This window comes from Pimephales promelas, chromosome 19 (genome assembly GCF_988280905.1).
Source record: "Pimephales promelas chromosome 19, fPimPro1.hap1.1, whole genome shotgun sequence".
NCBI lineage: Eukaryota > Metazoa > Chordata > Actinopteri > Cypriniformes > Leuciscidae > Pimephales > Pimephales promelas.
The window spans coordinates 11,231,342-11,303,430 of NC_142787.1; the positions used below are offsets into that span (position 1 = coordinate 11,231,342).

Genomic DNA, 72,089 nt, shown 5'->3' on the forward strand with positions numbered 1-72,089 from the left:
TCATCCATCTTTTTAAAATGCATCAAATCAGTACACTCATCACCATTTAAATCATATTATTTGGGGGGGAAAGCATTTAAAATTAGGCGAAAAGCCACTGGGCCTGAGCATGCTATTGTTGCACATAAAATATCAATATTCATAACTGTGCAAAGAATTCAAAAACCTTTAGAAACTCATGATAGTTCAGCATCACACACCAAGAGATGGGTTAAATAAAATAAAAAAAAATACCCATTTCTCTCCAAAACGGTACCAATGTTAGTGTTTTGACAAATGAGAATCACTAATATTACCATATTACCTCAACTAATGCACTGAAAAAGGCTAAGATAGTGAGCTAACACTAATTACACACTTTTATTCCATGCTATTAAATATGTTACAATTTAAACGTAAATGCATTGTTCTAGAAGGGTGGCATCATCCCTTACATTTAACACGGCTACATTTACACACATTGTAATGCTGATAATGTAAGGAAAATTGTGCATTAAATAGGCTAGGGACGTTATATCCAGGAAACTTTTACAAAAGAAACAAACACACTTTGTCTCTGAAGTCTCAGCGAAGCTAAACAGCAGCACACACAAAAAAAAGTTCAACATGAAAAATGTTTTTGCTCAAGTGCACTTGCCAAATGAAGACGGGTCATATAATGGATCAATCAAAAAACGCTGTTTATTAACGAGCTGTGCTAATTTCTTATTAAGTAATGCAGTTCAAGTTAACGGCATGTGCACTGATTCTGAATCTGGCGGCATGGCGAGCGCGAGACGCGGCAGTGCATAGAGGTTGACGCGCGTCTCTCTATAATGTGATTGTGAAGTAAATGGGAGCGGGAATTCACCGCATTATGAACTCGTCTCGCAATTCCCCCAACCTCAGACCAAATGTTAGGCCATGTAGACAGGCCAGCCTTTATAAATATCATATTAAGCAGAAATGTGAAATTTACCTTAGCATATTAGAGGAAGACGCTGTCGCTGATATCTGGATTGAATTGGTGCGTGATAAATGCACTTCCACAGCAGTCACGAGTAACAACAGGAATAGGCGGTTAAAGTTTTCTATGCTTAATTTGAATTGATGACAGTCACGAGACCGATTACTCGATCCAATCACGTTGATGGATAAAAATAAAATTAAAACAAGTGTAGCGAGTGGGGTGTGTTCCATGAGAATTGCGCTTGATTGAATCAGGTGGGGATTGTTTGGCGCTACACCTTTAAATCCAGCAAGCTGGCGGTTTTCTGATTTTGTGCTGTCACAGACTGTTGCTTCCTTGGGCTCTTGGCTGAGTGTACGAGTTGACCCTCATATGGTGTTTGTGCGATTACCCAGTGCCGTGGGTGCTGCTAGTGTCCTGTCTTTGCGAGCCCTCATCGGCTGCGATTTGTGTTGGCGTGCTTCAACGAGGACTTCCGGGTTTAGAGTGATAACTACAAGTTTGCCGAGTGCGTTTGTTGTGCTGAGAACTTTGGTTTGGGAATGTTCAAGTAAAAACCAGACGGAGTAAAGTGACTGCTACAGTATTATAAATAACCAAGCTTTTGGCTTGATGCTGTGGTCTGTTCATACAGGTTAGTGTTTTAGGCTACTTTAGCCTCTTGCCCCGCTCTGATTGTTCAGCTTAACTTTTTACATCTTAAGTAATTCCCAGCCCATTGGTGCACAGGTTACAAATTAGGCATAGTTGTGATGCCGACCTGTATAATAATTATGTAACATTGTAATTGTTCTTTGCAGGAGGAGCGACATATGCTGTCCTGGCCACTGTTTTTCCTGTGCTCTTGTTTTTAGGATTCAGCTCCGTGTGTGTGTGTGTGTGTGTGTGTGTGTGTGTGTGTGTGTGTGTACGTGAACCGTCTATTGGGTTGCCTATGAGCCTCCCCCTGGTGTGTTGATGTATGTTGTGTGTTATGTAATGTGTGTATTTTAGGCCATTGGGTTGGTGCAATATCCTGGGTAGGGGGATAACAATTTTGTTGTGTGGCCACTGGTTTGTCTAGTGTGAAATATTTTCTTTTTGGTTATATTTGTGCATGTGATTTTGTGACGTGCCTTAACAATTTTGAGTTTGTTGTATTTTGTTTTTGAGTTATTTGAACACTTTGATTTTGGATTTTGTTGTCCCTGACTCTGTTGCCCAGAGGCCTAATGTCCTTTGAATACTGTTTCATGTTGTGAGTCCATTGAGCCAAAGAAAAGGGGAAATAAATAAATTTTCTATTTTTATAATACTCCAGTCTCTCTCTCTTTGTATTTCCCTTTATTGGGATAGCCTGCTGGTAAACATTTGAAATTCTTACGGTCGCTTAGCCATGATTATTTAGTTACAATAGACCCCCCTGAGGTTACACAAGTAACGAGTAACGACCACAAACAATAGCGGAGAAAAAGTACCGATACATCACTTAAAATGTACTCAAGTAAAAGTAAAATTACACAATTTTAAACTTACTCAAAAAAGTACAATTTCTGAAAAAAACTACTTAATTACAGTAACGTGAGTATTTGTAATTCATTAATTTACACACGCGGTGTGTTTCCTATGCACGTAAAAACAAATTTTCGCGTATGAGTTGCACGATAAACACACTGCGTGTGAGACGCATTTAGTGTGACCGGGTTGATATACTGTATCTATGGCAACCAAACGTCACTGGTGAGACAAACGTGCAACGAACGGACGGTCAGATTACGTTTTGGCAGGGGAAAAACTGATCAGAAAATGTAACGAAAATGTAACAGAAGTTGTAGAAATGTAGTGGAGTAGAAAGTATAATAATTGCTGCAAAATGTAACGAAGTAAAAGTAAAAAGTATGCACTATTTATTCTACTTAAGTAAAGTAAAGATACGTGAAAAATGTAGGCTACTTAAGTAAAGTAACGAAGTATTTGTACTTCGTTACATTCCACCACTGCTTCTCAGTATCTGGGTTTTGATTAATTGAAGCTATAACATGCAGAAAGGTATCGGTGAAGTCTTAATAAAGACATCGAAAGGATAGTTCCTCTTAAAACCAGCAAGTCACCTTCAACCAGTGAGCCACCCTCCACCAGCGAGTCACCTTGCACCAGCAAGCCACCTTGAACTAGAGAGTCACCTTCAACCAGTGAGCCACCTTGCACGAGCGAGCCACCTTGAACCAGCGAGCCACTTTCAACCAGTGAGCCACCTTGCGCCAGCGAGCCACCCTCCACTGGTAGCGCCACGTCCAAGTCCTGAAGACTATAGCGAATACCATCAGCTATGGAATTGGCCACTGCAAGCGCCTCCGCCCAGTTAAGAACACCATTGCTTTCGTCACTGAGTCAGCAGAAGTTGCCTCAAGGTGGCTGTGGATAAGGAGAGGAACATTCTGCAACATTTTGTAATTGTAATTAAATTATTGTTTATTAAACTGTTGTAGTAACTTAATATCACATTTTAATCATGCTGACGTTTGGAGGAGAAAAACTGAAATGGCACTGTTGTTCAAATTGTTAAAATGTTAAATTTGCCAGAAAAGTCAGACAAGAAAAAAAGTGACAATTGTGGGATGTAAATTGGTGTTCATCATGATACAGTAAATGTTTAAATATACTTAAATCAGATTGCACATAGTCTATGTGTTTGCTATTGAGATGTTTATTATTTATATATCTTTGGAACTTTACAAATAAGAATAAATAATAAAGAAATGCATAGTAATGAACAAATGTGGCATTTTAAAATATCATTACAGATGCTTTTGAAGGTAAAAGGGTCTGCATGTGGATAAAAAAAAAACACACACACACACACACACACACACACAAAAACATTCAGATGTACTTTTTGGTTGTTTTTTGTTGGTAACATATAATATGAAGAATAAAAGCCAAGGTAAAAATAACAACATAACATGACAGAGCCCTAAACCTAAATTCATACTTAACAATGAATAAAATAGCCTATATTTGATTATGGTTGAGTTACAGAGAACAATGTTGTAAATAATCCAAACACCCAAATTTGATAGGAGCTTAATTTTAAAAAGTACAATTTATGACAGAACCACATACCTAGATTAATTCATAAGTTATTTTTAGATTTAATATAGTTGATTATACTTTTCATAACAGAGAACAATATTGGACATTTTTACAAAACACCCAAATTATATCTAAGTTTGATTATTATCACAGATTATCATAATTTATGAGATGAAGAATAAAAGCTATTTAAATAATTCATAACAGAAACACAAAAATTATGTGTTCCTCAGTTATCCGCTGTATTTACTGTAAAATGAAGCCACGAGATAGTGTTAATAGTAGACATATTCATTAATAGTAGGTAATATTTTCATTTTGTTTCTAGAACAATTGTCTTGTACACTGATAGATTATAAGATAATAAACAGGTATGATTTTTTAATAGTTTCTTCTCAACTCAAAAAGTCTGTCAAAAAGATGTCTAGCTTGTTTAAAACCTGTTGTGGGCTCAAAGCCGCTTGCTATAGGAACTGTTTTTCTTCGCATTTAATGAGCTAGTGAAATATTTCCACTCAACTGTTATTTACTGTGGCAAGTAGCTGAGTAATAATACAAATAATAGGTGCTGCAAAATAATATAAACTGCTGGTACATGCAAACAATTTTTAAAAAAGTTCTCGGCCTATTTCAACAAACCGTCAATGATTCTTATTTCTAACTTCTACAGTATATGCCTAATATCATTTCTTTTTTATTTTTCTGTGACCTTGAATAGGCCTGTTTAATTAAAAAAAAAAATGAAATAAAAATAAACATCAATAAATGCAGAATAGGCCTATAGGTAAAACATTTTTTCCCATGCAGTTGTTAAAGGTTATTGGAGTATGTTTTACCAATAAATATTTTTGTATTTATACTTCAAAACTTTGATTAATTCAGTGTGTTACTTGCCATTTCTAATGAATTCTGAAATGTAGGCCTACTAGAAATATGTAAGCCATTCATACATTTTTAACTTTCATGTTACATATTATTACTTTGATTTGTTTTATTCATAAAATAGTATAAACTGTTAGTAAAATAGCCCTTAAATAGCTGTTTTTAACAAACCATCACTGATTCAAAGTTGATAATAAAAAAAACTAAACTTCTATGCTTAAAGGCACAGAGTCACTTATTCAAAACAAAAGCATAGTTGTTTAAAATGATGGTTTCTAAAGAAAAAGTAAAACTGGAAATCGAGGGTAATGTGCAATGACACCGCCTGTTACCCCAAAAATATTAAGTATTGTGCCTTTAATATCTTTGCACAGACTTTTTCTGTCATTTCTAAAACTTGCAGTTTGTGGAAAAATTAAAAATATTAATAAATGCATTAAAAAAATATGCTTTCGAAGTTTACCATTTAGATTATTAGAGTATGTATGATTTCACGAAAATGCTATTTCAGTTTTTCCACTTCACAATTTCACGTTCAAATCAATGCACTACTTGCTGTTTCTTGGTACTTGTTTGTGAAATTCACAAAGGTTTAATTGTTTCTATACCAAATGTTTTCAGTGTAGTGCCATATATTATATTTAGGGCTGTCAAACGATTAATCGCGATTAATCGCATCGAAAATAAAAGTTTGTGTTTACATAATATATGTGAATGCACTGCACTGTTTATAATTATTTTATATATATAAATACACACACATGCTTGTATATATTTAAGAAATATTTTCATGTATATAGATTTATATATAATTTATATTATATATAAATATTTTATATGTAAGTACTATTTTTTTCTTAAATATACATGCATGTGTGTATATTTATATATACACAAAATAATTATACACAGTGCACCCACATATATTATGTAAACACAAACTTTTATTTTGGATGTGATTAATCGCGATTAATCGTTTGACAGCCCTAATTATATTATATTTTATTTATACATATAACATTTTAATGTTAATTATTTGGATTGTTTTAGGGTCTCTGCTATGTCCCCCTCCCTAGAACTCCATCTGAATCTCGGGGTCCCCCTGAAATTGTGGCCCCCCTCTGGAGCTTTGGGCCCCCCTTTGATTATAACCCCCCCCTTGACCTATATGATCCCCCAAAACTTTGGCCATCTCCCTGGATCTCGGGGTCCCCCTGGAATTGTGGCCCCCCTCTGGAGCTCTGGGCCCCCCTGTGATTATAACTCCCCCTTGACCTATATGATCCCCCAAAACAGTACTGGTCTTCCTGGATCTTGGGCCCCCCCTGGAATTGTGCCCCCCCTCTGGAGCTCTGGGCCCCCCTGTGATTATAGATCCCCCTGGACTTATATGATCCACCAAAACTTTGGACGTCCTCCTGGAAGTCGGGGCCCCCCTGTAACTGTGGCCCCCCTCTGGATCTCTGGCCCCTCCTGTAATTATGGCCCCCCCTGAAATTCTGGCCCCTCCTGCTGCTGTGGTCCCCTCTAGAGCTGCCCCCCTCCCTGACACTGTGGTCGCCGCTGGAACCCTCAATCTTCTGTAACACAGTGTGCTTCAGGTCACTCAGGTATTTTCGGCCATCGATCAGCAATTTTGAAATATTCCCTGGATCCGGTGGGCTCTTGGCTCTGTAAAAACCAACAAGAAAACAACAACATTGAGGACTCAGAAATGCTGATGGTCCAGAACCCCAGAAATTAGAAGAGAAACACAACAGACCTTTGCAATGTGGCCTTGAAGTTCTGTAAATACAGGGGGGGAAAAATCATTCAGCAAAATTTTAGTCTCTTGAAATGACATCCATATTACAGAGGAATTCATATTGAAAATCTGAATAATTAATTCACACCTTCAGGAACAAATCATCTTTAGCGTTCATCTGTTCCTCTATGTCTCTGATTTTCCATGTGAGAGAGACAATCTGTTTCCTCGTCTTCTCAGTCTTCTCCATTATCATCTGACACTTCTGCTTCTCTTCTTCTCTCAGCGCTGTTTTTCTGGCCTCTTCTTCATTGCGTAGAAGCTCGTGAAGTTCCTCGGACTCCTTAGTGATCTTCTCCTCTGTATCTTGAGTTTCATTCTGAAAATGAACAAAGATATAAGGGCCAAACTAGATCTATATCAACAGAATCGCCTGACTCTCTGTTTATTTCCAACCTTAATAAGATCAGCAGTTTGGTCCAAAGTCAGTTTAAAGTTCTCAAATGCTCCCAGTTTCTCCTTTAAGTGTTGCAACGAATCTCTGAGTTTCTCCTGGAAGAGAACAACAAAAATAGTGTCTCACTTTTCTGTATTAATGATTGATTTCATTTATCCTTTTGCATTTGACATATTAAAAATAGCATTGTCCATTGAGGGAATATGTTTGGAGGGAGGGGGTTGAGACGGAATCTACATCTCAATTCTCCAGCTGCAGTCATCTTAGCGCTCTTTGATAACGTGATGATTACGTCCCTTCAGATCACCTGTAACTTACATCATCGTATAAAGCCCGCCCTGGCAATTTGATTGGCCCGATGATTTCTGAACCGATCATAATGGGCTATATGCACGCATAAGTTCCGCATTTGACGTAAGGATGCTCGTCCATTTCCGGTTGTGTAGATTAAAGCGGAGGAAAACCGGAGAAAACGGGATTATGGCAGAGTCTTCAATATTTACTGTCCTCCCGTCTTTGAAACGAAACGTACATACGTTTAGATGTAATTTTATATATAGTTATGTTTATTTAATATAATTTTAAAAAGAAGCATAAACACAACGAGGGGTGTCTGTTTTATCTGTTTTTGTGACTAACGTTTCATTAGTATAACCATGGAGTATAAAATTCAATATAAACTCTCGGTATTGCATTGGACTCTATGATCGGCGGAAGTTATCGAGCATCCTTAATCCTTCACCGGAAATAACGCCGTGCATAGAGCCCATTACTCCTCAATGGATCGAGTCCAGACTTCCCGTCCAAAAAATGTTGTGGGCGGAGTTCGGGCTGGCATCCAGGCTAGGGAGGGGTCAAAATGAACTGAAACCTGTAACACCTGTTTAATGTTTAATTGACTAATACAAATTAAATGCCACGTTCACTAGTTGCAGCAATGAGAGTTGAGGCAGGATTTTATTTCCAACTTAAAGTCCCCCTGTAGCCAATATCATTTAATCCCTTAAAACACATCTTTAATCACCAAAATGACACATTTAAATGTTTTTTTTTTTTCCATGAAAAAAAAAAAAACTAAACATCAACCAGAATGAACCAAGAACGTCTCAAACTGAGGGCAATAAATATTCAGAGTAACTACTAAAGGAGTGGATGCATCAAATGAAAACGAAACCATGAGAACAGAAAGAAAACGCTATGAGTTACAAACTATTATTCCAGTAAACCGAAACTGAACGTTACATTCAACCTCTCCCTGTTAATAATGCAATGTGATCATACCAGAAAAAATACTATAAAAAACAGTTCCCAAAAACTGTTTCACAATTCAGTAAAATAATGTTTTAATCATACACATATCGGTAGATCTGATTTAGGCTTCAAAAAAGCAGAGACATTTTTAAAGACAAAGAAATAAGTAAATGTGTTTATGTGCTTCCAAATCAAGAGCTCTTATGTTTCATGACTCACATAAACAAGTCATATTTGTCACATTATTGATGTTTTTTTTTTTAAATTTAATAAAATGTTTTGAACATCATTTATCTGACCTTATTGATGTTCACTGCTTCCTCTATAGGACAGAATCTGTGGTCGGTGTGTGTTTTGGAGTCTCGACACACCACACACACGGGCTGTTGATCATCCAGACAGAAGAGTTTGAGCTTCTCTCTGTGAACACTGCAGACTGTTTCCCCCTCAGATGAAGATCTCTGTTTTCTCTCCTGTTGAAAACTCTCACACAGGTTCCTCAAAGCCAAATTTACTGGAGGATCATCCATTTGGGATATTTCTCTACAAATGGGACATTCATTAAATCCTCTACTTTCCCAGAAAGTCTGAATGCACTTTGAACAGATGCTGTGACTACAGGGCAGAACAACAGGATTCACGAAAAAGTCCAAGCACACGGGACAAGTGAAGTCCTCCTCAGAAAAACCGTCATATGACATTTTGCAGGTCAGAAATCAATCTTCAAAGTTTGACTTTAAGGTTTTAAGCTTCACATTCACAGCAGGGAAAATGAGCATACAAAACTGAGCTTCAGGTAATATAAAGTAGGTGTAGGTGTAGGTGTGTCTCTTCTATATTAAAGTGGGAGGAGCTCAATTTTACACAAACAAATGTGATTCATTCGGTTCTATACAAACAGATTTCAAAGTGCAAGTTTTTTTGAAAACGACACTGTTATCATCTCGGTGAAAATGACAAAACCACATATTTGCAAAAACTGTGATGCGCATGTGTTTCGTGTTCAGTCTATGGGCCCTATCAAACACCCAGCAATGCAGTGCCAAGTACGATGCAAGTTTTTATTGTCACATCCTGCGCCACATTATTTAAATAGCAAATGCATTTGTGCCTATTTATGCACCCGTAAGTGTGCTGGTGTGTTCAGGTAAGACTGCCGACCTGACTGCTGTCCAGAAGGCCATCATTGACACCCTCAAGCAAGAGGGTGAGACACAGAAAGAAATTTCTGAACAAATAGGCTGTTCCCAGAGTGCTGTATCAAGGCACCTCAGTGGGAAGGAAAAAGTGTGGCAAAAAACGCTGGACAACGAGAAGAGGTGACCGGACCCTGAGGAAGATTGTGGACTGAGTGGACTAAGTCTGGAGTAGAAACATCCAGAGCCATCGTGCACAGGTGTGTGCAGGAAACAGGTGCCGCATTCCCCAGGGTCAAGCCACTTTTGAACCAGAAACAGCGGCAGAAGCGCCTGACCTGGGCTACAGAGAAGCAGCACTGGACTGTTGCTCAGTGGTTGCATGTCATTCGGAAATCAAGGTGCCAGAGTCTGGAGGAAGAATGGGGAGAAGAAAATGCCAAAATGCCTTCATGTTCGGCTCACCTACATTCCTTGACAGTTTTTCAGCATTCCTCCACCACCCCGAAACCTTTAAGGCCAATCCCAATTCTACCTAGCCTGGTAAAACCAGACTCTGCTACTTCACTTTGCTTCGTAGACAGAGTCTGGAATGGCACAATAGAGAAGTGTTTTCTCTCTCGCAAGGGGGCGCTTCTCTGAAGTTTAAAATCATTGGTTACCCGTAAGCCAATCAGATAAGTTTATTTATGACGTATGTTATGCGCCGACACGGCCGCATCGAGACATTATGCATCGAACTCAAATCTATGATCGAACTTCCACTGTAAACAGGGTGCGGCGCTTTTGTAATGGCAATGTATGCCAACCGGGAAAGAACAATTCACAAACTAGGTTATTTATATGAATTACTGAGTTGCGGCCGCCCCGCAACGTCCGCATGCCCCGCTCTCACGAGCCATGACTGATTTAGCTTTCGCCGCCTCGCAGCGCCGCAAGGCCGAGCCCCTGCTCTCGCGAATCATGAATAGGAAGTTCATTTTACTGATTTTCTGAGTCATTCGAGTCATTTTGTTTATTTAAGTGGCTTAATGTTATAATTTTAACAGCCAAATTCCCCGATCACATCCACCTACGCAATGTTGATCATATTCTGAATTAAGAAATCATAATGCAGTAAAAAATGATTTACAGGGAACATAAATAATCACTTTACCTTCCGAGTCTTACGTTCATTTGTCACGTGACATACACAATGAACAGATTGTTCATGAATCACATATCTGGGACTAATGCAGCAGGATGTCGAAACGAAATATGGTGGATTGTTGTTATTATTATGATAATAAGAGCGCGCCAGGAGCGTTCAAAGCCGAGGAAACCGACGTTATTGTCATGGCCGTAAAAGACAGAGAACTGACGTTGAATGGGGGTAAGTTATTAAGTCCTTATAGTTATGCATATAGTTATGGTCTGATCCGTCATTACTACAATTAGCCTGAAAAAAATGGGTAGCCTAAATGCCTAAGCTTGAAGTGTTAATGTTTGTCCTTGTTATAATGATTTGCAAAAATAAAAACGTCTGCACGCGCCGGTCCTAACTGTAAACACTGATGATGCGAGCGATACCGGAGTGAACATGGCTGTAAACGACTTTTGCTTCAGTTTGAAAAACCCCGGAATGTTCTCCATAACAGAGCGAATTGCATCCCGTGTCTTGTTTCCCATTTCTGCGGTTGTTTCGGTATTCGGTTTTCGATTTCTCTAACCTACAATGTACTCCTCGGCGCTTAGCGGCTACGTCATGGCTCTCAGCCCGCCCTCTGTTCGTTAATTGGCCGGCTGTTTTCAGGCCGGTGGAAAACTGAAAGATAGGCCGCTATCTCAGACTGACTACAGGAGCGAAATGAAATTAGCGGAAGTAGGAAGTCTGACGTAGTCAGGCTAAATTCTACCCCTTACCCCTTCACTTTCCCCTAGCCATACCCCTTCGCCTTCCCCTTGACCCTTGAAACAGAGTGGCAATGCGTAGGCGTGAAAATATTCCCCTAAGAAATGGGACACCACTACGCCTCCGTTAAACGTCATTATAAGTCGTCGCTAGCGCCTACGTCACAGGAGATGCGCCGATGTTTATCACAACTTCCTCGACAGCTGCAGTTATCTCAGTCGCGTGGGTTACAGCTATTTTCTTGCATTTATCTTGTGAAGTTCGCAGGAAACAACGGAGACGATGAAAATATGTTGCCGGACTATCGTTAGCAAACTACAGTAATTTTAGCGATTTTTTTTACAAACGTTCCTGCGAAGAAACTGACCGTAAATATGAACACAATATTGAATGTAACATAAATCAAATCATTATTTGTCGTTACAATACTTATTAAAGCCACAAATACTTACATTTATGGGTCTCCTTTTTCGCTTGGGCAGCCATTTTGCGTCTTCAAACGAAGGGGTATGAGAAGTGTCACTGCTAACCCAGGCTAGCAGTGACACTTCTCATACCCCTTCGTTTGAAGTGTGCTCCCGAAAAATCTTCGTTTGAAGGGCTATCTGGCCCTTCCCCCTAGCCCTCCCCCTCCAACCAAAAGAGAATTGGGACAGCCCTACCCCTTCACGTGGACGCGCAAAATGGAGGGGAAGGGGAAAGTGAAGGGGTAGAATTGGGATTGGCCCTTACTCTCGGCTTGTTCCTTCCACAGCCAGGAATACGGGGGGAGTACTCTGGGTTTGGGCCAAATCCAGAGCCTGTAGCCCTCTCCTTGGACAGTCACAGCACGCCAAATATGCATACCATCTATTCTATCTGACTAATTTGTAAGTGTGAACTTATGAAAAATATTGTCAATCATATTTATTATTTATGTACTATCGGAACCAAGTTAAATGCAGTCGCTTATCTTTCATTCTCAGCCCACGGATCAAAGATAAACTTAAGATGAATGAGTTAATAAAAACATATGCAAATAAATGAGAGAATAACCATTAACTGCATTGATAGGCATTTAAGCATTCATTTAAACCAGTTTTGTTTCACTCTAAAAGCGAAAACAACATTTCTTGATTTCCTTGAAAATGATACTGATCTAACAAAGGCAAATTCCAATAAAACATCTTGCCTGTCCTCTATGTTCTTCACCATTGCATGTATTTGCATGCATTTAGTATGTGTTGTGTACAGCATCTGTGTGGGTAGAAAGAAACATTTGAACCATGTTGTGCAATTAAATTTATGAAAGCAATAAATAAATAAAAACCCATTGGAAATGGATGGTATGCAAGATACTTCATAGTGATAAAGGGAAGGTTGCATGAAGTCATGGAATAGCCTTTATGTTTTTTTTAAACTGGACCCAATAATTGAACATTTCAAGAAATCTACATCTATAATTTAATATCTCTATCCCTTTGTTAGAGAAGTATCTTAAGTGAACCGAGATGGACGACAACTGTAAACAGTAATAAGTTGAGTCTATTCCAAGGGCGCTGGTTTTCACACATTTTTTTGTTGTAGTTTGAAACCATGAGAACTGAAAGGAAACAATGAGCTACAAACTATTATTAAAGTAAAACGAAACTGAACGTAACATTCAACCACTCCCTGTAATTTATAAAGCAATGTGAATACCAGAAAAAATATCAAATTCACAATTCAGTAAAATAATATTTTGATCATATACATACCGGTAGATCTGAGGCAACATTTTTATGTGCTTCCAAATCAAGAGCTCTTTGGTTTCAGGACTCACATAAACATCAAAACATACAGTTTCAAAGTCATATTTGTCACATCATTGATGTTTTTTTTTTTATTTAATAAAATGTTTTGAACATCATTTATCTAACCTTATTGATGTTCACTGCTTCCTCTATAGGACAGAATCTGTGGTCGGTGTGTGTTTTGGAGTCTCGACACACCACACACACGGGCTGTTGATCATCCAGACAGAAGAGTTTGAGCTTCTCTCTGTGAACACTGCAGACTGTTTCCCCCTCAGATGAAGATCTCTGTTTTCTCTCCTGTTGAAAACTCTCACACAGGTTCCTCAAAGCCAAATTTGCTGGAGGATCATCCATTTGGGATATTTCTCTACAAATGGGACATTCGGGCAGAAGAACAGGATTTACGAAAAAGTCCAAGCACACGGGACAAGTGAAATGTCGGTGGAAATAGCATTTATGTTTTTGTAACTGGACCCAGTAATTGGACAAATCTGCAAATCTAAGTCTAGGTATTATAATTCAATATCTCTATGGCTTGCTAAGTAGTGAAGTGAGATGGAGGACAACTGTAGCTGCTCACTAAACACTAATAAGTTGAGTCTCATTTTGTTCATTTACATATTTTATTGTATATGTGTAACAAATTAGCTCTATGAAATATTAATAATCAATAATAACTGGTTATATCTGATTATGAATATTTGAGTCAGTTAATGAAATTAACTTAATGTAGTAAAAGTAACAATCAACCCACCTTTTCGTCATGAACACTCAGCATTAAATGTGCCCTAGAATGTGAAATTGAATTTATTTTGGCATAGTTAAATAACAAGTTCAGTACATGGACATGACATACAGTGAGTCTCAAACACTGTTTTCTCCTTCTTCCTTAAATCTCCTTTTTGAAAAACACCCCTGAAAAACAGGCGAATCTCCATATAATACCATAATACGACTTACGCAACAGTCGGAATCATTAATATGTACGACTTCATTTGCATATGCCAGCCCATGTTCAATGACAGACGAGACAGAGTTGCGCAGCCAACACTATCTCACGACCAATTCGTACGAATTCGACGCATGATTAAAAAGTGTCTAATTCGTACGACATCACTCGTACTAATTCGTACGATTTGTCTAAACCCACGTGATGGTTAGGTTTAGGGGCGGGGTAAGGGGTAGGTCATTCGTACGAATTCATACGAATTGGCCAATTCGTAAAATATGTACGATTTAGCAAAATCGTATTAATTCGTACGAGTGAGGTCGTATGAATTGTTACGAATTAGCCACTTTTTAATCATTCGTCGAATTAGTACGACTTGGTCGTGAGATCGGGTTGGCGCAGCCGAAGCATGGCAGTTGATCAGTGTTCGGATACACATGAACACAAAAGTATATTTTAGTTCCTTCGTCCGAGGATTTTTAAAAATCCTTTCTGTAAGCCATAATCATCAAAATTACAACTTTTGTATGATATTAAAAAAAATAGTTTCACCTGTATAGTGGTACACCTCTTGGGGTTCATCAGTAGGTGGAGAGTAAGTCAGTCTTTTTTAGTAAGTCAGAATTACAAAATGTAAACTCATTGTGAGATAAAAAGTTCAATTCCCTCTTTAGTCAATCATTTTATCCCTTAAAACTCATAAATTACATAGTTAAAACGTTTTTATAATATCTTGAATGTAAGTCGACACCTTTGCCTCATTTAAAATGTGCGGTTCTATGAATATGTAAATGAGCCCCGCCTCCACTCACTCAGCTCAGAGATCCACTGGTTGACGATCACACTACATAGACATAAACAACTTTAAAAGCTCGATTTTCACCACAGGGTTTAATTAATTACCACTTACCTTTTTTATTATTATTCGCTGACAGAAACAAGCTTCCATTATAGTTTGAATACTATAGATTATATGATTAATAACATACTCAAAATAAGCATTACAATAGCTTTTGCACATTAACATGCATTACAGCTTCAATAGTATCATTATATTATTAATAACAGTTAACTACTAAAAGTTAGGCAAGTCAAATATTGAAATGAATTTAAGCATGCAAAAAATGCATGGTATAAAGCATCCCACATACTGTATATATATGCAATGTATTGTAATTTATAAAAAATAAATCTTCAAATCATGGCTGTTTTTAAAGATGGATTTTTATTCATGGTTGCAAAACAAACAGTATCATGAACAAAAGTCTTGTGGTTTTAAAATATTACATACAATTGCTTTTGGGAAAAGCAGCATTTAAAGATTCAACAGAAACTGGAAATGAGGAGTTCAAATAAAACCATCAAACTTAGTAATGTTATCAATAAAACGGCTGAGAAGAACATCAACAGAGAAGCTCAAACAACACAAGCTGAAGCCCATAATGCCATGCAGTACTTCAGAGACTCATGTGTTGTGTGTGTTAGTCGTAGATACTCAGAGTTTAGTGTGTAAAACTGCACGGCTGTTCACGTCGGTCCAGAATCCAGATCTGCACAAGCCCAGACCCTATTATGCTCCATCAAAATTAAACATTGTTAGTACTTAACTCCTTTCTGCCCTATTATTATACATTTTAATTTGTTAAAGAGAATTGTTCACAGGTTATTCATTCAAGAACAGATGAATCTCAGGAAAACTGCAAAGAAACATACAAGTCATAATTCAACTCAAAACCAACAGAACGAATATGAAAATGCCAACTTTCAAACAAAACACTTTTTTTTTTGCACGTTTTTCCTTCAAAAATGTCATTACTGAAATACAAATATACTATTTTTTTCCTGTAAGTATACATAAAGTATGTTGCACTACTGGTTATGTTTACAGGATCAAATCTTAAGGGTTTGAAAGATAGATCATTTTGTATATGCAATTTTTTTTAAATTTGGGTTGAAATACGAATCAGACGTTTCTTTGTGAGATTCAGTATTAAGACGTCCATCTCGAAGCGCGTTTCAGTGGTTATTCAGGTTGGTTGAGTGAAAAATTTCAGTGTTACTAAAGACACACACTGCAGGATTGTGTGTAAGTGAAAACACACCAGACATCTGTAAACCAATCCAGAACACACACATGTGCATCATCATAATCATCAGTGGCTGTTTGAAACTTTAATAATGATTAGTTAGTGATGTTCTTCACAGGACAAGTGATAGTCAAAGTTACTTGACGTGTTTTGAATGAAACTTACGGAGCCCTGAACATGACATGCGGACAAACTAATATATACATACATACATACATTATATGTATGTATATAGGAGCTATATATATATATATATATATATAGGAGCTAATTATTATATTGTGAGCAAGATTTACTTAAAATAAGTGGTTGTATTAGTATGTCATTCTTGGCGTCGATATATATATTTTTGTCCCCACGTCATGTGCGGCTTCGTATAAACTAAAACTACAGCTAAAAATAACTACAAAATATATATATTTATAAAAGCAAAAAGCAAACGTGTGTCATTCATATTAATGCAGGATGAACGTCACAGTTTTAAAACAAACCTTCACAGGAGGACGAAAGTGTTCAGTTACAGACGCCGACATGTAAAGCGACAGAAACGCATCTTTGTGGGGCGGATCTCACAAAACTTTTACATTACATCCAAATATTACAAAAAAATAACAATTTTCATTGCAATTACACACGTTTTGACTCCAATTCTCCTTGATTTTAGGCCAATTTTTTTCACTGTCATTATGAATTAAATGAGAATTAGATTATTTGTTATGAAAATTTCACAATCCCAACACAAATATTTTTATTGATTTATTTGATTTTGGTTGAGAAATGCGAGACAGAAACACGTTCGACCAGGTTTTGTGAGATTCGCTCAATGCCTCGCACTGCATGTCCATTGCAAAAATTTATTCAATGAGTCGATTTCCATCCAAAAACAAATGTAAGCAAATGTTTTACACTCTTGTAAACCTGGTCAGGTGAAATAGCTTGATTAAATAAGGCCTTTTCACTCCAGGTAATTCGTTTTTTCAGGCGTTTATAGACATGATTTGAAAAACTATAAACATGCAGAGGAGTAAAGGTCTAATTTAATGTAACACCAGGAGGAACGTCAACTTGAATTCATTTTTCTCTATTACATTTGATACATTCCAATACATTATATAGTGGTTATTCATATTCATTTTTCTTCTATATAAAAACAGAGATGACTGATGATCATGCTTATTAACAAGCCGCACTTTTGCCATGAAGTGCACTTGAGCGCTCAGCCAGAACAGCTAAAAGAATAAAAATGTAATAAAAGGACCGACGCACTAAATGTGAACAGACACAGTACAAAAACAAATCGATTTAAAGAAAGGTATTGCCAAGCTTCCTCACTGGGTTTCAGACTTCTTTTTGTTTTTCTTCAGGAAAGACGGGGTGCGAAACTTTTTCTTCTTCTTTGAAGGGGATTTGTTTGGTGATTCATCGCTGCCATGGTCACCCGCCGCATCATCGCCTGCGACAGGCTCCTCCCCCTCCTGTTGAGGGGCGGAGTCAGTCTGTTCGGGGACGGGGTCTTCTGCGGGGAGGGTGGCGGCTTCGAAGGGATCATCGGGGGTCAGATCGGGGAGTGTCTGTCTTAAAGTGGCGGCGTCACTGTCGTCTTTAGACGTCTGTTCCTGATGTGCCTCTGTGGAGGACGAGGGAAAAGGTCACGGTGAGTTTGTCGATCAGCTCACGGCATGGAAACCGTCCAGGGGGAAATTCAGCGCTCAACACTCTGGCTCTTCATTTATGAAGCGTGGAAATAGCATTTCTCAGAAACTGACCATAAAAGTTGAATCGCTGCAAAACCACACTCATCTCCAGACACACACACTGATCTCCAGACACACACACACTGTTCTTTAGCTTTTATCAGCAAACTGCTACATCATCAAACACTTCCTGATGCAATTACCTACAAAAACTAGATGTACTGGGCAAACAGAACAACCAATTTCAGAGTGAACCCTAGTTTGCAAAATGGGGATCTCCGTTTTAAAATATGAAAATATTTAGTAAAATAGTAAAAGCAATAGTAAAAATGTATGCTATAAAACAAGTGTACATGATATATTTACATATATGCGGAAAATATGATTAAAATTGTAATACTCTCATTTATTGAGAATATATATATAAAGGAGCTGTTAAATCGACAAATCACGATTAATCGGATCCAATGTATGCATGTATACATTTGTGTGTATATAGACCATTTCACAAGATGTAAACAACACTGGTCCAGAAGCACTTCCTGTTTCAGTTTTTTAACACTACATAAAAGCTGGAATAAAATACAACCAACAGAACATATAAAACTGAATCAAAAAGTTAAACAAACATCTTTAAGATTTTTTCTTTACATGAGAAATAAAGAAAACAGTTACAAACTGAAACAGGAAGTCCTTCTGGACCAGTGTTGTTTACATCTTGTGAAATGGTCTAATATATATTAAACTTATGTTACATATGATTAATTGATTTTACAGCACTTTTATATATATATATATATATATATATATATTCTCAATAAATGTATTCCAATTTTAATCATTTTCAATATATCTATACAGTATGCATGCATTAATTTTTGTTTCATGCACCATTTGTATACAATAAATATGTTCATTTAAATTATGTAGATAAACTAAATTTAATATGTAATATTGATATCGGTTTTGTTTTAATTCACTACTTTGATTTTACCGATTCAACCGTTTTAATTAAATTATTGTTAAATCAAATCATTTTTCAAATTATTCATACATTAAGCATTAACATCCCTATCTGCAAACTATTGAAGACCATAAAAAGCAGATCTAATCTCAACACAGTAAAACCTGCATATCTCGTCCTACAATTTGCATATCTGTCACTCAATAAATCCTAATATCTATTATTCATTTATTTTAGTCTCCATCAAAAACATCAGACTAGCAGCGATCCAGTTCATGACTCACTCTGATCCTCAAATACACTGACATAACACATACATTTATAAACGCCACATTCATATTTCCAGAGATATTTCAGCTCTCAAACAAACACCAGTAATAAAGACACGCATGTAACGCTCATTATCATCTGATTTCTATAGCCATCTGCACGCATTAAACCACAGAGCAGCGTTTCACTGACAGTCATAAACTGAGAAGTAGAAGAGATATTGAAGACATTATTCACACCAGAAGCGTAATATTCATACATTACCTGTTCTGCTAAAGCAATACTGGATTGGCATATTAAAGAACTTTGCTATTGTTATAAAGGTTAAAAGAGGAAAATTTGTAGGAAAGGAGTGTAGAAGTTTCTAGGGAAAGATTTGTTGCTATAGCATGATCTCGCCGCACTCCAGACAGTTCGAACATCATTTCCTGAAATCACATCATCCGTCAGGGGTTTTTACCTTTAAAATTACATCTACAATAATAATAACAATAATAAGATAAAGGAAAGCGAGGAAAAGTCAAACTAATAAATCACGTCATAGTCTAAGAGCCGAGGTTCACTTGTTTTTATTTAAAGTGCCCCTATTATGCTTTATCGAATATTGTATAATAAAGCTGTTAGTGATTGAAAAAGATTTGCAAAGTTTTAAAGAGCAGGTGCAGATAAAGTTATCGTCTCCTAAAAGAACAAAATCGATTCTGAAGTGTTGAAATGAGTAGTCAATAATTCCGAAGTCACTTCCTGTTACAAATTTGCATAATGCAAGCCTATGGTTTTGATTGGCTGAACAACGTCTCTTAGCTCCGCCCTCAAACACTAGTGTATCTGAGACTGGGAGAGTTTAGTTCGTGTTGTTCGTGTCGAGAAGACGCTGTTTTCTGCTGACAAAGCAAATCCACTTTTGATATGGTAAAACCCACGACATCGTTACCGTTCGTGTATCACGTGCTGAGAGTCAGATATGCTAATGAGCATTGGGTTTCTGACCAATCAGAGCAGAGCAGCTCTCAGAAAGGCGGGGTTTTAGAGAGACTTAGTGTACGGACGAATCGGTTTCTCAGACTCATTACGAAATGAGGGGATATGCAATATATATATTATGAGAAAACGTTTTCAAAATATATTTTTTACCTTAGATGGATGTATTGTAGGAGACCTTTAAACCAAAATTAGGAATAGCATAGGGGCACTTCAAAATCTTTCATTAAAATGAATAAATGCAGGAAATGTATACTGCCCTACAAAGCAAAAAGGCAGTAACTGCAGTTTTGATAAAGCATTAATTATTACAATTTTCATGACATTCAAGGCATCCTTTGTTATATGACAAAACATCTTATCTTAAATGCGTGTCGTTTTAGATAAAAATGGTAGTCGTTTGTACAGTAACTGCAAAAAGCCCTAGCAAAAGTCATTTTTCTCAGTTCTGCACTCTGCGTAGTTACTGCCTTTTTGCTTTGTAGGGCAGTATATGTCAAAGTCTAACAGGTTTCAACCCACTCAAATCCTGATGGATAAAATGGGTCACATTAAAGATAAATGCGTTACAAATGCAGATTCGTTTTATTTCAAATGCCATTTGCAACCCATTTGACTTCCGTAATCTGGCGTACGACTGACTGGAGCGGCGCAAATCATCCCTCACAACAAACCAGAGGCAGAGGACAGGGAGATGAGTTAGACAGCGGAGGAGTGAGATCCAGTGAAGCCGTGCAGCAAACTCAAGCGGGGGAGGTGAGGTACTTACTATGGTAACAGGTACTCTTTTGCATTTCCATCTCCTGATTGTGACGCAGCCACGAAGAAGAAAAAGCACAAGTAGAGAGAGAATGTCTATGCAGATCAAAATCACAGCCACCGGGTTAAATTAAAAAGAAATTAACAGAAACCGTAAAGAGACACACAGGCCACCAGAAGTAAAGAATGGTTGCCGAGCCATTCTTAAAGACCCCGGAGAAATGAGCATGAAGGGTGAGTGAGAACATTTAAGACGGGTGATTTACAAGACATTTCTCATGTCGGATTACACCTGAGTTTAAAGAGACAGGATCTGGGTTAATATCTCAGTGGGGCGTTCTGCTGCATTACAGCTCGTGACTGTGAGATTATACGAATCTGAGGTTCATTTTGACATCCAGGCCCTAAAATACTTTACTAGATAGAAATGATTTACTAATGACTGTATCATAATGAGAATGAGTTGCAATTCAGGGATAATATCATTTACTAAAATAAAAACTATTAAAAATGTCTGTTAATTGAAATAAAGCTGAAATTATAAAATTAAAATATTAGTTGAAAAATTTGAAATGTTGCTGGCAATAAACAGAAAATTTTAAAACTATTACTGAAATAAAAAATAAATGAAACAGATTTGATTTTATTTAAATAAATTAAATTATTATAAATATTATTTTGGTTTTTTTAAAGACAAAAGCACATCATAAAATTAACAATTTTTAAATTGAACTAAATTTAACATAAAAAAGCTATAGAAATATAACTGGTTACAAATAAAACTTTGTCAATAAAACATGCTTGCATAAAATGTAAAAAAGTTATTTTACATTTAAAGTTATTTTTAACATCGGCTTATTGTTCATAAATTAATTATCATCTATTGGTGTCAAAGTCAAAAAGGTGAAAATTTTGCCGCATCCTATAAATAAACGCTATAAAGCAATGTTTATTTACGTAATCTTAATACAAGAGCTCATATTTTGATGACATGGGTGTAATCCATTGTAATAAAGACCAAGAGGGTAAAATAAAAACTAAATATAACTAAAATAATACAAGATAAGGCTTAGCTACCTGAAAAGTCCAAAAGTGTGAAATAAAATAATTGGAAAAATAAAGACTTTGTTCATGATTTTATCATTAATCCTCCATTAAAACGGATTTAAATCAGATGTCAACTGTTCAAAAAACCAAACTAAAAGTGTCAGGCCGGTTTATTTTTTACTTTAAGTTGTGGGGGGTAAATGAACCAAACATTAATGATGCCCTTTGGTCTGTTATTACAAACAGCAATAAATGCCTAAAAATGTTAATTAACAAACGTACAGACAGACATTGGCCAGCTGGCACAGCTCATGCTGAGAGAGAGCCTGTGTGAGCGGACAGACGTACCTTCCTCCACACGCACAGGTGATTTCGGGGGGGTGCAGGTGCTGCTGGGAACTGGACCATCTTCAACCTCTGCTGTCTGACCTACAAACAGCACACACATTATTACAGTCGTCTTCATCAGGAAGCCAAAACCACAGATCTGACACTGCAAAAATATCAAGTGACATGCTACAAAAAAAAACAAATCCAACATTTTTTCCACATTGATTGATGGATAATATACAAGTAAATATGGTAAAACGAACAAACTTGGTAGACAAGATTATAAAAACTGCCAAAATATTTCAGCAGATAATCCATGCAAGTCTGATAATGTCTGACTCAATCATCGTAAACTAAAACTTAAACCATAAGACATTTTCTCTTTTTACATATTTCGTGTTTTCATCTTGCTGTTTAATTTAAGCTGATATACTAAAATAATTCAAACTAAAATATAAATAATAATTATAGATTAAAAGGTTTTAGGTTGTTTTTTTTATATCTATAGTCTCTATAATTTTTATTAGGTTTTTATTATCCAAGTATATTATAGTACTAAATCATGAAAATGGATAACAAAAAATAAACACTAATTTAAAATATTAATAAAAACAGTTCACTAAAAAAACAAATACAAAAAAGTACTAAAAGTTTAATTAGAATTAAAATGTATAGTAAAAAACAACTACATTCAAAATGATAATGTATTATATATATATATATATATATATACACACACACACACAGACATATATATATATATATATATATATATATATATATACACACACACACATATATATTAATACACACACACACACACACACACACACACACACATATATATATATATATATATATATATAAACCTAATTCAAAATATTAATAAACTGTATATTAATGATACAAACTATTTAGTATTTGATTCTTTCCAAATGCATATATGCTATTATAACAGCAAAATCCATCTGCTTTAAAAAGCAAAAAGGAAAAACACTGGAAAAAACAAAAATAAACAAACAAATGCTGAAGAACCAAGAAACAGGACATAAGGAGGATTTTCACCATCAGCACATCCACATTTAGTCAAATCTCAGTTCAGATTCAGAGACACCACAGCCAGGTTTATTAGTACAAGAAAATCCAAATAAAACCCCAACAAGCAGACGAGCAAATCCCAGTGGAGAGGACAGCGAGAAGCCCGCAGGTGATTTCAGTCCAGGATTAAGAGTGGAAGAGGTGACGAGGGTCTTGATTCACAGATCCAGGACGGTGTTTATGGGACACAGGCTGGGGCGAGAACAAGGCATGTCGGATCACCAAGGTTTGAAACCAGGGGACAGCAAGAGACAGATAGAAAGAAAGAGCCCAGCAAAGTCAGAATACACCCCAGAAAGAGAGGTCCTCCTCAGGCAGATGCAGGGGTACCTGCAGGCGTCCCGTCTCGCTCCGGCTCACAGCCCAGAGCCTTCAGAACCGCAAAGTGAAACTCCTTTTGAGGGGATCCTGGAGGATCCGCCGGGGTGTCGTTACCCGACGGGCCCCCAGATTCAGTGCCGCGGCTGGGGATTATGGAGGGTGGCGGGGCTGCGGTGGCCCTTGGATCCTCCTGTGGGATGTCCGGGCCCGACTCCTCCACCTGTGCTAAATGCAATACAACAGTTTCTCTCCTGACCTGCGGGGGCACTGTTGGGCTGCAGGATTCACATGCAGGGTAAAATGCGATTGCTATAATTCCTTAACTTTGCGCTGCTGAGTTGGTCAACAAAAGAGGTAGATGTTTTTTCAGACAACATTACTTATTTAAAAACATTTTTTTTAAAGCATGAGCACATCAATTCATTCTTTTAGACCACATTTACAAGTAAGAATTTACAAAGGGTTTATCAAAACAGATATATATATATATATGAAGAGTTCAGATGCAAAAGCCTCTAAATGCCATTTGAAATTTTCTTCTAGAATGATCATTTTTATCAAGCTTGTATATTTAAGTTCAGTGATTTCACTTAAATGGCAATGATAATTACCTATTAATTGTCATTTAAGTGAAATTACTGAACTTAAATATACAACTTTGATAAAAATCATCATTAAAGAAGAAAATTTCAAATGGCATTTAGAGGCTTTTGCATCTGAACTCTTCATATACACACACACACTACTGTTCAATAGTTTGAGGACAGTAAGATTTATATCTTTGTGAGAAATTGATAGTTCTATTATTAGCAAAGATGCATTAAATTGATGCATAAAAGTGACAGTTTATAATGTTACAATAGATTATATTTCAAATAAATGCTGTTCTTTTGATTCTTTGATGAATAAAATGCATCACTGTTTCAACAAAAATATTAAGCAGCACAGCAACATATACGTTTCTTGAGCATCAAATCATCATACAAGAATGATTTCTGAAGAATCATGGGACACTGAAGTCTGGGGTCATGATGCTGAAAATCACACTTTACAATATATTCACATATTTAAATAGTGCAAATACTCCAAAAATGCTGAAAACACTAATATTGTGATCAAATTAATGCAGCTTTGGAGAGCAGAAGAGACTCTGAACCTTACAGACCCCAAGCTTTTGAACTTAAGTGTATAAAAAACAAAAAGCTAGAGTAAGACATGAAACAGCCCATTTTGTCCAGACCAAAACCATTTTAGTTATTTTTTACTTCTTGACGTCCCAACTCATAAGCGGACACTCATCAGGAGGACTCACAGCAGCATTACAGGACATCCAGTTTCTGCGATATGTAGCGTTCTTACCTTCTGGGACTTTCTGCTTGAACTCCACTTCCTTGCGATACTCCTCCAGATCCTGGTCTGTGAACTTGTTGAAGGGGTTTGGCCCAGTTTTGCTGATGACGACCCGCGGTTGGTACTCCTTCTCAATGATGGCTTTAGATGCGGTCACTAGTTCCCCCTGCGGGCCAAAAGAGGACAAAACAACAACACCGTTTAAGCACTCCTATCTTTCCAACAATGGAAAAACTATTTAGGTCAACCAAATATAATTTCTTATAAATGATTAAATCGAGTGAATACTAGTGGGACACTCAGCATCCAAAAGTCTTCATAAATGTCTCCAATTAGAGTTTAAAGTCCCCATGAAATCAAAATCGACCATACTTACTTTGTTTGCCTAAATTGATCGTTTTGTGGTGAACAATTCATACATGCAAGTCAATGCACACAAAAATTTTTTTGGGCTTTGTAAACTTTAATCAAATTTTGAAAATGCCCCTCCCCTCTGCATTGGAGGACCTTGCCCGATGACGTAGGCTTTACGGTTTGGGTGTCTCCCTAACGCAGTGGTTCTCAAACTTTTTCAGGAGGAGGCCCCCTTGTGTAGGGTGAATCCTTTTGTGGCCCCCCAAAAGAAAACTCATAACGAAAACATCCTCAAACGTACAATTTTACTTACAAATTTTAGATTGTACCAAAAACAAATGAATTTGTACAATGCTGGAACAACAGTTCTGTTTGTAGCTTTATGTCTTTGAATATGCGAAATTAATTAAATTGTACATTTCATTAAATATAACAATTTTTTATAAAAAATGGTTTTGACAGTTAACAGTAATATTGTCTGAAAAGTGCAACAAAAGTATTGAATACTGAACATTTGTGATGTTCATAGTAAAAGATGAACACTGAAAAATTAATTTGCTGATTGTAAAAAAGTGCATTAAACTTCTTACATTTTAGGTAGTAAATGACAGTGGCTCAAGTTTGAACAGCAATCTGTTTTTTCAGCAAGAAACAAAAAAAAATTCTACTCTACTTAAAGAAATACTTTTTCAATATAGAAGACATACAATTTTATACAAGTTTTACAATATAAAAGAAATCATGCAATGCAGATTTCACATAGGACAATCCAAACTTACATACAGGTAAAATAATGTTTTTAAAAAAATTTCATATTCTAGAATTTCTTTGCGGCCCCCCTAGCGCCATCTAGTGGCCACGGCCCCCAGTTTGAGAACCGCTGCCCTAACGTCCATAACCACACCCCTCCAACTGACAGCTGCTGTGTGTTTGCGAGCGCCGAGCGAGCATTGATTGACAGTGTGTGTAAACTTGCGTCATCCTCCATTTCAGAATGAAACACCCATTTTTCTAGATCCAATCAGGTGCTAGTTGTAAAAAAAAGCCACGCCCACTATTTTGCCTCATTTAGTATTCCGTTTCTCTCGGAAATACGTCACAACACTGGAGAAAAGTCGTTTGCAACTTCCGGTTCACGGGGACTTTAAGTTGAACTAGATGCTGTCTTTTTGTAATGAAAAACTATAAATGATAAAAAGATAAAGCTCAAGTATCCCACTTACATTGGTATTCACCTTTTATTATAAAAGTCTTATTATTGTTGAAACTCAAATCCCAGTTAAGACGTTAATCAAAGGATGCAACATAAGTATTGCAACAAACAAAAACCAGGCTGTGAGGGATAAAAGTACACATTTATTTCTCCTGCAGCTAGTAAAACATTTCAAATACATCTCTTCACAAATATCAAGTTAAACACAAAAACTACATGACTAAACAAATGGGAAAATGTGACCTGAAGGTATAATATGGGATGTACTTTTGGATCCTCACTGCCTTGTTTGTGTCAAATTAATCTGCCACAATTAGCATCAATACACATCTGACATTGGTTTTGAGTTCATCAGTGCAGACTCAAAAGGCCCTGAGTGTTACTCTTTTCCCTCAATGTAAAGCGAAAGAGTATTGAAACTGTGTGTGGTTCGATGTTATCAAACATTATAGTATTATCGCAGGATGTACCTTTCGAATAGACCTAGAAGGACTAAAGCTCTCTGAAGCGTCAATGCCATCAATAGAGTCCGTACAGTCAGAGAGTGGAGCGTCCTGAAACAGTAGAGCTGGTGAGCAGTGCACAAGCCCAGTACAAATACCGACACCACACACACACACACACACACAAATGAGGCAATCCAGAACCAACGCACACAAGCAGATCACACATTCTTGTACATCTATTTTTGTGAGGACATTCCTTGACACATTGCAATCTCTAGCTCACACACTCGCTCAAGCGCACACACGCACTCAAGAACATACACACACGCTCAAGTAGGGCTGCACAATGTATTGTTTTAGCATTGATATGGCGATGTGCGCATCCCCAATAGTTGTAGTTTAGGGTTTGAACTTCGTTGTTGATCAGGCCAGCTGCTCCCCAGTCCATAACGCTTGTGATTCGCGGATTAATTGCAAAGTTTAGCCGTCATAGAGTGACAGTTTACCATTTTCATGTGTTTTTAAGTCCTGTCGGTACAAACATCAAGTGCAAAAAGACTGGGAGTTTTGTGTGCGCACACAGACAGCAAGTGAAGTTCGTGAACACCTGACCCCTTCCCTTTTCATTTATTTATTTGTGCTTGAACAGACAATTTAAGCTAAAATTCCCATCTCAACGAGTTTCCTTGTAAAGCAGTCGGTTATGAGTTGTAAACAGAGAAAGAAAAAGTATGCATGGTATATGATGCGTGCATTCGTCTTAAAGAGACAGCAGCCCAATATACCCACAACTGTTTGTGTCGCCAAAGTTAATCAATAAACAAAAGAGAAATACTTTTATAGCTTTAACAAAGATAAACTGCATAGTCTTAACTGTATAAATTAAATAAGATTTATATAATTAATAGTATTATTTTACATTTGATTATTCAATGTCTGTACCTGAATAGTTAATTTCCCATAGCTTCTTTCATTGGTTTTTGTTCTATTGTTTTTATCTATGGTTGCAATTTGTTTATTATTATTTACACACACGCTTAAGCACACACACGCACGCTCAAGCACACACACACACACGACATGCAGAAAGCATTTCCTAAAGAAGCGTATGGGCAGGCTGGACGTGATTTCATGGCTCAGAGTCATGCACTGCAACACCAGAAACCAAACATGTGATGTGTGCTAGTCAAACCACACACAGATTCATACTGCTGCGACTGCTGACCATGTGACTGGTCAGGAGAAATAAATACAAATATATAAATGTACAATATATGCGTTCAGCAGAAACCATATTCAGAGGCCTGGAGATTTCTGGTTTGGATTAGTGTTGCTGCACTTGTTTAGATGAATGATCAGATGGCTAGTGGCAAAAACACACTTCGGCATCTGAAATTTCTCTTTTAAAGTGTTATACGTATATATTTAGAGCTCATCCATAGGTTTATGGGGGTAAAAATGAAACCTCCATAAACGTTTAAATCATCCAAGACAGATTTAACATGAACTCTGGTGTTGTTAAGTATTGGTTTATGCTTCCGTTAAAACAGTGAGCTGAAGTCAGATATCGTATTGTGTATCGTTAGTTAATATGAGATGCTAAAGCATATCAGCATGTCAGACAGTGGTGTTTTTTATCATTAAATGTATTAAAAGAAGACTATTTAAAAATGAAAATTTCTAAAAAGCTTCCAAAGGAAAGAAAAAAAAGGAATTACCAATAAATTAATTTGATTTATTATCTTGTAGTAAAATAAAATATATAATAATGGGAATATAATTATTAATATAAAATAATTAAAAAAAAATAGTACAGTATACAGACCGGACTAATAAATGAAGTGGTCTAGATTAGCAGCTCAGCACGGCAAACGTCGTGTGAGACGTGCAGAATTATTATTATTGCATGTGTTACAACAGTATCATCCTGTAGAGTTTCTATTAGTCAATGAATCAAACAAAATGAAAGAAAAAGGGCAAACATGGCACTGCAAACCAATCAAACCAAAAGAAAATGGACACAGCTCTGGCTTGTTGGTCGCGTGGTTTACTTACGTGCCATATAGTCACTCTCTGGGGTCAAAAGACACAATTAAACGGTTACACACACGGAAATAACGTTGGGAACAGAATATGTTGGATCCGGTGGGAGGAACTGATGTGCGAGAGACTCACCTGGACGAACGAACGGTCCACCATGGAGCCTGTGAGCACCTGAGATTGAGGACCTGCCGTCTTTTTGTCCTGCAGATTCTGGTCACGGATCTGTCGAAAGAAAAGTCACTGTTAACACGAAATCACCACAAAATCGTCCCAGGACTAGGATCGGGTATCGTTAAAAGTTTAACGATTCCGATTCTTATTTTAATTCTGCTTTTCGATTCCAATAAGGAAAGAAAAACCTTAGATATCATTCACATTTGGTCTGACAAACATTTAATTGTAGTTGAATATCATGACAGAAAAACAAAAAGGTCAAAGAACACTTTGTCAGTGGTTTAAAAATACCAAGCCTGAAACAACTAGCCAAACTAATATAAATTTCAAGCATTATTAAAGACAAGTAAACACTAACAAATAAAAATGAGCGATTACAACATGGATACAACTGAACAAAGATACGATTAAAATAAACAGTGTTTTAAGTACTCAAATGTGAAATAACACTGTGCTTTAAAAAAAAATAACATTAAAAATATAGTTACTAAAGTAATTCAGTCAAGAACGAGTGAATTTTCTCTTTGTCTTGTGTTGTTTGATTTGTGTTTTTATAGAGATGGCAGCAGGAGTATTAGGCTACTGTCACTTTAAGAGCAGCCCAATATAGTTACACACGCCTGCACCACAGAAACCAGCGTGAGAGTCGTCTCACGCTTAAATGGTTTAAAGTCATCTTGAAATACTCACAAAGGAATTGAAATTTCAATTTTATAACAAGTATCCGATTCCAGAAATGGAATCGTTTTTCGATTCCAAACCCTACACAGGACATTTACAAGATCTAGAAGTGTTTGCATCCTCCTCACTGAAATGTCTTAAATCTACATGGGTAAAAGGTTCAGACCTTGTTGCGCATCTCTTGGACCTCTTTGGGGTTGGTGTTCATGGGGACAAACTGATTGGCCACAGCACCCTGTTTGAGACCCTCCTCCTTAGTCCACTGAAATGATCAAAGCACAGCCATTCAAATAAACCAAAACAAAAGAAAAAAAAAAAAATCACCCAAATTAAATATTTAACAAAAAAATTTAATCATGCCTCTCAAACAATACGAAATAAACACAAAGCAGATCTGAAACATTATTGGTCAAATTATAATTGTCCACTGAGCAACGAACCAATGATGATGTACAGTTTGCTTTGGGAAAACTGGGAACTCTGTGGTCGTCACAAGAATTCTAAAAATTCCAAATGTCACATTCCTCTAATCCTCTGCTCATAAAACAATTAATCAGTAAGAATTAACTTTTCAAATGATATCGATTTAACATAATATTAAAGCACACAATCACCACATTAAATATGATTCTAAATCAATACGTATAAACTTAAATTTGACATCCGTGCCGGGGCAGCCGTTGCCCTCATCATCATTGATACTGCCGTTGGGCGTATAGTAAGGACAGAAAATGCTAAAAAAGAAAGAAAAGAGCACACACACACAAAGAGAAAAACAGAAGATTTAAGAAGGTGATGGACCACGAGGGAGGCAGGTGTGGGGTGGGGTGAGGAGGCAGAAGCTGGTGTGTGTTTAGCAGTGGACAGAGGCGTGAGTGGACAGCCAGAAAATACCTTTAGATACTGGAACAACACACACACACACAGGCACAGACAGACACACAGACAGACACATAAGCCGCTTTCCGACCAAGTAGTTAGTTAATAGGAACTGTCCACTTCTAAACAGTTCTAAGAACTACTTTCCCCCAAACTCGGTTTTGCTGCTTGCGTTCGCACTGGCCAACTGGCCATAGGAACTGGTAGGAGGGGGTAACGCAAGCACGGCGACGGTCTTTAAAGCGTCATCACTAGACGTAGCGCGGCCACATACAACAACGACAAACCAGCATTTAAGCACAATCAGAATTATTTAATTAATGTCATTCTTTTAATGGCAAAATTGTATGTTCATAAATGCAAATTCTCCTGTAAAAAGCCTAATTTTATTTTATTTAGGAAAGAAATTTAGGTTTATATTGATTCACTCCGATTTTCTATGAAGCAAAAAGCGTTTAAAACATTGAAATATGCAAATGTTATAATATCTTTATATAAGTTTACAATACCCCCCCCCCCCCCCAGTATGAAAGACTTTGTAATATATAATTTGTATGTTAATTTTGCTGTATACATAAATGTCTGTACTAAGATTGTTCTTATAAAAATAAAATAAAAATAAAAAGACCGATTGCAATGTTCCTGTTCTGCCTTGCCGGGACCTTAATAACGGAGAACGAACGGCGGCGTTTAAAGATTATGCTTGAGTTCTGTACAGAAAAACACAAGACGAAGGCTCCAGCGTAATATGATATTAAGTAATATGATGGAAGAAGATAAAAGAGCAGAGCGCAGGAGGCAAACAAAACAACGGGTAAATTTAGCTAGCATTAGCAATCAGCTGGTTGAATGCGTTATGTTTGTCTTAATCCTCGTTGTAATGTTTTGCAAAAAACACACGGCGTATGGCAGACAGCGCGCTACAAGTTCGGTGTTGACAGTGGGCATGACTGATAAGTTGAACCAATCAACGTAGACCTAGGGAAAGGGAACTAAAAAAGTCCTCGCTCTAGACTAGGTACTGAAAGAGTTATAGGAACTACGGTCTGAGGAACTAAAAAATCCCCAATTTAGTCCGGTCGGAACACAAGAAAAAAAGGGTTATAGGAACGTTAGCTTCTAGGAACTGCAAAAGTCCCTCCGGTCGGAAAGCGGCTATATTCGCACAAACACCCAGACACACACACACACACACACACTCAGTGAGGTTCTGAAGGACAGAATTACGCCCAACTTTTCTTAAAACATACAAAATGAACTTCAGTTTATGAAGTTTCAGAGGTGTACTCCAAAAGCTCTGATACATGGATTCAAATAAAGATGAAGAGCGAGTACTAATTATTTCTGAAGCAAAGATAGTTAGCCTTTGGCCTGGGTAAGAATAGCATGAGTAGCCAATGAGTTACTTGCTCAAGTCATGAGGAAGGGTTTCCGTATGGGCGCTGGAGAAACGGGGCACATGGGATGAACACGTAAACATGAAATACTCACTGATCACGTTTAGAGCCCCACAACACAACACGCTCTCCCCCAACTAGAGACAATCGTTCGGAGAGTTAACAACCACTCATGAACCAATGATTTTTCCTTTCTTTTTTTGGATGATTTTGAAATTTGAAAAGTTAATACACTCATGCGCAGGAAAAGTTTAGGAAAAGATAAATCCAATTCAGAAAGAAGAGAAGGAAACTGATAAAAAAATGAAAAGAGGAATTAAAAAGCCAACACAAACGTTTTTAAGCGGTTTAAGGAAAGAACATGGAGTCATCAAACAGCAAGCCAAACTCCAGAACTATAAGCAGCCGAGCTTTTTCTCCCACAGAGTTTGTGGCAAACACCTGATTTTCTCTGATATTGCTTGATTGCCTTAAAAAAATATTGGTATTTTCTAGGAAGCATTTTCATTTGAAGTCTAGCTGAAATATGAGGGGTTTGTTTTGAGTTCACCTACACACTAAAAGATTTGTTAGTAATCTATGCCAGATTGAATAAATATGGTAAAAGCAGCAAAAATATGAAAAGAAAAAATATTTAATATTTTTATAGATATTATCTTAAATTTAAAAAATCTATATCTAGCTTCCATTAAAATCTTTTAATATCAGTAAAGCATTTTTTAAAAAGGTATAACTTAAAGATATTAGATTATTGAAATTATAACATTATATTCATGGCAATGAAGCACACATTAGTAGCCTGCTAAAATACAACACAGGGCTTATGTGTCATTACAATATTGTCAAAATGGAAAAACGAAATCTTAACGGTCCTAAAAAAAGTTGCTCTATGCAAAGTAGAATTTCTGTTATATTATTTTTAGATGAAACATGACAATTTTTTTGTGAGATTCATCCATTAGTTCACTCCAAAGCTTTCCAATGTGATGGGCTTTTATCTAAAGAGCATTAATGAATGATCATACTATAAATCTAATCATACTATATTCATCACTGCATCAAAGTGCACAGCAAGTACATTATCCACTCAAATGGCTCTCTTCAAGGCTTCCTGCGATAGTAACTTGGTTTGCTCCGAGGAAACCGTTCATGTGGAGTAACGGCTCCATTAAAACACAAACAATACAAGAGGTGCGAAATAAAGCAATAAATGAAACAAACAACAACAGAAACGGGAGGAAAATCCAAAGCAACAGTAAGGATTGGCCACACCCACTTTGAGCACATGCCACACCCTCCTGGTCCCCCAGGAGAAGACCCACAATGCATCTGATCAATCATGCAACACAGCATGCACTGAGCAGCCGGAGAGAACCCTGACACCCTTTCGACCAATCGTGAGAGAGGGGGAGGAGCCTGACACTGTGATTGACATTAGGACTAGCTTAGAGAGAAATCAGAGAAAGCAAGAGCTAGAAAGCTAGAACAGGTTAATAGGTTAGTTAATAAGTTAAAGAAATGCAATCTGGACCAAGTAATTAAACCCAGTGAGAATCTTAAGACAAGAACTACAAGAAAAATAAAAAAATAAATTCTCATCAGTTTTGAGATTTTGGCCTATTTAGCTTTCCATAAAGTGTTTCAAACTAGTGGAAAGCATTCATCCTAAAAAAATGTTTATTATCTTCCTCTATTTAGATCTTTAGATTTCAATTACACTACATATCGTTACGGGCTATAAGTCGATTACTATCTGTTTTCTGAAGGATTTACGCTTTGTTAATATACGTATAATTGGTGCAAATTATTTTTTCTGGCCGTTGACAGTATTTTCTGATTTAAGGAGGGATAAAAACAGAAATAAATGTAAAACTTTGACTATAATACGTCAATGAAACAAGAATTTTCCCCATGGCTTTATCCATATTTCTATTCTAGAAATGTATGCAAATCAGTGTATATTTATTTGAATATGCCTCATTTGCATATGGTAAAGATTAAAAAAACTTGTAACACAATTTTTTTTATACGGTGTGCTATGATAATGTTTTTTTCCCTATTCACCTGTAGTGCCTTGCCTTAAGAAGTCAGCCGAGAAAAAAAAAATATATATATATATATTTACAGGACAAAACAAGTCTAAAGGACAATTTTCTTTGGTTGTCAAACATTTTACTTGAGGAAAAAGGCATCCACACCCAAAACCACTTGGGTATGATTAAGGTTTTTGTTTTTTTTTTGCCCTGGTGTCGGGGTGCTAACCAGCCGCCCTCTCTAGCTCAGTAGCAGTACGTTTCTAAACTATGAACAATAAGGTTGGCACAGACCAAGCAGTTGGTAATACAGCTTGGCACGCAGACACCGGACGAGAGAGACTGCAGCAAGGGTTTCACGTGATCGTGTGTTATGTTCGTCCACACCTTAGTCTTCGCCTTGGGGCTACCGCTGCCGTCCTGCCCTTCCTCCGCCGACTCGTCGGGCCGCGCGGCGGCTAGCCAGCGAGTCTTGTCCCGCTGCTGCCGCTGAAAGCTGTGCTTTAACGGGGAGCGCGCACCCGAGTCACTGTCCTCGGCGTATGAGTAGCCCGTGGCTGAAGCGGGAATCTCAACGTCACTGTACTTTTTAGCTTTATCACGCAGTGCCGGGCAACGGTACGGGTAACCAGTCCTGTAGCCCTGTGTAGAGAGAGACCAAAGAAAAATAAATAAATGAACAAAAAAATGATAAGTAATAACAGAGTTTGTTCTCTCGCTTACCAGATTATCCAGCATCCTCATCAAGGCCTCAAACTCCTGCTCCCCGATCTGCCACTTCGGGTGCGAGCTCGACCCGTCTCCAGCCGGCTCCAGGTGGCGTGGGCGAGATTTATACTTGGCTGGGTCCAACATGACCAGGTTATCCGGACCGCCCGCACTGGCGAGGGTGCGGACCTGGAATTGCAGACCGGAAAAATTTACATTTAACCCTATAAAGCCCAGTGCATCCACTAAGGCCTATAAATGATCAAAGCTTTGCTGTAAAACCTGTTGCACACAATCTACTACATTCCTTCTGTCGTCTGATTGATAGTTTAAACTTTTGTTTAGCAGGCAAAAGGCCTTTAAGTATAATTTTTAGCTCATGTGTCTTTTTGTTGTGAAATCTTTAGTGATTTTTATTAAATAAATGAAATAATACCTTTGATATCGTTAATATTATTTCAATATGAACACTTAATGGACTTAATGAACACTTAATGAACACTTAAAGAAACTTCGGCTTACTTGATTATCAATACATCATTAAAAAAACAAATCATGATAGTTAAATATGATCATCAGGCTTTTGAGTAAGGTTTATTCGTTCATCTCTCACTCATTTTATTTCATAGCATTCCGTGTCTTAAAATTAGAGCTTTGATCATAAATCATGATCACATTATTTCCAGATATACAGTGATGACTGATATTTATATGCATGTTATAAAGATCTCATTGATTTACATCACAAGCATAAGAATTTCATCTTTTTGTCAATATAAATATCAGCAACAAATTATATATTTTTGCTCTTGTTTGAGCTGTTTTCTCTCCATATGTTCACTATATTAGACTATTTGAGCAATAAAAGCCTAATGTATCAAATGATACACAACAAAAAATTATATTCACAGTAGGGATGCACCGAAATAAAAATTCTTGGCCGAAACCGAAAAAGAGGAAACCAAGGCCGAAAACCGAAAACCGAAACACCGAAAGAAATTATGCCAATTATTAGTATCATTGCATTTATGGCTATGACTGTGTACAAACTTTACTAAAATCAAGGCATTGCAATTGCATAAATTAATATAACATTTTCAAAGAATAAATCAATTACAAATTGTGCAAATATTTATTTAGCACAATGCACAGTATAAAATAAAATTCAAACTAAAATGTTTAACTTGACCCCACTCATGTGTACACTAAATAATAATCTACTGGCCTGCAGAAAGGTTTTAAAATGAAATGTTTTCTCAAAAACAAAGCCGAGCGCAAACTTCTCATCACACTAGCACCCATTTTGCATGTCTAAATTAGTTACATTTTAAAAAAATGTGCATACAATAGCATAAAAAGCCTTTTTAAATGAACAATGGTCCATGTTTAATAGAAATGTTCATGAAACATGTTTAGTGAATGTAGAAAATATTTAAAAGAGCATTAATTTAGTTCTATAGGCTACATAGGCCTACATGTTCCCATATACATATTTTTTTTTAAATGTCACAAGTAATAATCTCAGGGTTTACTGGGTTTTACATGATTATTTTTGTATTGGTGGAGGAATACTAAAAAATAAACATTGTCATGTATTTATCTGTCTTCTTCTCACCGATTCCTGATGGTTAGAGGACAGTTACTTGAGTCGTCCCCTGTCGTTTCAAGGAATAGTACAACGGAGAGCGCGTCAAGTATAAACGCCTCGACCGTTTGGAGCGGTGCACGCACTGTTTGTGGAGACTCGCGCTGCCTTGTTTACTTTCGCCTGCCTCCGCAGCGCGAGTCTTATTTATAATTTTTAATTGTTTCATCCACCTATATCTGCTCTAAACAATGCGTGCCGCCATGACGACCACTCCGGTTGCGAGCGGGTCAAGAGCGCTGCGTGCGCTGTCTGTGGAGACTCGCGCTGCGGAGGCAGGCGAAAGTATAAACAAGGCAGCACGAGTCTCCACAAACAGCGCGCGCACCGCTCTTGACCCGCTCACAACCGGAGTCGTCGTCATGGCGGCACGCATTGTTTACAGCAGATATAGGTGGATAAACAAGGTTTCCGTCTCATCGTGGGTTCAGATACACTGAAATACGTCCACACCACAGACATGTTGCTTCAGACAAGCACGTGCAGGTCGCGGTTTCTGTTTGCGTCATCACAACATTTCGGCCGTATTGTTTCGGTGATAAAAGTCTTTCGGCCGAAAACCGAAAATGCACTTTTGGGCCATTTTCGGACGAAAATTTTCGGCGGCCGAATATTCGGTGCATCCCTAATTCACAGGGTTAAAGCCCTGCTGGAAACACAATGATTTCACACATTAAAGATGCTAAACTGATGGATACCTGGATCTCACAGGCTGTGACCAGGTTGTGAATGTAGTAAAACGCCTCTTCAACGGTTTCTCCAATAGACACCAGACCGTGATTCCTCAAAATCAACACCTGAACAAAAGCAATTTTTACACAACATAAAACCGGATAGAGCCCAGGCTTGAAGTCAGACAGAAATTGATATAGCGGTTTAATCTCTGTGTATATATATATATATTTGGTACCTTGCTCTTGGGACCCAGGTTCTTCTGTATGAGGACGTTCTCCTCCTCGTCCACCAGGATACCGTGGTAATCGTGGTACGCCACCTCGCCCAGCGCCAGAGCCTCAGGTGAAATGGGCAGAAGACCACATTTCATAGCAGACACCTGGAGGTCAAATTATTTAAATGATTAATATGAAGGTATATAACAGTAAATATAATAAATATACCATGAAATATTGCAACGAAATGAAAATGCATTTATTAATTATTTTAAGTCTATTAAAAACGATATGGGACATAAAACACATCTAAATACAACAGAATTCAAAATTAAATGATCAAATACTACGTAAAAATGCTGCAATTTGTAAATAAAAATGAATGAGATGCAAACAAACAAAATGCATGTAATTCTTCATTGGTCGTAAAAAACAATTTTGCTCAAAATAAATCTATTTATGCAAATAATGCTATGGAAGCTCGTTTCCGCCACTGAATAAAACAATTTAAAAGATAATTGCAACTTTTATAAACTCGCAATTCAGAGAACAAGAAAAAAAAAAGGCAAAATTGTGAGATAGTCGCAATTACCTTTTATTTTTTATTCAATGGCGCAAACAAGCTTCCATATTATGCTTATATTTGACAATGCAATCGTTTTAGATAAAATCATCTGAATTAAATTCATTAATTTGGTCCCACTTTACATTAAGCGGCATTACCATGTTCAAACATTTAAATGAATCATTTGTTAAAATGCACTAATTGTTTACATGTTTTTGCATTGTACTTGCATTTTAAAAAATACCTGCATAGAATTACAGCGGTAATTAAATTCTGTAATTACATCTATAATTACACTGTTGACCTTTTCCTCACCCTTAAACTTACCCGTACCCCCAAACCTGCCCTAACCAACCCGTATCCCATGCCAAGTGTTTTGCAATACAAGAAGAACACATTAAATGCATTGTAGAGAATATATTTTTCAATGCAAGTATACAGTAGATAAAAACATCAAACAGAAAGTGTGACCCAAGTGATTATCGTGAGATGATTGAGTTTGTCATGATTCATGAATGGCTCGTACCGCGGCGCCAGCGGGCGTGTGAATATGCACTATGCACTTGATGTCGGGCCGGGCCGCGTAGATGGCGGAGTGGAGGGTGAAGCCAGCCTGGTTTACGCCCAGATTCGTGCTGCCTCGGTCTACAATCTCACCCTGCAGGTTGATCTTCACCTGAGGACACATATAATGCTGCTAAATACTCCTAACAACTTTTGTCAGTCACGTTCTGAGAGGCATCAGATGGTTGAGGTAAAACGGGCAGGGTTACCAGACTGGAGGCCGTGACCTCACTGAACAGAAGACCGAACGGGACAATCAGGAAACGCTCCAGTTCTGTGTTCAGCCGGACCTGAAGAGACAGAGGTTTAAATTGTATTGCCACATATCATCCTGACATGTGTTGTATATATGCATTTGTGACACACTCACAGTCAGGTGGTTGTAGATAAGCTGAGACCAGCCGAAGAGGTCGGCCAGGCGGTAAAACGCAGCGAGTTTACAGCGCAAGAGCTTCTCTCCTTTCTCATAGGCGATGGAGTCTGAACCTCTCAGGTCATTGACTGGAGTCACCATCCCCAAACCTACACACACACACACACACACACGCACACATCTGTAAGGACTGTTCTGCCATTAATACATAAACATGTTTATATGTAGAGTTTAGGCTTGGGCGGTATTACGGTAATATCGTATACCGCGGGATCTAAAAATAGCAACGGTATCATTTTCAATATCGTCATACCGTCAAAAAACAAACAAACAATGCACTTAAATAGGAGACAAGGAATCCTTGTCTCCTATATAAGTGCAATGTTTTAAATACAATTTATTTAATGGCTAAAATGCTTATATCTGGTTCTCATGACGTGACAGTGTGGTGACGAGTGAGTGGGGGAGAGAGGGCAAAGATTGCAAGTTGTGCACCAACTTGGTCTCGAAGAAGAACACGACTTCTGCAGTTTGGCAGGGATGGGCATTTCAAGCAAAAATAATATTTAAAGATTGCCTGGTATTATTCGATTATTATTTGAAAATTGTGCCCCACCACCACATGCACGCCACATGCATGTAGTCTACAGCGGGGCGGACCGTGTGACACTTAAATATAAGCTAGGGTTGAAAAAAAAACGTATTCCCTTCATATTTTTTTAATAATATGATGTTTTTCTATGTATGTTGATTTTATGAAAAGGGAACTTCATGAGATGAATAAGATAAGATCATAAAATGCGCAATATCGGAAAACATTTGGAATGGGTCAGTCAGACATGATTATGTCCACTTATTACGTTTTGTTTTGTAGAAATCCTTTCTTTAAAACGAATTTCGTTTTGAATAAATTGCATCTTCTTTTAAAATTTTTTTCATCAACGAATTTCCTGGATTAATTAATAATAAGCAAATATAGTGATCAGGACACGCGCCGGCGCGTGACTGGAGCGCGACTCATACATGAACTGAACCTCGTATAAGAAACAAGATCTGAGAAGTGTAGTAAGCTTGAAATGTCTTCTTTAACAATCGAAAAGAAATTGGCTGCTCTCTGCTTATGTTTAGGCTAATTCATATGTAGTGTGCATTACTCTTTATTTGCGTTCACTACCGCGAAGATGCGAGTTTGCATGCAATCTTTATCTTTGCAGCAATTGACATAGAAAACACGTTGGGTCAGTCAGACATGATTATGACCAGTTATTACGTTTTGTTTTGTACAAAGCCTTTCTTTAAAACGAATTTCGTTTTGAATAAATTGCATCTTCATTTAATTATTTTTTTCATCAACGAATTGCCTGGATTAGGCTAATAAATAAAAAGCAAAGATAGTAATCAGGACACGCGCCGACGCGTGACTGGAGCGCGATTCATACATGAACTGAAACTCGGCATATAAGATACATGTCTTAATGATCTGAGAAGTGTATATATATGTAAGCTTGAAATGTCTATACTTTTAAACAAAACATTACAAGCTAAAAGAAATGGGCTGCTCTCTGAGCTATAGGCTTATTCATATGAAGTGTGCATTAGGCTACTCTTTATTCGTGTTTTCATACCATGAAGATGCCAGTTTGCATCGTCAATGCAATCTTTATCTTTGCAGCAACTGACATAGAAAACACTAGTTTATTAATAAATAATTTTATCTCGGCTCCACTCGGCTCGCGTCGAGAGCTCGTGGCGCGTGATCTTCAGAAATGCGCTGCCCTCTCTAGAGGAAATATCACCACTCTGCTCACATTCTCTGGTGTGAGACAATGTGTATCTCCTGTTTTCTAATAGTTGATTGACAGCTTTTAGATGCATTATTGGAACCGACACTCTCTGGTTGAACGTGTCATCATGTGTGATGCCGTCTGAGCCTTATCTCGTAATTTTTAATTAGTCACGCGGTAATACCGTATACCGCGGTAAAATAGGGAGGAGGTTTGACGGTATGAAAATTTGGATACCGCCCATGCCTAGTAGAGTTCTTTAAAACACTGAAGCTGTTGTTTAAAGTTGTATTTTACTTTCAGTGAGGAACACCAGGGTTATCATTAATTCAAACTAAACCATTAAAAAAAAACATTTGTTACTTGAATTAAAATAAACATTAACTGAAATTAAACAAAAGTTATTTGACAAGGCAACATTTCTATTTCTCATGTAGCTTAACTAACTAAAAAGTACTAAAATTAAAAAACAAAAAAATAAAAAAACTAATAGAAACGACAAACACAAAATTATTAAAACTAACAAAATTAAAATAAAAACATGCTTTAAATATTAATACTAAGTACAAAAATGTCAAACTGAAAAAATTACATAATAAAAACGAATTAAAAATGACAATTTCTAAAACTAAAATAAAAAAAAATAAGTTTTAGTATTTAGTATTAAGTACTAAAGTAACTAAAAATATATAATAATAATAATAAAAATGAAATGTACATTTTAAAAAAAATTACAGACAACAAAATGACTAATGACTAATTAAAACAGAAAATACATATTTTTTTAAATATATAAATTAACAGAAGTTCGATTTGTCTAGCAAAGTGGCAGTAAAGTGGAGCAGATTGTATTTTCTAACTTTTTGGATACATTATTATTTGTTAAATATTGGAATTAATATGTTTATAAAAAAAGACGTCATGAGTGTGATGTGATATATCAGGATCGTTGCGGTGCCCGTAGAAAGTTTGCTTGCTCAAAGACAAGAGTGACCGTGGCTTAACGCAGTTGATTACCACACAAACACACACACACTCACTCATGTTGAGGGCAGCCATGCCTCCCTGCGGGGCTGCGGGGTACATGGTGGGAACGCTGGTGGTCATGAAGTCAGCGATCTGCTGCAGGGCAAGCAAACTGGTGGGAGTTTTCCCCTTCTTCATCTGATCCTGGATCAGAGACTCCAGCTCATCACAGAACACCTAAAGCACAGGACAACACACAGACAATTACAGCCAGAACTATACGGTCTAGGGCTGGGTATTGATGCAAATTTCACAATTCGATTCAATTTCTATTCAGAAGCTTGCAGTTCAAATTCAATTTTGATTATTTTGGATATCAGGTACAATACATGGCAAATTTGCTCAAAGAAAACAAATCTCTAAACTAATGCTGTAAACTATGAGAGTCAGTTGTAGCCTAATAGGCTTCATTAGTCAGCTGTAATATTGAAGGTAAAAATGTGATTTGTATACAAACACTTAAATTACACTTATTTATTTTTATAATAAAGTTTTATGAAATATAAGAATTTAAATGGTGGCTGTCATAAAAAAACTTGCCAAATTTATTTAAACATGCATTAAATACTGAAGAACATAAGCAATTAGAATGAATATGTAATATGGTACATATATTTAGCAAAATGCTCAGATTATTTTCAAAATGCGTAAAAATGAGAATCGGAAAAACTTTTTTTTTTTTTTTTACCCAGCCCTAATAGGGTCCAATTATAGATATGACTTGAGGAATCATTCGCGTCTGTAGCACAAACAGCCCAGCTACATTTATTTGAACCCGAATACACAAACATACCAGATACACGTCAGCGTCACTGCGGACTCGTGAACGCGGATCCACTACAGAACCGGAAGACAATGCAATGCTGAATAAAGTCGTGGTTTTTGTTATTTTTGGACCAAAATGTATTTTCCATGCTTCAAAACATTCCAACTAACCCACTGATGTCACATGGACTACTTTGATGATGTCTTTATTTCCTTTCTGAACAAGGACACTATACTGTATATACATTTTCAATGGAGGGACAGAAAGCTCTCCGACTAAATCGAAAATATCTTAAACTGTGTCCTGGAGATGAACGGAGGTCTTACGGGCTTGGGACATCATAAGGGAGAGTCATTAATGACATAATTTTCATTTTTTGGTGAACTAACCCTTTAAGCACCTTCAAATCATCGGAAATGTGCTTGACCTTGACTTAAAGATATTTGCTCAATGCTCAAAAATATCAAAAGTAAAACTGACAGCGACTACTTGATCGAAGATGGAACTTAAAGCATGAGAGCTGAAAATCAGCTGCCTTTCCTTCACTCCCTCAATTTCTGCCCGGATAAAGAGCATCTTTATTCTTCCGTTGACAGTCCGCTTGCATAAACAGAATCCCCTCTGTGCTTATACACACACACACACACACACACACGCATGATTGCTGGGCATATTAAGAAATCAGTCATGAGGGGGTTTATTGAGAACTGAATGAACTGTATGGATTCCACCAGAAATATGAAGCAGTGCAACGGCTTTTTTTTAACACTGATAATAATAAATATTTCTTGAGCATCAAATCATCATATTAGAGTGATTTCTGAAGGGTCATGTGACAATGAACTGTCAGCATCATTACTCCAGTCTTCAGTAACATTTCTCAATTGTACTGTATTTTTTATCAAATAAATGCAGCCTTAGTGAGCAGAAGAGACTTCAAAACCGTTACACAGTGTTTCTGTAAGTGTGTGTTGTGTTCTCACTGGACTCTGCAGGATCATAGACACTCTCTTCCGCTGCTCCATCATGTTGAAGTCCTGCCGCAGGTCGGGTGCCATGTTCCTCTCTCTCTGGTACTCCGGGCTGCTCTCATCCACACGGTCGAAATAACGCTCCTTATGAGGGGGGTTGGTGGGAGGGGGGGCCGTCACCACTCCTGCACCTGAGTCTCCGTTCATCACACACCTGCAACAGAGTTGCATACTTCAGCTATGCTCATAAATGAAAGTACATACTTACGATCAACAAAACTAGCTTTAAAGTAAAACTTGAGCATCTCTATGACTTCTTTTGTAACATTGTATTTTATCTTCCAATTCGTGTTTTCCTTTTCCTAATTCACCAAGTAGGAATGCACTGATATAAAAATTGAGATACGATAACCGATATCCTTGTACATTTGAAAGCCGATAACTCATTTATTGGCAGTTAAATGTTTATATAATTTGAGAGCCCGATTACAAAAGTCTCACCATTAAAACCCATACCCCAAGCACACTTTTCTCATTATAATTTAATTTAGTATAATGTTAACAGTGCACATCTGAAGCATCTAAGACTGAATTAAATAATCCATTATTTATCAATATATATACCCAGCTGCTGCTTATTAGATATCCAAAATTCTTTATATTTTTTTCAGATATAATCTGTATTTTATTGTTGGAGGAGTTTTGATGATGTTAGTGACGTTTGCACTGATAAGCCAATCCTTTGATTAGATGATCATCGCATCAAGCCCAGATTCCAGACGCATCCGATCGGAAGCACATCTCGTGTCATTACAAAACAATGTTCCTCCGCAAGTAACTTACAGATTTATTCTTCAGCCGCTAGAGACACAAAAGTTACATAGTGTAGCTTTAAACAAAATGCATCAGTGTTTCCCCTACAATTGTTTTTTCAAAACACAAAAAGACTATTTAAATACGAGTTCTGCATGTTCTGTGTGAACGAATGGTACAGACGACCAATATATATCGCAAACACGAGTATACAATACTGGAGATAAAGTTGAACATGCGGATATATCCAACTTTTTATAAAGGTCTCTGTTATGATAATTACATTTTTCAGCAAAATAAAAGATGAGATTTGCTAAACAGGGTAGTATATATCACCGCCTATATGCAGATAAAGTTGGATTTAATACATGTCCAACTTTATATAGAGCTGTGCAATAATGCAGTTTACATTTTGCAACGGCATATCTTGTTTCCCACAGGATTTTGTGAGACTATGGAAAGTAATGTATATTAAATAATAATTTTACTTTAAAATCTCCAGATATTTTAAGGCATGTAATATTTTTCAAGGAAAACATTTTTAAATATGTAATTTTCGTGATCAAAGATGAGTTAAAGGATAAAATGATTGACTACATGGTGACTTTAATATTATACCAAGATAAAAAAAAAATCTGAAAATACATTCAGATTTCTGATTAGAATGCTGTTAGTGTCATGCAGGAGAATCAATGACACTAAGGCAAAGAGAGAGAAGGAAAGGGAGTCCGTCTGTCTGACTCAGCATTATTGATCGTCTAATGTCATCTAAGTGGTTTTGTTTCGGATGTTTCAAAGCCACGTAAACATGTACTTGGTGTTACAGAACCTACAACACAAACTGGCCAGTGCAACACATTATTACAGGATGAAGTCAACAAGCACAGGCTGCTCATTTCACCCCAGCACAGGAAATAACTGCAGCATTGAGTAATGAAACTCTGGAGCTCCCGACAGATGCTCTGCTCTCAATCTGCAGAAACACAGACCATTCGTCCTCATTTCAGTTCAAACCCCCTAAATGAGCACGTTCAATCAGTGCAAAGCAGAACATTTAAAACATAGGGTTCCTCTACATCCTAATGGCTGCGGAGTTAAAATGAACGACAACAAGAAGTGCATTTCATGCATTCTGATGGAAAGAACTCAATGTAAGAATACAGACTTTAATAATAGCTATGACAAACATTTTTTTGCCCTCTTTAAATATATAAAGTATTTAGGAAAAAAATGTAATTGTAATTTTACTGATAGAAATGCATTTAAAATGTCATTTAAAAACAACAGGTTTTGCTGTTCTTTGTTTGCAGGGCTGCAAAATTCTTCTTATCAGAAATATGAAACAAAAAGAGATGTTACTGCTGTAATATTTCACTGTAAAAAAAAGTAAACCATGATTTTTCAGATGAAATACGGTAAACTGCTGTGGTTGTTAGTAGGGCTGCACAATTATTATTAAATATATTAAACAAAATAACTATTGTACTATTACTATTGTAACATTTCACTGTAAAATAAAAAAGGGAATATAAGATAAATGCATTTTATTTAACAGTACAACTATAATTTAATTTAAGTTAAAGGATTAGTTCACTTTTGAAAAAACTTTTGCTGATAATTTACTCACCCCCATGTCATCCAAGATGTCCATGTCTTTCTTTCCTCAGTCGAAAAGAAATTTAGGTTTTTGATGAAAACATTCCAGGATTTTTCTCCATATAATGGACTTCAATGGGAACCGGATGGTTCAGGTCCAAAAGATAGTGTTAATAACAGTTTCAGATGCAGCTTCAAATGTCTTTAAACGATATCAGACGATGAATAAGGGTCTTATCATGCGAAACGATCGGTTATTTCAATGCTTATTCCAAAAATGTAGCTTTTCTAAGGACAAATGCTAGCCTTGCTCTATTCTGTGAGGCGCGTTTGCAACGTCACGTATTACGTAATTACGTTCAAAAGGTCACGGGCGACGTAGCCGAAAGTACAGAGTCAGAGTGTTTACAAGTTGAACGCATAGGTTGAACGTGCAAACTAACTCAAACGCCGTTTACAAAAAAAGGAATTAAAAGGTAAAACAACGATGTCGGACGATTTTGATTCTGTACTTCCGGCTACGTCGCCCGTGACCTTTTGAACGTAATTACGTATTACGTGACGTTACAAACGCGCCTCACAGAATAGAGCAAGGCTAGCATTTGTCCTTAGAAAAGTTACATTTTTGGAATAAGTTTTGAAATAACCGATCGTTTCGCATGATAAGACCCTTATTCATCGTCTGGTGTCGTTTAAAGACATTTGAAGCTGCACTGAAACTGTTATTAACTGTCTTTTGGACCTTGAACCATCCGGTTCCCATTGAAGTCCATTATATGGAGAAAAATCCTGGAATGTTTTCATCAAAAACCTAAATTTCTTTTCGACTGAGGAAAGAAAGACATGGACATCTTGGATGACACGGGGGTGAGTAAATTATCAGCAAAAGTTTTTTCAAAAGTGAACTAATCCTTTAAGTGTTTATTTTTCTGCAAAAACCACAGGGACACTTAAAGCTTCTCTTTTTTTTTGACAACAGCTGGTTTATAATCGCTTCTTATTACGAGTTTGAGAAGATGGCCTGTGCATGCTGCACATCAAAGTGAGGCCGTGTGGAGCAGCATTTACAGCGAACCTCGACTCAAATGTGAAAAAACAAACGTTCTTTAGAATTTAGTGCTTAGTACACCACAGCATCTGTCTCTCTCACTCTCTATCTCTCCAGTTTCCTCCCACTCTCTTTCACGACGTGATTTACAGCGCAGCCCTTCTGTGCTCTTCTCCTTGGAAACTGCACAGACACCGAGAGACGCTTTCGTTTCAGCGCATTCACATAAAGGCCTCGGACGTGTTCAGATACAGACGCCTCTTCATGCATAATTCTGAATAAACACTGGGATTTGAGCACAAATTTAGTTATCTGAGAATAAATTAATGCTAGTATTCCTGCATCCTGCATATCGGCCGATATGGTCAATTTTTTACACATCGGTAACGTTCTGATGTTAAAATGGGGACGATGTGAACAGGCCAATAATCATTCCTGTGTAGATGTGGTTGTGGGGGCGGGGGTGTTTGTTTTTGCACGAGCGCATATATTACGAGCGCAAGTCCTGTCAGTTTAAACATCAAGCGCAAGAAGACTGGAACTTGCACGCTGTTTTCTGTCAGCCTCACTAAGGCGTATTTTTATCCCGCCAAAGCCTTATTTGACCGGCGAGTGATGTAGTAGATGACTGACTGCTGCGCTTGTTTAACAGAGAGAACGAGCAGAGAGAGTAAAAAAGCCCTGCCTTCAAACTGTTTCGCTCTCTCTCGCTATCCCTTCCCTCGCGCATATTAATGAATTGAGTTGACTGAATATCTTTGAGAATACACAACGGTAAAAGGTCGGAAGACCAAAGTTTTTTTTTTTTTCTGAACTACTCCTGGTTGTGAATTGTGCTAAAATAAAGTTGACTTATCTTCTCTGAAAAGCTTTCCACACATTCAGATGAAAAAGCACACTTTCAATTAAAAAAAAAAAAATTATCTAGTGATGAAATGTTTTCTGTGTTGAGACAAATCTGTGCGATGCCCTAAACTGCCTGGATAATCACACAAAGTGTGCCGTTAATGACACGTCCGATTCACTAACTAATGACTCCTTTGAACTGATTCACTTTAATGAATGGTTAAAACAACTGATCTGTCCAACACTGAACTCAAGAGACATAAATCGGAAACAATTTACAATGAGGTTCCATTTATTAAAGTCTAGTTAACTACATTAGTTAACATTCTCTTCATATTAGTTTCTATGCGGATTTACTCCATGAAAAAACCAGTCATTCTAGAATGATTCATTCTTTCCAAATAGAGCTATTCAAGTCATCTGGTGAAATTGTTTTAATATAGCAATATATAATCGCAGAAAAATAAAATATTTTTTTTATTTTTTACCAATATCGTGCAGCCCTAATCCTCGCTATGTGTTTTCTATACAGATATCGACATCGGTAAATATCGGTATCGGCCATAACAGCAATCGTAATATTGGTTATCGGTATCAGCCACAATTTTCATATCGGTGCATCAATAATTGGTTGTTTATCCAAAATCAGATGGGGCCTTACTATCTTAATACCCACCTCCCCAGTAGGTGCCATTATGCTATTGGCTAGACCAGCCCAAAGGGGAACCAACTGGCTCAGAGAGTGGAAAATAAAAACTAATGGCGGCATTCTGAAAAGTTGAGATGTTTTTATCTCGCCGCGGCATCGGAGTGCCTGGAAAAATGAGCGTGCATGCTTGTCATCTCAACTACATTTGAGATATCGCGTTTTTGCGCATGCAAATTTATTATGTGAACATTAATGATGGTGTTTAATTGCCTTGAATGAAATGATTAACACACCTTCATCAAAGATCAGCAGAATATCTATTACCCGTTTATTTTACTATGATCATACATATATAACTGATTAAAAAATAAAAATAAAATTTCTCTAAGGAAAGGAACTTGCAATACTCAACAACGTGGCATATTTTCCCAGGATCATGCAGCTCTATTGGAAAACCCTCCTGTCTTCGTGTCAACCAAAATACTCTCATTATCTTGGACTTCTGATAATGTCCTTTGACTATCAACACCAAACTTTCCATGAAAATCCAACCGCTTTGTTCCAGTATTTCCCAGAGTCCACGGCCACCTTGAACTCTTAGTGCAGCGATTGGTTTTTCCGTTGCGCTTTTGATTGATTTTAGGCATTAGTTGCAGAAAAATGCAGTGACCCTTTAGGACCGAAAAAAGCTCTTATCCCTAAATGGACCACAGTACCATAGGAATCATTCCAGACACAATTGTACCATGGAAGGAAAATCTCTATTGAATAAAAAAGCTGTGATTGAACACAAAGCTAAGACTATAGCTGTTCTGAAATAACGCTCTATATCAGCAGGCATTAACGGTCTATACTGGTCATCCAAGAACTGCTGGTATACAAACCATAAAGCAGCGCTTGCTAACCATTTTAAACATCAATCATGCAGACTTCACGCTTTTTCCTTCCAGGCGACTCATGTTATGAAAAAACATTTGAAATGGCACTGATTTGTTTAAACTGAAACAGCCAATCAAGGGGCGTTTACATGACTTTACAAAACTTTTATGCAGTTTGGCCGTTCATTTACATGACAATGTGTGCCTGAAAATGCTAACTTTTGAAATTGTTTTTAGTTTTCGTCCCTGTGTGAACCACAAAAACACAAATTTGTGAAATCGGTGACGTCATGAACATGCATATTACGTGTTCAGTCTACAGGCATACACAAGTAAACCTGAATGTCACAATCATAAGCCATAAGGTTTCTTTGATAAATAATGATCTTTATTAAATGTTAGAAAAATATTAAATGGATGTTTGAAAGGCTATTATTCTGTGAAAAACATTTTGAGCATGCACTGAATTTGCATTTCCTGGTTGTGAAACTCCCACAGCGAGTTGGTCGTGCAGATCCAACCGCATGCATCAAATGCAAACTAGCCTGTTTCTTTCAATACCTGGATCATTTCAAAGATTTTCAACTATTAAAAGAATTAATTTTTTTTTGCCATAATATGCAGTTTACCCCCAAAAAACTGAGAACAAACCCTGTATTTCAATGGCATATTCATGCAAAAGAAAATCAAACTTTTAGAATAAAATCTGATCTCAAAATAACCTGAAAGCATTTTGCTGAGCTCATTTAACAGCAAAATTATCATCATCATCAATTATCAGACAGATGTGATGTTTATAGCTCAGAGACTAGTTATATTATAGCCTTATATTAAGCTTGCGTATGTGTTAAGAGCACAGAGATGTGTAGGCATGAATGTAGTCGCTATGGGAACGAAACACATTTCCATGGAAACCTGTAGGATTATGTAATAGTATACGGTCACTCCTGTCCTGTTTTCTGCCCACTCACTGAAACACTTTGCACAGCTCACCCCTGGATGCTTTACAGTTTTATTATCTTTGACTTTTTACAGCCTCTCTAAGCACCCCGTGGTCATTTTATCTTTTGTTCCCCCCTCTGGCTACATTTTAATATTGCACTCTGGAAACAGCTGGAAAGTTTCATCACTGAGTCAACAACATTGACAGTCTAAACGATTGAACAAAGTCTGAATAAATTCCATGGAGAGAACGAGAAAACTCGAAACTTGAAAGTCCTGTAAAGCCATTGTAAATGAGCCAGATCTCGCTGCATGAATTTCCTGCATCAATAATGGCTTCTTGACAGTTTCTAAATGGCAGTCAAATCCATTTCAGCCCACCAGCCGGCTCAAATGAAGGACAAAACCCATCCGAAAGGGCCAACACCCGCTCCAGAACTCCCTGGCAGACGTTAAACTGGACAGCAGGCGATCAGAGAGAGTCTGTCGTGACTCAAAGCAGCCAAACAAACCAGAAGCGATCAGTTTATAAATGCGTATAACATTGGAACACCTGCAGAGTTGGAGGAAGTCTGTGTCTTTCATATGGAGAGAAAGAAAGACAGCAAACAAAAAAAAAAAGTTGTGAGGTTCTCAGAGGTCTGAACTACACAATAAAATCTCTTCGTTGCCGAAGCCACTGTTTAAGTTTGCAGGTTAAATCCCTCATGATTTAGTGCCGGCCAGATTCACATCATTAGAGCATATTAAAAAATATGCTCTGGCCAGCAACTACAACACTGCCATAGTTTAAAGCAGTGATTCAGATGGCGGACCACAAAGCTTATTCCATCCGTTCCATCCGGACCAGGGATGTCAAATTTTCACAAATTCCCATGATCGATCGTCGTTTAAATTAACGATCGATTAATCGATTAATCGTTAGCAAATGGCAAACAGCATTACAGGGTCTGCAAATTCTGCTCAAAAAGCTATGTTCCTCACCAAATTAATAAGAATGGTTTTTAATCTAAATAAAGGGTTAGTAGAATTGTAAAATGTTTTGATGTGATTGATAACTTAATTATTTAATATATAAATATAACGACAAATACAATGGGTCACCAACGCCGCCTCAGATGCGTGCTTGTCAGAATGCGTGACTGTTGTGGACGTGCTGGAACAACGCATTGAAAACGGCAACTAAACCCAATGAATTCAAAACCATTTACGATTAAAGTTTTTTTTTTATTGATTCACAGTGTCGTCAAGGTGCCACACAAAACGTGTATAGAAGCAACATTTTTACCCTAATATTCCCCCACCCCCTCCCACCCGACTTGGTCACAATAAAATGGTGTTCTCATGTTATGTAATATGACAGTCCTAAATTAACCATCGTTATTATTAGTCGTGCATTCTACTTGAGCGGCGCACGCTGAATGAATAACCGTTGAGCATTTCGATGACGTGCATTTAACTCAAAGAAACGCATCCTATTTGATATTATTCAGATATATACAAAATAAACATATTACAAATATTCGGCACAAAATGACGTGAATGCACAAGTGAACTTAAACTAAGCTACGTGCCATTCAGAAATTCAGAATGACTCGTGTTGTGGTGGTTGTTAGAATTTGGTAAATTATTACCAAGACGTACCGAGACGTAGCAATGGAAGTAAAAAAAAAAAAATGTGCCTATTAAAACATCTGAACCTTATTATATTCATATCAAATATTTACTTTTTTTGGTTAAAAAAGAAAAATTCATACTGCGCGTTCATACCAGACGCGAATAGCGCATCAAATTCGCGGCTACTGCGTCTTATTTGACGCTTGACCAATTTGTGTAAATTCGCACTTCAAGAGTGAAACTGACGCACGTAAATTTCGCCTCAAACTTTTGTTTTTACGCGCGTCAGTTTCACTCTTGAAGTGCGAATTTGTCGGAATCAAAAACCTGTTGGCGGTTTTTATCTTTTTTTATGTTGATCGAGCATTCATCGAGAGAGTCACCGCTCTGTATTTGCTCTGGAGAGCAGAAGAGCGGCATGGGGATCATCGTCGCCGTATTTGTGTCCACCGGACCCTTCGGAGGCGAACCGTTTGGTGAGTCTCACCATTTGCTCGCTCCAGGAGCTGCGCCTGAATGACGGCTGCTTTCACCGGTACTTCCGCCTGTCCCGCGCCCAGTTTGATGCCCTGTTGTCCCGCATTGGAGCGAGGATTACCCTAATCTGTCATTTATTTTTGTTTTGATGATAAATAGAGCCAGCCTCCAAAAGTTATTAACCGGTCCTGTGATTTTGTCTCTCTCACGTCCAGACACAAACTTATGTATGTTGGTTATCTTTACATTATAATAATATTTTATATAATCTAGATATGGAATAAATAACATTCAATACAAAATTAAAATGTCTCGTATATTGAAATAAAGTTTTAAGTGATAAAATATTTGCTTTGTTGCGCATTAGAACCACACCAGGCATTTAGTCATATTACAAAATAATTTATTGAAGCATCCAGATACTTCACCACGTGACAGCAGCAAGCAGCTAGGCTCCTGATTGGTTACCGCGGCGTGAATTGACGGCAAAGTTCAGATTTTTCAACTCGGGCGGCAGGCGCGAATTCGCGTTAAACGTTTGAATGTACAAATAGCACTAAATCATTCACGCATAACGCGCTTCATGCCTCAATTCGCGCCAATGAGGCGTATTTGCGTCTACCGCGCCTTTTACGTGCATTATGTGTCTTTACATTCACTTAACATTGAAATCACTTGCACCTGACGCGCTATTCGCGTCCGGTGTGAACACACCATTAGACATCACTGTTTTTAAAACTGAAACTGGGTTTCTCATCCCTGAATACTTTTTTTTAACAAAGTACAATGACTGCCTCGATGGAAATGTACAACTGTACCAAAAAAGCATTGTCCGGAACTCCGCTGGGAGTGACCGGTGTACGGACCTTTGCTTTAATTGAACACCCCTGGTTTAAAGTGTCACGAAACCCCCTTTTATCACTGGTCATTCACACCTCAGATTTGAAAAATGGCCGTGTAAACAAGCAATAAAACAACAAAATTTAATCAAACACCACTCAACGGATCAATAATAAAAGTGTTGAATCTTTAGTAAAGCTGCATGAATTAGCGTCTCATCACAGACTCATGAGGAACTTCCTCACTGACCTAGTTTCCAGAAGAGAAGTGTGTGAATTATCTCACCCGTAACACTTCACAGATGTGAGGGAGGGTGTGGAGCAGTTATCATGTGACTGTGTGTGTGTGGGGGGGATTGACCTGCTGGCTAAGTGTTTATGTGGGTGTGATCATAATGTTTGGAGAGTGACGTTAGATTCAAAACGTGAAGATTTCCAGTTCTAAAGTCAATTATTTGCTTGGTTTTGGTTTATTTTGCTGTTGTAGGCTGTAACTTAGCTGCAAAAGAATTGCTAAGACATAATTATAATTGCACACCTAAAAATGGTCATCAGCAAATCAGAATCAAGCATTACACAGCCCCAAGCCACACTTCAATGCTTAAATGCTTAGGCTTATTCTTTAATATTCACCAGCCCAAACTCTTCAGACTGGAGCCAATTAAGGTAAAATGTGCTATTAGGATTATATGATTGTTACCTTGCTACTTAAATAAATAGAACTGAAATAGGGATGCACCGATATGCATATTTTTGGCATTTACCGAAAACTCTTTATTTGAAAACCATTATATTGGTCAAGAAATCTTTATTTAGAAAGATTAATTTCTATTTAGAAAATATAAATTTTTATTTCATTTTTGAGAGCCTGAATACAAAATGTCTCACCATTAGAATCCATGGCCCAAGCACACACTTTTAATGATGTCTTGTGCTGCACATGTTGCACTTTACTGTATTTCCCTTTTTGAAGTGATTCCAATCATATTTCAAGCAATTCAAAACCATCATGTTGAACAGTGCGCATCTGAAAGAAAATCATCTATCATTCATCAGCTTTAATATATCAGGCAATTTTCTTATCGGGGCGATAACATTATATAAAAAAAAAATGAACACTGACCAATACCGATAGGTTGCCTGATACATCGTGCATCCCTAACCTAAAATATTAATCTGAGTTTATTATTTTTATCATACATATTTATATATATTTTAAGAGAGCTGGGAATTACCCTAACTTGCCATGAAATGTTATCTGAAATCTGTACATTAACAAAGTTTGCCTGAAAACGGTAACCACACACCAGTTGTTAAACACCTCAAACAAATCACTTGGTGTGTTTGCATGTGTGTAGGAATGCCATGGCACTAATCGTCTGCATTATTCCTGGCACACGATGGGTCTAAATGTGGCCGAGGGCCAGTAGATCTGAATACCGCACATAAACTACATGCCTAACATTCACCAAACACTGAGAGACGGACCCCTACAAAAACATGATTCCTTAAAGGGATAGTTCACTTTGAAATTAATTTTTGATATGTTTTAGCTTACCTCAAGGGCATCCAAGATGTAGGTGTCTTTGTTTCCACACTATTTTCAATTTTGACATTTTTTGGTCAAACCGTTGTTGTCTGTCAGTCATACACTGGAGGTTAAGAGGGTCCTCCATCGGTTCACCTCAAAGAGTATGCACAGAGAAGTCAAAATTAAACATGATTTAATGACTCGTAAATGTAAGTACACATTGATGGCCTAAGACACGAAACGAGCGGTTTGTGTGAGAAAATGAACAGTATTTATATCGTTTTTACCTCTTGTTAACAGAGGTAAAAACTTCGGTGACAGCGGTTTCTTCTTCCGCTCGGCGGACTGTGAATATCGAAACTAGGAATCGAAATTTTAACTTTTGAACGATTACGGGAAAAACGAAAAGTTAGTCCCGGTTCCAATCGATACTCGATTCTCGATACCCAACCCTAGTCAAGAGGTAAAAACTATATAAATACTGTTCGTTTTCTCACACAAACCGCTCGTTTCGTGTCTTAGGCCATCAATGTGTACTTACATTTACGAGTCATTAAATCATGTTTAATTTTGACTTCTCTGTGCATGCTCTTTGAGGTGAACCGATTGTGGACCCCCTTCACCTCCAGTGTATGACTGACAGACAACAACGGTTTGACCAAAAAATGTCAAAATTGAAAATACTGTGGAAACAAAGACACCTACATCTTGGATGCCCTTGAGGCAAGCTAAAACATATCAAAAATGAATTTCAAAGTGAACTATCCCTTTAAGCGATGCAAATATTTCAAATAACACCACTGGACTGATAAAATAAAATACAACTCCTTGTCTAATAAAATATTGTACAACACTAAAATCAGTTTAGAAACAAAACACATTAAAAATCGCCCATATAGCGTAGAATTATCAATCATAAACATATATGGGCTCTGTTCCAGTAACTAATAAGATGCCTTGCTGTCTACATAGACTACATCCTTCACACATATATTGACAATATAGGCTATTACACTTTTATTTATCTGCTTTAAAGGGTTAGTTCACCCAAAAAATGAAAATTCTGTCAGTATTTACTCACCCTCATGTTGTTCCAACCCCGTAAGACCTTCGTTCATCTTCGGAACACAAATTAAGATATTTAAGATATTAAGATCGCTCCTGCATACAGTCCATAGGCTTCTTGAGGGACTGGCTCTTGCTGTCCTCGAAAAGTCATTAAAGACATCGTTAAAATAGTCCAAGTGACTACAGTGGCTCAATTTTAAGTTTATCAAACGACGAGAACACTTTTGTGCGCAAAAAAACAACAAAAATAACGACTTTATTTCAACTATTCGTTTCTGCGCAAGTCAGGTTACTAGTTTAATAGCGTAAGCTTCTGTTATTGTACGTCACACGCATCACACACACATGACCAGCGTCGGCCAATAGTGAGCCTACGTGTGACGTAGCTCTACGCAATCACACTACGTTAACTGACTTACAGGCTCATGGAGAAGGAAGTGAATAGTTGAAATAAAGTCGTTATTTTTGTTGTTTTTTTGCGCAAAAAAGTGTTCTCGTCGTTTGATAAACTTAAGATTGAGCCCCTGTTGTCACTTGGACTATTTTAACGATGTCTTTAATGACTTTTCGGAGACAGCAAGAGCCAGTCCCTCAAGAAGCCTATGGACTGTATGCAGGAGCGATCTTAATATCTTAAATATCTTAATTTGTGTTCCGAAGATGAACGAAGGTCTTACAGGGTTGGAACAACATGAGGGTGAGTAAATACTGACAGAATTTTCATTTTTGGGTGAACTAACCCTTTAAGTAATATTTTTTTGAAGTATTTTGATAATCAACATTTCTCTTTGTCCACCATGGATGGATTTTACAGTTTGCCACAATGCATAATGGGATTTTTTTTCTCAAGTAGGCTATCCAATTCTGCCTAAGAATTTGGCCCCAAAAAAGCAGAATAATCACTCTGCAAACATTTCAAATAGCCTGTGTCTGATTGTGCTTTAAAAAGCTGCCAATGGAGGTTTAGGCTTTGGGAGAGAGCCATGTTTTGCTGCAGATGTAGTTTTTATACTATGCAAAACAAAGGCTTAGCAAACAGCCACACACACTACACAAACTGCTTCCTGTTTAAAGCAACAAGCATTACACATATGAAAATTTGAGCAACAAAAAGGGAGGAGAGGAAGAGGGGAAAAAGTTAAACAACATGAGATGAAAATGAGAAACACATTTTTGTCCCTCTAGAGGGTCACGGGTGAGAGAATGAGCGTCTCAATCTCGGGTTTCAACATCGCACTATTATTGAAAAAGCTCTGAAATAAAAACTGATAAAACTGATCACTTCAACTCTATAAACTCCTGACTGAATAAGCCACGATCAAAAACATTGTAATATGTAAACGCACACATGTGAGCGCTCATTCTATATTAAAGTGCAAAAATTATGTTATTTTAAAGGTTCTTGTCCTACAACAGGTTTATCATGCATACAAGGCCATAAAACACATTAATTTCTTTGAATCTTTCGTTTCAATTGTATTTTTGCACATCACCTCATTTCTCATAGTCTGAAACGATTTGTTTGAAAATTCAGTCTCTCTAAACCCTGCCTTTCTGAGAGCTGATCTGCTCTGATTGGTCACATGGCTCGGTCGGTTATGATTTGTCGACCGCTTACTGAGCACTTTGGAAACTAAACGCCTATTATCACAACTGAATCTCGGCTAAGGATACTCAGTGATACGAACAGTAACGAGTTGTGGATTTTACCGTAGCCTATCAATCCCATCAAAGTGGATTTGCTTTGTCAGCAGACAACAGCATCTTCTCAACACGAACCAAACAGTCTCAGATACATTAGTGTTTGAGGGAGGAGCAAAGAGACGCTGTTCAGCCAATCAAAACAATAGGCTTGCATTATGTGCAAAATTATTACAAATATATGCAGGTTTGTAATGAGTGAGACTGGAATTACTGACTCGTTTAAAAGACAATAACTATATTTGTTGTGCACTATTATCTTTACAACTTTGCAGACATTTTACAGTCACAAACAGCTTTATTACACACCCAAAAAAGCATAATAACATCATTAACTGGCAGAATAATTGTTTTGATAATGAAAATAGTAACTTAACTGCTTATTGGCCTTATGCATCATATTGATATTGCCACGGTTTTATTCAAGCAATAATCTACTAGAAAGATCTACAATGCCCTTATGCTACAAACCAGTAGACAGATGATTCAGTCTTTCTCTTTCTCTGACTGACAGACTGTCAGAAACACCAGTGACACAAACATGAGCCCAATCTGTGACCAGCACAAAAACACACACAAGACGCCTTGTGATGATAATAATAATAATATGATTAACTCATGATATATCACGGTCTATAACTGTCTGATAGCCACTTGGTGTCCTTTCCGAGTTGAAAGTGCACATTTTGATTTTACAATATGTTTAATAATAATAATAAAAATCATATAACATGAATTTTGTATATTAATATTGTAGATAAACAACCAATATCACTTTAAAACCGATGGAAACAAGATACGCTATCGACAGTCTGTCTAATGTCAAATACATGCAACAAGGATTACCACATTTTGCAGAACACAAAATATGTCCAACTTTAAAAGTGACAAAGATTTTTACTGTTTTCATTTGTGCGCGTGCAGAGTTGCAGTGGCCCTGTCCGGTGCACGCGCGCAACTGCGCTCTCCTCTTTCTACAACATAATAAACGTTACCGAGAGTCCCGATTGTGGCAGAAAAGGCTCAAGTGATCTCTAAATCACAAGAAATATAAGAACACATACAACGAACGATTTTATCCTGCAGAAAGCGAGCGTTAACGCCACTAACGTTAGCTCGCTCGCTAACGCTGAGGCCGCGAGACTAAAACCCTAGGGAGAATAATCCAGAGTGAAAGGAAAGTAGAAAACAAACTTACGCGATTTGGGGGTTTTAATGTGCGGCTGGAATCCACAGCGACTCGGGAACAGGCGGGGAGCTTAATGTTTTTCTCCGTTAGTGGGACTGTGTCCACTGTTTCTTTCTGCAACCGTTTGTTTCTGTCGGTGCGCGTCTCACAGACTGGGGCGCGGCGCTGTGGACTCGCGGAGGAGAGGAGGCATCTGATTGGTCAGCGTCACATGACGCTCCGCCCACAACTCAAGACAGAGCTTTTGAAGTGAGCCGCCCACATACATGATGGGCGGGGCCTGTCAGTCCCAAGCCGTTTCTCAATACCAAGTAGTACGCAGACTTCGGACTTGCGTCCTCCTTGGTAGTTCAGACTTGCCAACGAACTCCCGAGGACGAGAGGACGCAAGTCCGGTTCTTCTGCAAATGGAACAGAGCGTACTTGATCGCGTCACTCAGCAGCACGCTCTACTCCGGTTATCTCTTTATTTAGCCTATATTTTAGGCAACAATAAAACAAAATTTGCTACACCTCTGCATCTTTTCGTCAACAATAAAACGAAATATGTTATAAAACACCACTCTGCCTCTTTTCATTAACAAAAAAACAACTAAATATTAGCCTAATGGCCATGTGGTTCAGGCAACGCGATTCTCTTCACTGCTTATATTTATAACAAAATGAACATGATCTTTTTGTTTTCATTTTAAAAATATGAAACATTGATTTTTATTGACATTTATCAAACAGAGACAGGGTTATGTAATTGTATTTTATTGCTCATATAGTGAATATGATATAAAAAAATGTTGTTAAAGTTAAAGGGTTAGTTCACCCAAAAATGAAAATTAAGTCATTAATTACTCACCCCCATGCTGTTCCAACCCCGTAAGACCTTCGTTCATCTTCGGAACACAAATAAAGATATTTTTGATTGAATCTGAGAGCTGGATCAGTCCTAGATAGACTGCCTAAGGGACTGGCTCTTGACGGCCCATAAAGTCATTAAAGAAAAGGTTTAAATATTCCATGTGCCTACAGCGGCTCAATTATAAGTTTATAAAGCGACGAGACTACTTTTTGTGCGAAAAAAACATAAATAACGACTTTATTCCACTATTCCATTACTTCCTTATGGGCGCATGCGCGAGAACTGAGACGAGGACGTTCTCATTCGTCTACTTTTTGTTACCGGCTGCTCACCGCTTAGGAGTTTTACCGCCACCTACCGTATAAAATGATGATCCATATATAAGGCGCTCCAGATTATAAGGAACACTGTCGTTTTTTGAGAAGATTAAAGGCTTTTAAGTGCACAGCGCGCATCTTCCTCTGCTTGTAAACAGAAAGTTTTGCGCTTCCAGCTATATCAGCACGTCATCTTATACGGTAGGTGGCGGTAAAACTCCTAAGCGGTGAGCAGCCGGTAACAAGAAGTAGACGAATGAGAACGTCCTCATCTCAGTTCTCGCGCATGCGCCCATAAGGAAGTAATGGAATAGTGGAATAAAGTCGTTATTTATGTTTTTTTCGCACAAAAAGTAGTCTCGTCACTTGATAAACTTATAATTGAGCCGCTGTAGGCACATGGAATATTTAAACCTTTTCTTTAATGACTTTATGGCCCGTCAAGAGCCAGTCCCTTAGGCAGTCTATCTAGGACTGATCCAGCTCTCAGATTCAATCAAAAATATCTTTATTTGTGTTCCGAAGATGAACGAAGGTCTTACGGGGTTGGAACAGCATGGGGGTGAGTAATTAATGACTTAATTTTCATTTTTGGGTGAACTAACCCTTTAACCCTCAGGTGCTCTTCGTTTCGGAGTCACACTTGTTATCTTCCCGGTCAAAAGTGACCGGACACCTAAAAATGAAATCTCCATCCAAGTAAAACCAATGCAATTTATTTTTGTTCTATAATATTTATTCTTTTTAATTTAGTATTTTGAGACAATTTAAATGAATTTATTAATATTTATGCAACATTTATGGTTTATTTTTGCCATAGAAACATATATATTATTTTCTATATATATATTATTTTCTTCAAAAAAATATTAAGGCAGTATTTTAGTTTAATATAGAGTCTAGGCCTTCAGAAAAAAAAATATTTTTTGAAGAAAATTAGCACCATCTGGTTACAGTATAGAGAAAAAGCGTAGAATCATGGTGTAACCACTTGATGGCATGTACAGCTCTCTATTGAGAGGCATGTGAATTCCCCAGCTGTTTATGAACACATTTTTGTTGTTGTTGTTGGTGTATTTGTATATATAGTTGAAACAATCTCAAAAACTATTTCTTATTAAAAAAAATGACAAAAAACAAATATTCACAATTTTTTTTTCTTTTTTTTTAGGGAAGGAAGGAAGTAATGGAAGTAATGGAATAGTGGAATAAAGTCGTTATTTATGTTTTTTTCGCACAAAAAGTAGTCTCGTCACTTGATAAACTTATAATTGAGCCGCTGTAGGCACATGGAATATTTAAACCTTTTCTTTAATGACTTTATGGCCCGTCAAGAGCCAGTCCCTTAGGCAGTCTATCTAGGACTGATCCAGCTCTCAGATTCAATCAAAAATATCTTTATTTGTGTTCCGAAGATGAACGAAGGTCTTACGGGGTTGGAACAGCATGGGGGTGAGTAATTAATGCCTTAATTTTCATTTTTGGGTGAACTAACCCTTTAACCCTCAGGTGCTCTTCGTTTCGGAGTCACACTTGTTATCTTCCCGGTCATAAGTGACCGGACACCTAAAAATGAAACTTTCTCCATCCCAGTAAAACCAATGCAATTTATTTTTGTTCTATAATATTTATTCTTTTTAATTTAGTATTTTGAGACAATTTAAATGAATTTATTAATATTTATGCAACATTTATGGTTTATTTTTGCCATAGAAACATATATATTATTTTCTATATATATATTATTTTCTTCAAAAAAATATTAAGGCAGTATTTTAGTTTAATATAGAGTCTAGGCCTTCAGAAAAAAAATATTTTTTTGAAGAAAATTAGCACCATCTGGTTACAGTATAGAGAAAAAGCGTAGAATCATGGTGTAACCACTTGATGGCATGTACAGCTCTCTATTGAGAGGCATGTGAATTCCCCAGCTGTTTATGAACACATTTTTGTTGTTGTTGTTGGTGTATTTGTATATATAGTTGAAACAATCTCAAAAACTATTTCTTATTAAAAAAAATGACAAAAAACAAATATTCACAATTTTTTTTTCTTTTTTTTTTTTTTTTACAATTTCCCATTCATTTCCTATGGGGTCATTTTTGACCAAAGACCACAAGTGTGACTATTTTTTTTAAGACCACTTAGCATGCTCAGATCATGACCTCAATTTTTTTGTGTGTTCACATACATAATGCCATAAAAGTCACCAAGTTTCGTAACATCGCGATGAAGCTGTGATTTTTAAAAATTCAAAACATACTTTTTGTAATCAAAATTTATTGGTGTGTATGTGTATAAAAGTGTGTTTGTATGTGTGTGTGTGTGTGTGTTGGTGGGTGTGTCTGTTTTGCACTCTAGATGTTGTAGAGTGTCATCCCTTTCTTGCGGTGTACTTTTTTTTAGAATTGTGGCCGATTTGTAGATTGTACATACAAAAATTCAGAGAATTTTTTTTTTGTGTCAATTTCCCATTCATTTCCTATGGGTTGTCATTTTTGACAGAAGAGCAAAAGTGTGACTCATTTTTTTACGACCACTTAAATTGCTCAAATCATGACCTCAATTTTTTTGTGTGTTCACATACCCAATGCCATAAAAGTCACCAAGTTTTGTAATTTTCTGAAGAAGCTGCGATTTTTAAATATTCAAAACAGATTTCTTTAATCACAATTTATTGGTGTTTTTGTGTATAAAAGTGTGTGTGTATGTGTGTGCGTATGGGTGGGTATGTCTGTTTTGCACTCTTGATGTTTTAGAGTGTCACCCCTTCAATGCTGAGCACTTTTTTTCTGCATCGTGGCTTATTTGTAGATTGTACACACAAAAATTCTGAAAGTTTTTGTGTTTTTGTCAATTTCCCATTCATTTCCTATGGTCTGTCATTTTTGACTGAAGAGCAGAAGTGTGACTATTTTTTATACAACCACTTAGCCTGCTCGGATCATGACCTCAATTTTTTTTGTGTGTTCACATACCCAATGCCATAAAAGTCACCAAGTTTCGTAACATTCCGACGAAGCTGTGATTTTTACATTTTCAAAAGGTTCTCTAAGCGATGGGGGGTCAAAACATTTTTTGTCACATACATCAAACGTCTCCTCACTATCGGCTAGCTGCCTGTCCCCTAAACACACTGTAAAAAAACGCGGTCTCTGTAGACACCACAGGCTCCACAAACGGCAACAAAAACAATCATGTCTCACCCGGACCACGAAACCTAACAAACAGTGTTCCAGCCAATCACTGGCAAGAAGTATTTGAGGGTGGGTCTGGGGGGTTAGTGCACGTGCACATGAAGGGGGTGTGTGTGTGTGAAGGAGATAGAAGCATCAGAGGGAAGTTTGAAAAATGGCCGACACACAACCAAATAGACGTCGTTCTGAAGAACAAAATAAAAAGAAGAAGGAGTCGGATAAAGAATGTGTGCGAAGTTCCGAATTTACATCGGTAGCAAAGCTTTTGAACGATGGCGAGAACTCCGGCGGCAGAAGGGCTTCCAGTCCGACATTCAGGTTGCTCTGTTTTTGCTGGACAGGTGGGTAACATTAAATTGTTTTTTTTTCTTCTAAATTGACGCTTTATGTTCGCCAAACCCACACAAGGATATAATTAGCTAGAACTATGCACGTTCACAATTATTTCAGGAAGCACGGAAGGGAGGGGGAGGAGATGAGATGCGGCGGAGGGAGGGTCTAGCTAGCAAATATTCCGAACGTCAACAACACCCAGGATCGCTCAGAGAACCTTTCAAAACAGAAAATGTTTCGGTCAGAAATGACCAAAGAGCACCTGAGGGTTAAAACTTTAAAATAAAACAAGGTAGCACGTTTGTTTGAAGCCGGCACTTTAGTGAATCAGACTAATTTACCAGGGATGCCTTATAAATAAACTTAGTGTTTATTTATAACTTCATCAGTTCGCCAGTGAGATCGGTGATTCAACGAAAGTGGCAGTGCACAAAGATCACAGAATCCGGAAGTACTACGTATCAGCGTGATAATCCCCTATGCAAAGCAATGACAGAAATAAGCTCAGTTAAGCCCAGAGAAAATAGAATAGATTGTGAATTTATTGAATTTCAATAGAACGTCAATCTTGACAATTAATTGAAACTAGTTTGCACATAGTTTATAATTTAACTTTTATGGAACAGAGACTCAAGACAGAAGTTGATGATGAAATAAACATTTAAAACAGAAGTGATAACGGTAGATGAGAAGGTATATAGATTGGATGGCAGATGATGATTATACTGACAAGAAAGTCCTTAAAGATGATGAGAGGGGTTGTGGATGCAGTGGAGAGGTCGCTGGAGCTGGTGGTGAGGAATGGACGGATCGCTGGAGTCGATGGAGAGGATTGGATGACACAGGTAGGTAGATACACAGGTAGGAGGGCATAGGTTTGAGTCTATACTCTAGAAATGAGACCAGACAATGAGACTGTGGATGATGAATGCTTTTGTGCAGACTATGATGATGATCTGATGACGTGCAGGTGCGGGGTGATAAAACCCAGGTGACAGTGATCTCTGTGATTGTGTTGGTGGTCCACCCCAAGGACTTTGCCGGATGGAAGATGGCGTGGGCTCTTGGAAATTGCACAGTCTAGGCATCCCTGGACGAACCTTCTCACACCCCTGGCCATGTTGGAAAGGTAGAAGTGATCTTGTAGCAGTGAAAGGGTACGTTTGCCCCCTGGATGGCCGGTACCAACAGAAGAATGTGCAGAGCGCGTGAGATTATTTTGTTGTGATCGAAGAATGTAGATGTGACCAGGTGGACACCCTGGCGGAGATGGTTCGGAGACTCTGGAGGAGCTAAGTTTCTGATGGATGGACCATGTGATGAGACTCAGGAGGATATTTTGAGGCAAGATGGGCTCAGGGACCTCTGTGTTTTTTTCAAGGATGAAGAGACCGGAGACAGCATCTGCTTTGAGGTTCTTTGTACCAACACGATATGAGATGTTGAAGTTGAACCGGATGAAGAATAAAGCCCACCTTGCCTGTCTGGGATTGAGGCATTTGGCATCTCAGAGATACTGAAGATTTTTATGATCCGTGAGAACAGTAAACTTTTCCTTGGCACCCTCCAGCCAGTGTCTCCATTCCTCCAGTGCGAGCTTAATGGCCAAAAGCTCCTGATTGCTGATGTCGTAGTTTATCTCCGCCGGGGAGAGTTGTTTGGGAAAGAAGGTGCATGGATGGAGACAAGCTGGATTCCCCTACTGTTGAGAGAGCACTGCTCCTACCCCTGTGGTGGACGCATCCACCTCAACAACGAATGGTTTGTTGGGATCTGGATGGATGAGGAGCGGTGCTATTGTGTAGGAATCTTTGAGGCTTTGGAAAGCTTGGTTGGCTGCTTGTGTCCATGACAGAGACTTGGGCTTATTTCGGAGTAGTTTGGTTAATGGTGACGTGATGGAACTGTACTTATGGATGAACTGGCGGAAAATCCAAGGAAGCAAGTTCTTAGATGGTGGTAGGTATGGGCCAGGTCCACCTTCCCCTCATCCATCTGGATACTGTGTTCACTGATGTTGTAGCCAAGAAACTGTATGGAGGGTTGATGGAAGGAACATTTCTCAGCTTTGAGGGAGAGATTATGTTCTTGGGAGACATTAGAGGAATGTGATAGTGATGTTTGGACAGGCTCCAGGAGTAGATCAAAATATCCTAATTGTAGATGACAACTGTGCGATGAAGGAAATCCCAGAGCACTTCATGCCTTAAATCCTGGAATATGGAGGGTGGCGTTAGCTAGACCATAAGGCATGAGAAAGTATTCATAGTGACCTTTGGCTGTCATGAAAGCCGTCTTCCATTCGCCCCCTCACGTATCCGGACGAGGTTATATGCGCCGCGGATGTCCAACTTGGTGAACACGGCTGCACCACAAAGTTGCTCCAGAGCGACTGGGACAAGAGGAAGTGGGTACGGGAACTTGACGTTGATGTTATTGAGTACTTTGTAGTCAATAAAGGGCCACAAGCCTCCATCCTTCTTAGTTACAAAGAAAAAACTTGATGCAGCAGGGGAAGTGGAAGGGCAGAGGTAGCCCTATTGGAACACCTCTCCGATGTACTCCTCCAGGATCTTCTGTTCAGGAAGTGAGAGTGGATAGATCTTACCGTGGGTCATTGGCTCATCCGGAAGGAGATCAATGGCGCAGTCCCATGGCCGGTGTGGTGGTAACGATGACACTTATTTGGGGCAGAATGCATCACTGAAGGGGGCGTAGCAGGCTAAAATGTCGAATGTCTTTCAACCGGCTCTTGATGGAAATGGAGTTTAACTGGAGTGGATTAACGGGTTGAGGTAGATGTGGGAAACAGCTATCGCCCCACTTCAGGATTTCCCAGATGGTCCAGGAGAGATCTGGATTGTGTTGTACCAACCATGGGCACCCAAGAATAATACCAGTGGTGGAATTCTCCAGAACCAGGATAGTGATGGATTTGCTGTGAAGTTGTCCCACTTGCAATTCGATAGGTCCCACAGTGAATCGTACGCTTTTCTTGTTGAGAAGTTTTCCAATTATTGATTGGACTTGATATAACTTTGTTGCATTTCTTCTGGAGGTTGAACTGGTGGCAGAGGGAATCGGAGATGAAGTTCCCAGCTGACCCAGAGTCGAGGAGGGCATGTACTGTAAGCGAAAGTTAAGAGGCAGTAAGTGTGACTTCGGTAGTGAGGAGTTACATTTTTTCGGAGGAATAATGGATGATACTCACCAGTGGTCGTGGTGGACGGATGGGATAGGCAGAAATGATGTGTCCAGCATCGCCACAGTAAAGAGACCCTGGGTCAGCCTCCTCTGCCGCCCTAAATGAGCAAGATGGGTATTATCCAGTTGCATGGGAACTGGCCCTGTAGGTCTTGCCACGATCGGTTCTGATGGCGAGATGAATGATGAACATGACCTCAAAGCATCCCTGTAGTGTCAGCAGAGATTGCCAACTTGACTCTCCCCTGTGAAGGCCTCATCGACATGACAGCCTTTCCGAACTCCTTTCCATACCAGCAAGACTCAGTTATTAAACCAGATGGAAATGGATAATATTCTGATCCAATCTGACTTCTGACCTGTAATGCTGCGTGAATCATCCACTGTTCAGGTGTTGGCCAGAGGGGAACAGTGCGACTGAGTCTGATTTATCCCAATATTTTTTTCTCCACTCTGTCACTGATGGACTTTGGGTTCTTTGACACGGTTGCCTTTAGCTTGCTTATTTGGGGACTTTTAATTTCATATTAAACAATATTATTGATCTGCCTGCATTGACATCACTATATACGAAAACTGAACTGAGCTGGACGATGACATCACGTTTTTCTCCAGAGTGGCTAAATAAATGAACTAGATTAATAGTGTGGTATGGGGGGCGTGGTTTAGCGCTGTCTGCGGCGGGAGAGCGGGGGAGGAGTCGAGCGGGAAGTAAGCGGGTCAAGTTCAAATGATAAACACCTGTCTGTAATTCCAGTGATTGGCGTTGGGAGAGGATTTAAGCGGGCCTGTTGGACACATCATTGAGAGAGACTGGAGCTCGTGTGCCCGTGTGCTGAACTGGAGCTGTTTATTTGATCCTGAGTGGAATGTAAAGGAAGCTGTGAATCAGCGGGAAAGAGTTTTGTTCTGTTGTGACTGAGAGATTGTGAAGTGTGCTGAGGAAAGATTATTGCTTGTTTATATAATAAAACACACGAGCTCCAGTATTCGCCGACCCCTTGTCTTCTTCCATCACCTCCGTGAACCTTGAACTTTGTCACACTGGTGCCGAAACCCGGGATGGAAGAAGCAGCAGCCGCCGCCAGGAATCCTCTGTCTTCGCCGTTTACGGAGATCATCCAGGGACTCGCGGGCTTGCACCAACAACACCAGGCAGCCCTGTTGAAGATGGAGGAGCGTCAGGAACGTCGGTTCGACACGCTCCTCAAGGAACAACAGGAGGCCCGCGAGCAGTTCCGGAGCTGGGTGGACCAGGGGGTCCGGGCCCCGGCCGCGGCCCCCATGCTGCACAAGATGGGGCCGCTGGATGACCCGGAGGCCTTCTTGGACCTCTTCGAGAGGTCGGCCGCGGCCTGGAAATGGCCGGAAGCTGACTGGCCGCTGCGCCTCATTCCATTGCTGTCCGGAGAGGCGCAGCTCGCCGCCCAACACCTGCCCGTCAGTAACCTCCTGGTCTACCAGGACCTTAAACGCGCCATCCTGCAGCGGGTCGGTCGGTCTCCGGAGCAAAGCCGCCAGCGGTTCCGGTCCCTAGAGCTGGGGGAGATCGGCCGGCCCTTCGTCTTCGCGCAGCAGCTCCGGGACGCCTGCCGCAAATGGCTGGTGGCCGAGGGACGCGACGTCAACGGAGTCATCGAGCTGGTGGTGCTGGAGCAGTTCATCGCGAAACTGCCAAAGAAGACCGCGCAGTGGGTCCAGTGCCACCGGCCGACGTCGCTGGACCAGGCCATCACGTTGGCGGAGGATCAGCTGGTGGCGTGCCCGGGGGTCGGCGAACCCCAACCATCTTCTCTCTCTCTCTCTCTTCCCCCTCCCTCTCTCTCTCGCCCTGTCCCCGCTCCCAGGTCCCGAGGAGGAGGTCCTCCGCGTCCGGCGCCCCGCTGGAGGTCCGGGAAGACGCCAAAAATTGGGATAAGTGGTTAGAACCCCTCTTGTTCGCTGTACGGGAGGTCCCCCAAGCCTCCACGGGGTTTTCCCCCTTTGAGCTTCTCTATGGCCGCCAGCCCCGCGGGGTTTTGGATGTCCTTAGGGAGGCTTGGGAGGACGGACCTTCTAATAGCAAAAACGAAATTCAATATGTCCTGGACCTGCGAACAAAACTCCACACTTTGGGGCGGCTCTCTATGGAGAACTTGTTGCAGGCTCAGGACAAACAAAGTCGGCTGTACAATAGGGGGGCTAAGCTACGTAAATTTGCACAGGGAGATAAAGTGCTCGTATTACTTCCCACATCCAGCTCGAAATTACTCGCCAAGTGGCAAGGACCGTTTGTGGTTACACGGCGAGTTAATGATCTTAACTATGAGATCGTTCGTTCAGATAGGGGGGGAGCGCATCAAATATACCACCTCAACCTCCTTAAAAGATGGAATGAGGTGGAGTCAGCGATGCTGGCGACGGTGGTGAGTGGGGAGGAGGATCTCGGGCCAGAGGCGAATGTAAAAGTGCAATCCCTCCCTCTGGCCACTTGCGGAGACCACCTCTCGCCGTCCCAGGTCGCTGACATTCAGCAGTTACAAGCGGGTTTCGCCGATGTGTTCTCGCCCCTCCCTGGCCGAACGAATCTCATACGGCACCACGTTGAGACGGAGCCGGGCGTGGTGGTTCGCAGCCGGCCATATAGATTACCTGAACACAAGAAAAAGGTAGTTCAGGATGAATTAGCGGCGATGCTGGATATGGGAGTAATCGAGGAATCCAACAGTGACTGGGCAAGCCCGATAGTTTTAGTGCCTAAAACCGACGGCACCGTCCGGTTCTGCATGGATTACCGCAAGGTGAATGCTGTATCGAAGTTCGATGCATATCCAATGCCAAGGGTTGACGAGTTACTTGATCGGCTTGGCACGGCTCGTTTTTATTCGACACTGGATTTAACGAAGGGATATTGGCAGATCCCCTTATCTCCAATGTCCAAAGAAAAGACCGCTTTCACGACGCCGTTCGGATTACACCAATTTGTCACCCTTCCGTTCGGCTTGTTCGGGGCACCTGCCACCTTCCAGCGCTTGATGGACCGGATTCTACGGCCGCATGCTGCATATGCTGCGGCGTACTTGGATGACATTATCATCTATAGTAATGATTGGCCGCGGCATATGCAGCATTTGCGAGCGGTCCTCAAGTCGCTGAGGAAGGCGGGGCTCACGGCCAACCCGAAGAAGTGTGCGATTGGGCGCGTGGAGGTCAGGTATCTGGGCTTCCACTTGGGCCACGGGCAGGTGCGTCCCCAAATTGACAAGACAGCAGCGATTGCGACCTGCCCGAGACCCAAGACCAAAAAGGAGGTTAGACAGTTCCTGGGGCTGGCAGGATATTATAGGAGATTGTGCCTGATTATTCGGACCTTGCTAGCCCGCTGACTGATCTAACTAAAAAGGGGGCGCCAGATACCGTCCAGTGGACGGAGCAATGTCAGCAGGCTTTCACCCGGATAAAAGCAGCTCTGTGTGGCGGCCCGCTGTTACAGGCTCCTAATTTTTCTCTTCCTTTTTGTCTGCAGACAGACGCGTCGGACAGAGGGCTGGGGGCGGTCTTGACCCAGGAGATAGAGGGCGAGGAGCGGCCGGTGCTGTACATCAGTCGTAAGCTCTCTAAGAGGGAGACGATGTACAGCACCATTGAGAAAGAGGCATTAGCCATCAAATGGGCCGTCTTCACTCTCCGCTATTATCTCCTGGGTCGGGAGTTCACCCTCTGTACCGACCACGCTCCCCTGCAGTGGCTCCACCGCATGAAAGATGCCAACGCGCAAATCACCCGTTGGTATCTGGCACTACAACCTTTCAAATTCAAGGTGATCCACAGGCCGGGTGCACAGATGGCGGTGGCTGACTTTCTCTCCCGGAGGGGGGGGGGGGGGGGGGGGGGGAGGGGTGGCTGCAGGCCGGACGGCTCCCCGGCCTGAGTCGGGCGGTGGGGGTATGTGGTATGGGGGGCGTGGTTTAGCGCTGTCTGCGGCGGGAGAGCGGGGGAGGAGTCGAGCGGGAAGTAAGCGGGTCAAGTTCAAATGATAAACACCTGTCTGTAATTCCAGTGATTGGCGTTGGGAGAGGATTTAAGCGGGCCAGTTGGACACATCATTGAGAGAGACTGGAGCTCGTGTGCCCGTGTGCTGAACTGGAGCTGTTTATTTGATCCTGAGTGGAATGTAAAGGAAGCTGTGAATCAGCGGGAAAGAGTTTTGTTCTGTTGTGACTGAGAGATTGTGAAGTGTGCTGAGGAAAGATTATTGCTTGTTTATCTAATAAAACACACGAGCTCCAGTATTCGCCGACCCCTTGTCTTCTTCCATCACCTCCGTGAACCTTGAACTTTGTCACAAATAGCATTTTTTTTTTTACAACAAACCATCACTGAACTGCTTTTTTCTTCAAGAAACAAACTTTGTTGCATTATTTCTGTTATCTCTGTAAAAATTCTTTGAAGGAATCTGTAATGTAAAAAGCGTTAAAGCTATAAATAATTGTGACTTGACTACAACGAGCTTCTTCATGGGTTGATGACATCACTAACCCTCAAACTTACACAAACCCCGCCCTAGGAACACACAATAAAGGGCGTGAGGCCATTTTGGGCTGCTTTAGAGAAGAGGAAGAGTTGTTGTCGTAAAGCACAGTTGTGAGTCTGCTCAAGCTGTCTAACCCTGCTTTTCACATTTATTGCAATACTATATGTCACGCAAATACAATAGTCAAGTCATCTTTCTTTATAAAACACATTTTACAATACAGATTGTATAAAAGCAGCTTCACAGTGATAACATGCAAAATAATACGAGGTTTGTTTCTTAGCAAAAGCATGTCATAAAAGCAATGACAACTCAAGTTACAACCATAACTAAACCTGTTCTATCTTCATGCAGCATATATTCTCAGGCTCATAGGCATCTTACAACAGCTCCCACAAGAGCGAATTATACAATAACATGACAAAATCTGCTTACCAATCACTTGAAGATAGTTTACTCCACATCAGCTACATAAATTCATCAACTAATGTTCAGTTGCATTCTACATGTCACTTTTTCTTGAGTCTCTCCATCATTGTGAGACTCCGTTTTATTCATAAGAGGCTGTTAACACATGAGCTCTTGAAGCCCGTCCTTATAATTGAAAGTGGGCGGGAGCAGCAGCTCATTTGCATTTAAGAGGACACACAAAAAAGGGCTTTTTTCGCACACTCATAAAGTGACAATTCTAACATGCTATAAAAAAGGATCTGTGCTACAACTTCACATACACAATCTGATATCAGATTTTACATTTGATAAAAAGGGACATTATAGGACAACGTTAAAAAATTGAATCTCACCAGTTCACCAGAAAAACATTAGAAATCTTTTAATGCAAAACAACTGTTGGAAAGTTGAATCTTATCATAAATCATGTTACAGCGGTTGGGAAAAGAGAAGCCCAATTCTTAATCAAACTATCACCAGATTCACACTTCACTACTAATTTAACCTGT

The 72,089-nt window shown here is 38.7% G+C and overlaps 2 protein-coding genes, 1 long non-coding RNA gene and 1 pseudogene across 13 annotated transcripts in view; 1 reads left to right on the forward strand and 3 right to left on the reverse strand.

Annotated features, from left to right (window-relative positions):
* Window positions 1–1,226: 1,226 nt before the first annotated feature.
* On the forward strand, window positions 1,227–2,243 carry LOC120474001 (uncharacterized). The gene is made up of 2 exons (XR_005621715.2): window positions 1,227–1,583; window positions 1,750–2,243. It is a non-coding gene; the product is annotated as an uncharacterized LOC120474001 (long non-coding RNA).
* Window positions 2,244–5,975: 3,732 nt separating this feature from the next.
* On the reverse strand, window positions 5,976–11,370 carry LOC120473997 (E3 ubiquitin-protein ligase TRIM35). Its single transcript, XM_089123824.1, is given in 6 exon segments — window positions 5,976–6,059; window positions 6,061–6,574; window positions 6,666–6,688; window positions 6,796–7,026; window positions 7,104–7,199; window positions 8,655–11,370. Coding segments are annotated over 6 exon segments (1,350 nt in total). The 5' UTR covers window positions 9,057–11,370.
* A 3,942-nt stretch (window positions 11,371–15,312) lies between these two features.
* add1 (adducin 1 (alpha)) lies at window positions 15,313–58,879 on the reverse strand. Of its 10 annotated transcripts, XM_039664053.2 has the most exons (19): window positions 58,723–58,879; window positions 43,532–43,733; window positions 41,797–41,959; window positions 38,970–39,121; window positions 38,809–38,889; window positions 38,562–38,711; window positions 37,491–37,634; window positions 37,279–37,377; window positions 34,951–35,124; window positions 34,522–34,869; window positions 30,085–30,180; window positions 29,196–29,285; window positions 29,076–29,093; window positions 27,045–27,128; window positions 25,017–25,173; window positions 23,667–23,882; window positions 22,257–22,337; window positions 20,872–20,905; window positions 17,589–17,820 (listed from the first exon to the last, which is right to left on the reverse strand). In XM_039664053.2, coding segments are annotated over exons 2-19 (2,283 nt in total). In that variant the 5' UTR covers window positions 43,727–43,733; window positions 58,723–58,879; the 3' UTR covers window positions 17,589–17,819. The 10 variants fall into 10 exon arrangements, with proteins under 10 accessions (XP_039519983.2, XP_039519982.2, XP_088979960.1 ...); XM_039664049.2 differs by lacking the exon at window positions 20,872–20,905 and having other exon boundaries at window positions 15,313–17,820; window positions 34,615–34,869; XM_039664048.2 differs by lacking the exon at window positions 20,872–20,905 and having other exon boundaries at window positions 15,313–17,820.
* Window positions 58,880–71,936: 13,057 nt separating this feature from the next.
* Window positions 71,937–72,089, reverse strand: part of LOC148970741 (uncharacterized) — a 5,313-nt pseudogene continuing 5,160 nt past the window's right edge. Inside the window, exon 3 of the transcript XR_016147808.1 lies at window positions 71,937–72,089. This exon is cut by the window's right edge and continues 736 nt beyond it. The product of XR_016147808.1 is annotated as an uncharacterized LOC148970741 (transcript).

Excerpts from the sequence above, each read along its gene's own strand:
- add1 (XM_039664048.2), bottom strand. The coding sequence starts at position 43,726 with ATGAACGGAGACTCAGGTGCAGGAGTGGTGACGGCCCCCCCTCCCACC. Across the intron at positions 41,960-43,531 it reads CTATGATCCTGCAGAGTCCA|GTGTTCTGTGATGAGCTGGA; the intron begins GTGAGAACACAA and ends CCTGTGCTTTAG. Across the intron at positions 38,712-38,808 it reads AGGTCACGGCCTCCAGTCTG|GTGAAGATCAACCTGCAGGG; the intron begins GTAACCCTGCCC and ends ATGTGTCCTCAG.